The sequence below is a fragment of the Adiantum capillus-veneris genome, chromosome 2 (genome assembly GCF_014529385.1).
Source record: "Adiantum capillus-veneris isolate H3 chromosome 2, ASM1452938v2, whole genome shotgun sequence".
Taxonomy (NCBI): domain Eukaryota; kingdom Viridiplantae; phylum Streptophyta; class Polypodiopsida; order Polypodiales; family Pteridaceae; genus Adiantum; species Adiantum capillus-veneris.
This window is the reverse complement of record NC_140932.1, coordinates 19,300,019-19,372,107: the sequence shown is the minus strand read 5'-3', so window position 1 is coordinate 19,372,107 and position 72,089 is coordinate 19,300,019.

Below are 72,089 nucleotides of genomic sequence, written 5' to 3'. Positions count from 1 at the left end.
GTACCTTGCACATACCTAAGTGTGCGTCGTACTCCATCCAAATGTGGCTTCCTCGGAAGCTGCATGAACTGACTCTCCAAGCCTACTGTGTAGCTCAAGTCTGGCCTCGTGATAGTCAAGTAGATTAGACTACCCACAATCTTCCTGTACATGTTGACATCCTCAACAACATCACCCTTCTCCGCAGTCAGCTTTGCATTCACATCCAAGGGAATAGAAATTGGCTTACAATCAGCCATACCATACTTTGACAACATGTCCAAAGCATACTGTCTCTGTGATAGCCATACACCCTCTGGAGTCCTGATCACTTCAATGCCAAGAAAGTAGCGCAACTCGCCTAAATCTTTCATTTCAAACTCCTGTTTGAGAAGACCCTTCACATGGTCAATCTCCATAGCATTGTCACCCACAATAATAAGGTCATCTACATATATGGTAATGACCACAATCCCCACATCACTCTCACGTACATAGAGTGAATGATCAGCATGAGCTCTCCTAAAACCAATACTGACAAGATACTTGGCAATCCTGTCATACCATGCTCTAGAGCCCTGCTTCAAACCATACAAAGCTTTGAGAAGTCTGTATACATAATCTGGGTAACCTGGATCGACATAACCAGGTGGCTGATCCATATACACTTCCTCTTGCAACTCACCATTCAAGAAGGCATTCTTTACATCCATTTGATGCATAATCCATCCTCTAGATGCAGCCACAGCTATGACAGCTCTCACAGTCGTCATCTTTGCCACTGGAGCAAAGGTCTCCTCATAGTCTATGCCATACGTTTGTGCATAACCCTTTGCGACCAGCCTTGCCTTGTGACGCTCAATGTTACCATCAGCCTTATGCTTGGTTTTATACACCCATTTACAGCCAATAGCTTTCTTGCCACTTGGCAATGGCACCAACTCCCATGTGTCATTTGCTTCCAATGCAGCCATCTCTTCATTCATTGCATCATCCCAATGCACATTTCCAACTGCATCCTCAAAACATGTGGGCTCCACATCCTGTATCACCTTAGCCATGTAGGCTTGGTGATGCGCTAGATACCCATCATAAGTCAATTTCTGAACTGGATTTCTGACTCTATTAGATCTGCGCGGTCCTGGGTCACTCCTTTGCCCTCTAGCATCTTCTTGTACTTTCCTTACACCAGGTGTCCTGATAGCCGGAATTCCAAATTCCTCATCAAGACTTTGTTCAGAACCATCTGAATCCATGTCTACATGTGAAAAACCTGATGATGCATCAACCATAAAGGGAGGTTCATCAACCTTTTCCTTTCCTTTTCGTGATACATTCCTTGTACCTGTTGGTGGAGTAACCTGCGTACGTAGTCTACCATTCCATGGTTTCTCAACAGAGCCACGATAAGAGGACTCTTGTGGTCCACTCAAAACCTGTGACTGTGGCCTCATATTTTGTACAACCACATCATCCTTTACATCAGCCCCAATAGTGACATGTGCATTACTGTACCAGCTGCTCATCTCATCAAAGACTACATCTCTGCTCACTCGTAATTCTCGTGTAGTAGGATTGTAGCACCTGTACCCCTTTTGTTCAAGGGAATATCCCACAAGAATACATTTCTCTGCTTTAGGATCCAATTTCCTACGCAACTCGTCTGGTACATGCACGTAAGTTATGCAGCCAAACACTTTCAAGTGTGCCAAATCAGGCTTTGTAGCTGTAAACTTTTCCTCAGGTGTTACATCATGCACCGCAGCTGTAGGTGTCCTGTTCATAATGTACACAGCTGTATTTATGGCTTCAGCCCAGAAATGATGAGGCATGTTCTTCTCATTCATCAATGCACGTGCAACCTCTGCAATGTGCCTGTTTTTCCTTTCTGCGACCCCATTCTGTTGTGGAGTATATCTGCATGTAAACTGCCTGCGTATACCATGCATTCGCAGAAAATCTGAAAAATCATTGGAGAAGTACTCTCCCCCTCCATCTGACCTCAATGTCTTGATTTGCATATCTGTCTCCTTCTCAATCATGACTTTGAAGTCTTGAAAGTGACCAAACACTTCACTTTTGTTACGCATGAAGTAGACCCATACTTTCCTTGTATGGTCATCAATGAAAGAGACATAATACCTGCAACCATGTATACTTGCAGTATCGGTTGGACCCCAAACATCTGTGTGCACCACCTCAAGTGGCTTTTTACATACATTGCGCTCATGTGGAAATGAGCCCTTTGACTGTTTTCCAAACTGGCATGCTGCACACACTTTATGCATACCATCCACCTTGAATTTGGGCAACCCTTTTACAATCTGTTTTGATTGCATGCTGCGCAATCTCTGCTCATTGACATGGCCAATGCGTTTGTGCCAAATGTCAACATCAGCCACAACACCTGTGCCCTGTGCAAATAATGCAGCTTTTACCTCAGGCATGTTTACATTCAGCGTAAACATTCTGCCCACACATTTTCCCTCTGTGATCAGCTTACAGCCATTCTGGAAATCTTCTACATAACAGCCATTTGGATTGAAGCGAACCTGCAAACCCTGCTCAACCATTTGTCCAACAGAAACAAGATTCTTTGTAATGTTTGGGACATGAAGTACATCTGCTAAGTACTTTGATTTCCCACTCTTCGTATTTAGAGGTATGTCCCCTACATGAGCAATGGGGTGAGCTGTGTCATCTCCTGTCTGCACATAGCCTGACACATCTGGTTTGCGCATATCTCTAAACCACTCTCCACGAGACGTCATGTGATTAGAGGCACCCGAATCCACATACCAAACATCATCTTGGGTGGAATTCTCTGCAGTCATTGTATTCATTACATGCTGCATAACAAACATGCGCTCGTTTTTGCTGTCATCTGCATCTTTGCTAGTAGATGCATAGTTGCCCTATTCTCTCTTTCTACTTGCTTTTCCCTTTGGACAGTCACGTGACATGTGACCTCTTTCACCACAAGTCCAACATTCTCTACTATCTGGAGTATGTTGCTGCCTGCTTGATCCTGCACCACGACCTCTTTGACTCCCCCTGCCTTGAGACTGGTTTCCCCTGCCACCTGTATTGTTTTGATGTGATTGCCATTCCAGAAATTGGCCCCTGCAACCCCTTGGGCCTCGACCACGACCTCTACCTCTACCTCTGTTGGAGTTAGAATAGAAGGCCTGTTCAGAATTATTTCTGCCATGAGAAGAAGATGTGTCAAGGTTCTTCTCCTCAAGAATAAGCATAGAAATCAAATCTTGGAACACGGGGATGTCGTCTCTTGTATTCATGGAAGACCTGAAATGTACATACTCATCTCCTAGACCATCCAAGCATGCACGGACAATGTCATCATCTTCCACTGAGACTTTAATAGATCCAAGAGCCTCAATGATACTCTTGATCTTCAAGGCATAATCATTGATTGAGAGGTTGTTCCTCTTAACCTGATTTAGCTCCGACTTTAGTTGAAGCTTCCTGGCCTTGGTGTTCACCTCGAACACTCTGCCTAAGTTTCTCCATGCAATGGCGGGGGTTTCAGCATCCTGTAGATAGCCCATCATGCCATCTGTGATGCTCATAGAAAGCCAATACATCACTTTGCTCTGGCCTTGTTGCCAGTCCCTCAAAGCTTTCCTTTGTTCTGCTGTAGCATTTGCCTCGGGAATCTCAGGTTCCTTTTCATTGTCTCCTTCTACATAGTCCCAATAACCTTTTCCTTTTAGGAAATTTGTTATTCTGAACTTCCATGCAGGGTAGTTATTTTTCTCAAGCTTCTCAGTAACAATCTGACTGAAACCGTCAGACATCTTGAAGCAGTAAGACAAAATAGCTGCAATCTGCAAAAACCTGCAAATCTGCTGCACCTGCTATCGTGGTACCTGTAACGCTTTCTACACTCAACGAGTGTCCACAATCAAGCGTACATACAACCACTGTACTTGTACAGTAAATCTCTGTATACTGCACTTTGGAGACCTGTTCAGAAACTTGTGCGAAAAACCCCTAAAATTTTTTTCGCCGCGCGAGGCGCCTTCAGCATCTGGTCGTGGATTGCGAACGAAGGGATTGTGATGCTCTTGCTCTCTTAGCCTCTCTTGCCTGCACCAAGCTTTGATACCATGTAAAGAATGAGGATGCAAGAGAGCTACACAAGACAAGCACAAAGCACACAGAGATGGAAAGCTTCTTCTTCTTCTTCACAGAAAAGAGAGTACAAAATGACTAAGTGCTAAAGCTGAAAAGTAGCACATATGTACATGCGGTCACTAAGTGTGAACTCGCTAGAAGCGTACTAGGCTGGCACTATAAGTGTAGTCCAGCTGTAGAATCACTGGCAGAGATCCTCCGTGTGGGTCACCTAACGCGCCAGTGAGTAAATGCCGTAAGCGGCCAAGACCCGTAGTGGATGCCAACTCAAGGTGTAGAGCTCGACATCTCAACACTTGGCAACCCATACAATTTGTATAGATTGTCCACAAATAATCGTGCTAGTTCCGGTGTCTTAACCGTTGATTTGGTCGGAATAAACTTACAGAGTTTAGTCAACCTGTCTACGACCACCCATACTGAGTCATGACCTCGTATAGTGGTTGGTAAACCTACTATGAAATCCATGGGGATACTTTCCCATTTTCCATTGGGAATTTCCAAAGGATGTAAGAGTCCTCCTGCTTTCAGGCGCTCTGCTTTGTTAACTTGACATTTTTGGCAATGCAAGACATAAGCTTGAACAAAACCACGGAGACTTGGCCAGTAAAACTATCGTCGTACTAGTGAGTAAGTTTTCCTAATCCCCGGGTGCCCTGCACTTGGACTATCATGACATTCAAAAAGAATTTGGCGCCGAATGTCTGTGTCCGTCGGTACACAAACTCTCCCCTTGTGGAGTAGTCACCCATTGTCGATGGTAAAATGCTTCCATCGTTGTAGTTCATCACTTGATATTTAGAACTAGGTGTGGAGGTTAACTGTGCACTACGAGTGAGAAGGATCCCTCTTTTGAACATGGCTCCACACTTTGGAATATGTTTCATCTTGCTCATATTTGCCCTTGAGAGAATCTAAAAATTCACTACGAAATTCCGTGAACAATAGCGAATTAATCTCTGGCATTCGACTGAGAGCATCTGCCACTATATTGTATCGGCCTTTGCGATACCTTAACTTGGCGTCATATTCCTGAAGGATCTCGGCCCACGTGGCTTTTCAACCCTTTAAATCTGTTTGTTGTGTAAACCATTTGATGCTTTCATGGTCAAACACAATCTCGAACTGAGCACCATATAAATAGTGACGCCATGTCTTTAAGGCAGACACTATTGCATAGAGTTCACGTTCGTAAGCAGAATAATTATGTTGAGCTGCATCCAGCTTCTTACTTTCAAATGCAATTGGCCGTCCGTATTGTAACAGGACTGCTCCAATAGCACGGTCACTGGCATCCGTTTCCAAAACGAATGGTTTTAAAGGATCGACAGTAGCTAGTATTGGAGCTGTAGCTAATGCATCCTTGAGTGTTTCAAAACTCTGTTGTTGAGTGGCACCCCACTGAAAAGACCTTTCTTTGCCTTTTAGTTGGTCCGTCATAGGTACAGCAAGGTGAGCATAGTTTTTAACAAACCTTCGGTAAAAACCTGCAAGCCTAAAAAAATGTGTAACTCTTCCAGATTTTTAGGAGGTGGCCATTTTCGAATGGTATCCACTTTGGATTGATCCATGTACAGGCCATTTGCTGAAACAACATGCCCTAAATAGTGAATTTCTTCCTTGAGAAAATCACATTTAGATTGCTTGGCATATAACTTGTGTGTACGTAACAACTCAAACACTTGTCTAAGATGTTGTAAGTGCTCTTCTTTAGAAGCACTATAAACTAGTATGTCATCGAGGAACACAATGACAAATTTTCCCAGATATGGTTTCAAGACACTATCCATAAGTGTCATGAAAGTTGCGAGCGCATTGGTTAACCCAAAGAGCATCACCAAAAACTCATAATGTTCAAACCGTGTTCGGAATGCAGTCTTAGGGATATCAGCAAGCCGAATACGGACTTGGTGATATCCTGACCTCAAATCAATTTTTGAAAAAAATCGTTTATGCGTTAACTTGTCAAATAACTCATCGACCCTTGGCAATGGGTATTTGTTCTTAATTGTCACCGCATTTAAACCTCGGTAGTCTATGCACATGCGCATACTGACGTCTTTTTTCTTCACCAAGAGAATGGGAGAGCCCATGGTGAAGAACTTGGTTGAATAAACCCTCTGCTGAGGTAGTCAGCAAGCTGACGTTCCACCTCAGCAGCCTCAGAATGACTCATTCTGTAAGGCGGTTTACTCACTGGCTTACTGCCTGCAACCACGTCTATGCCATGTTGCACAGAACGTGTCGACGGTAGCCCTGGTGGTAAATCGTTAGGAAAAAAATCTTGAAATTCCTTTAACAACTTTTGTAACTGATTAGTAACTTTTGCTTGTGTAGAATTAGAAATTGGTGGAATAGAGGAGAGAGAAGCATGCGGCGTTTAGGAAGGTTCAACAGACTCAATATTGGAAAGAAAATGAGACAGTGAGTAACACAAGAAAACTTGATCTATTTCATTATCAGAAACGAGCTGCATCAGCTCAGCAGTACAAATCAGTGGTGATGATGGTATATCCTTTTCTCCTAACTCTTTCTTGGCCTTATCAAAATCCTCAAGAGAGAGGACCCCTGGACCCCTGGACCCCTTGGGTTTTTTAGATGCTTCAGAATTAGCAACTATAAATTTTCTTTTATTGTGCCCATACTGAGTGCGTGTATTATTATGTGTACTAGCAGGCACGTGATTGTGATGTGTTTTCTTGTCATCCAGGTCATCATGAATATGTGCTTTCACTATGGCTTCCTCAAGTGTTTTAGGGTCCTGGGTCTTGACATACTTCTTAAGTTCGGGAGTCAGACCTCGTATGAACCCTCGTACTTGCTGAAAGGTATCCAATACTTCCAAATTGAGGATAACGTCCCGATAGTGAGAGATATATTCAAGGAGTGATGGATATTGGCGCATGGAACATGTGTCCCAATCGGTCCAATTCCGATCTGCCTCATTGGTAGGCAAAAACTCCTTGCTGAACATTGTTTCGAAGGCTGCCCAACTCTGTGGTATGATGTTCTTCTCCTTGAGAGACATCCACCATTTGTAGGCCTTACTTCCAGAGTTAAGCTTGTTTGCAGAGCTCTTATTGCATCCGGCGTGCGCCGTAAGGCGTGAATTCCATCCCATTTACTGAGAAAGATGGTCACTGCATCCTTATTGCGTTCCCGGTCTTCGCCTTTGAAAATTGGTGGTTTGAAATTTTTCAATAAATCATCTACCTCTTTGGCAGTGAGAGTATGCAGTGTTTCATTAATTGGGCCTTGCCCTTGTGTTCCAACGTGCTCATGCATGTGAGTGTCAGCCGCGGACCCTTGGTCTGCTATTGCAGCAATTGTATGACTAAATTAGAAAGTTTAGTAACATTATCATTTAAAGCCTTAAAATTTTCGTCCATGACTATCATGCGTGTCTGAAGAGCACGAAATTCTTGAATATCGAGCAATTCATAAGTATCTTCTCCTGCCGTAGCGTCGCGGGTACTCTCCTTGAGAGTATCCGGCGGCGAGCCATCATTGGCAGAGTCGGGAATACTGTGCTCAAAATCGAATGTCATGTTGATATCTGAATCCATGGCTACACAGTGCAGTGTCAGAAGTACTCAGAAAAAAAATACCTGATCTCAGTCGCCTTGGCAAAGTATAGCTACTCCGTGTCGTAGTCGATTTCACCCAAGAGCAGCGGAAAAATATTGAGCAAATCGACAATCGATGATTCACTCGAAGGTACGGAGAAAATTTGAGCAGCCAATAATCGGGTTTGCGTTGTATGCAATACACCAATTAATCTTTGAAACGTGTCGACGAAATTTGCAGCCAACAAGAAGCGTGAATAGACGAATCACTGTAGAGTTATTTCTGATAGGACTTGCATCATATGCAAGAAGGCAAAATGGAAAGAATTTCAACCAATTGATGGCTTGTCGAGACGTCCAAAAGTTGTGTGCAGCAAATTCGGACTGCTAAGGATGTCGCAATCAATCAACAATATTATGTTGATGATGGCCACCGAATCGGAGAAGAAAACCGTGACCAATAGAAGGCTTGCCGAGCAAGGTCATCCTGGCTTTTCTGTGGGAAGGGCCTCTATGATGGCCGAGACCAAATCGAATGGCCAAAAGGCCTTCAAAGGCCTTTTTTATAGTTTGAAATGCTCACTATTTTGAGCGCAGGCAGCGAAGCCGATTGACGACGAAGGTGAAGATGCACAGTGTGCCTTGCACAGGCCGGTTACGGCCGAGAAGAGATGGTGCAACTCCCTGTAGCCTGAGGGCAACCCATTCAAGCCCAGCACCCCTCGGTTTCATGCACCGTAGGCTCTCGTCCAAAAACAAAAAAACTTCCCGTTTTGGCAATTGGCCCGGCTATTTTTGGTAAAGTTTCTAAAAAGCAGTGGTTCTCACAGAAAGAGGGCTATTTTTAGGGGCCAAAGATGACCACGCCTAGAGAGAGAGTGGAGGAGAGTCCCTGGCTCTTATACCAGTGTAATGAACTAGGCCACTAGGCTCCTGGTGATCCTCCTCCCAACCTCCCTTTATAGGGTAGGCTCCTAGCCCCTTGCCCTAGATGGATCCCCTGTCCACATTGCCTAGCCCGGCCCGTGGCCGTAGTCCTTGCCTAGCCTAGTCCTTAGGGTACAGGACTCGTGTCCTGACACGCAGACTTTGATTTCAAGAATCTAGCTTAAGTCTCACTTTTGTGATCCAAATCTCATCAAAATTGATTTGTGTGGGCTACTTGGTATGCTTGACCTTGTGGTATACTCAAATGTGCAAGATTGTCAATTTTTGAAGCAAATGTAAATAATCGCGATTATTTACTCCAGCTAAATTTTTGCAAGTTTTTGTCCCAATCTTGACACAAATCTGTTAAGGAACTCAACCTAAGGTCTCTAGCCAAGTTTCATCAAGTTTGGACAATTTTTGATCAAATGGTCATCAGTTTTCTGTCCGCAGACCCGCAGACTGACTTTGCAAATTTAGTCACAGTTTTCAATCCAATTATCCAAATCTTACCGCATTTTGTTTGTGAGCTTATTACAACATGGTAAAACTAGTGGTATGCTGACTTGGTCAAAAAAGTTGAAAAATGGGACAGATGTAAATAATCGTGATTATTTACAACTAATAAATTTTTTCATCTTTTTGATCAAGTGATCATGTACACATGTTTATCACATCAATATAAGCTTATGAATCAAATTTCATCAAGTTTGGACAAATTGTTTCCCAGCTTACACTCAATACTCAGAAAGTCAGTACAAACTTTAGTTTTTATCCAGTTTTTTGCCAGTTTGGTGATCCAAATCTTTTGTGCCTTACAAAAGCCATTTGTACATATGCAATGAGTCAATAGTATGAACCTTGTTCAAATCTGAGCTGAAAGTTAATAACCATGACTATTCAAAACTGACACTTTTTTGAACTTTTTCACTGGATAGTCTTTTCATGATCTATTTTGAGTCTATGAATCAAGTCAAAACTTAATTTGGCCTAAAGTATCAAGAAAAAGTAAATAACCTGAGCTTTGGCCAACTCTTAAACATTTTACCTCAAAGTATCTTTGAGCTTACCCACTAGTTCATACAACTTTTAGGCTTACTCTCCAGCTGGATTAAGTTATGATGAGATTAGGCCCCTAGTCGGCGATGCCAAAAGCTACGAATTACTGTGAACTGCGTACGTCAATGTGTAGAGCTCTTACCTGCGGTTGCAATGCAACAAACGCGACTGCAATGTGACAACCGGGGAGGGAGTAGAAAGCACGAGAAGGAGAGGAGTGAGCACTGTTAGCTCACGCTGTGTATTTCATTATCCAAAACTTGATTAAAACTTTACAAAGTTGGCTTTTATACTTTAGACAAGGTCTAAAATGTGTAATGTCCGGCGCCCAAGACCTTTGAGGCTCCACACTTATTGTATCTGCAACCCAAGTACACTAAGTGACCTATGCTCTACATCTTGGAACTCTTATTAAGCCCGTAACATGTTAAAATATTACAATGGCTTGAAATAAATCGAGAATTTACAATACGTGACCATTTTGGAAAAATGTGTGATAAATGTGTAACTCCAATCTTTACTGCTTCTTCACTTTGATCTTCGATGTGCATCCGTACGTCTTTGGTCTTTAGCAGCTTTTGCTAACTGATGTTGACTCAGTTAACACTAAGTACCATGTTTATGTTGCTACAATCAATTAAGTTCACCCGCTATGCTCACAAAGTAACCTCACAAAAGTGATTCATCTAATTTCCTAATTCCGCTACTCTCAAAATTCATAGGCCATTTCCATTACATGGCACACTTGTTTCGCCTAGAAAATTCAATGTGGGCGATCTCAGCTAAAAATAACAAGTTTCATGCGCGTGCGTAAAAGATGTATCTAGTGCTTGCCAAGTGAAATATGAGGGCTCGATGAGATTTAAGCCTAACATGATTTTTCCATAGTTTTAAGGATTTTGCCCAGCTCGTTTGGACTTTTTATGGGAAAAAGGGCATTTTTGAGCTTAATTTGACCAAAGATGGTCATAAAATGGTAAAAAATGATCCAAAATGATTTTTTTTTAAAAGGGCTCAAAACGCCACATCACTCAAGGTGCCATGACTATGAGAGTTGAGGGAGAGTTTTAAAAGAGCAAGATTAGCACTTGAAGCCTCTCTATGAAGGGATACATAGCCTGCTTCTATGGTGTACTAGGGCAATCCCACAATGTTTCCACTGCATGTTTGAGGCTATGAGGCCACCAGTTAGGGTGTCCCCTCTTCAAATAATCACTTGCGCTTGTCTAATGAAGTTTTAAAGCTTCCATGAAATGTCTATGCCGAAGAATTTAAGCGTTAATTTAGGGTTTTTATCAGGGCAAAAGAGCATTGCATCAGTGCAAATGAGAGCGAGGCTACACCAAATCTTCACACACACAAGAGTTTTGAGTTGTTCTTTGTTCTTTTTCAAAGTGAAGCTTTCATGGATGGAGTTTTGGTCCTTTTGAGTGTGTCTTTAGCTTCAAATCTTCTATGATTTGCTTAATTTTGTTGCAAATCCTCATAGTCAGAGGTCCGACGCTTTCCTAGCTGCACTACGCACTTCTCGATAACGGTCAGTTTCAAAGAGATTATTCAAGATATCAAGGAAGTAATCATCTCTATTGGAAAACACAAGAACTCTAAAGAGTGAAATCAAGTAATCAAAGCGGGTATCAACTAGTCAACAATATGTAACTACTTAAGAATCTCCGGCCTGTAAGGGCCTGTGTAGCTTTGAAACATATGTTCTGGCCCCTCAAGCCACAGAACTTGCTTGAGGATAATTATACATTTCTTTATGGGTTAATACATGCGAAAAGAATAAGAAGATAACTTTGCCTATTTTTGGCAAAGTTATCTAGAGCTTTGGATTCATTTTCTACAAGACAAGGTGCAGAAAGTTCACTACGGCCTACATAAGGCTATTGAGAGGAATTTAATAAGAGGTGTTTTAATGAAAGAGAAAACCAAAACGTTGTTAAGTATGGATCCTGATTTACCCTTGTAATTTTCTGTGGTAAAAGCGCACATCTGTAAGGCCCCCATTATGAGGAGAAGCCATCCTGCATGAAGGAAAATCACTCACCGGAAACCATAATTTTAACATTCAAAAATCAGGGGCAACTTTAGGGGCCTCGGGGACGGAAGCCCATGATACTTTTTTTTCCCTCGCCAGAATATTCCTTTTCGCCGAAATATTATGACCGGACGGCGGCCAGAAAGTGGTCAGAAAAAAACCGTCGATTGGCCGGTGGCCAATAGTCAATGGCCGGTGGCCGGTGGCCGATGGTCGAAAGTCAATGGCCGGTGGCCGAATTCAAAAGCGGACTTGTCTTCTCAAGGGCCGCCACACATGGGCGGATTGGAGGGTCCAATTTGGACTTATTCACACAAGGGCGGCTACACATGGCTGCCTCTCATAAGAGAGGGCAGCCCTTTTGGCCTATAAAAGAAGGCCATTTCTACACACATTTCATAGTGTGTGAAGTTGATGCAACAAGGTGAGTGTAAGGTGGTGAGAGTGAAGCAAGGCGGGAGCTCCATTAAGGGTATAATCCCTTTGTAAACTACTTCTTGTTTTGAAGTACTAAAGCCATTAAGTGGCTGCTTTCCCGTGGACGTAGCCCACATTGGGTGAACCACGTATATCATGTGTACTCTCTCTCTCTCTCTCTCTCTACTTTATAATCTTGTGTATGTAAATTTGTCTCTCTCCATTAAGTAATCTACTCAATTATCTATTTAGCTACCTCTTTTTTCCTAACAACTGGTATCAGAGCCAGGTTTTCTCATAGCTAAATTATCTCAAGGAAAGGATTCCTTGAATTGAGTGGGAGTTATGGCGGAGGAAAGGAAGCTCAAGATTGTGAAGTTCAACGGCAAAAACTACCAACATTGGAAGATGCAGATTGAAGACTATCTCTACCAGAAGGACCTCTATTTGCCACTAGGCGGTCTTGCGAAGAAGCTCGCAACAATGGTAGATGAAGCATGGATTGTCCTTGATCGAAAGGCACCGGAACAATCCGATTAAGCTTGGTGTCAACGGTGGCCTTCAATGTTTCGGAGATGAAGACCACGGAGGACTTGATAAGGTCACTTGACGACTTCTACGAGAAACCATCGGCATCCAATAAGGTATTTCTTATGAAGCGCTTGTTCAATCTAAAGATGGCAGAGAATGGTTCAATTGCAGAACACCTAAATGACTTTAGCACAAACGTAAGTCAGCTTCGATCGGTGAAAATCAATTTCGATGACGAAGTGCGAGCTCTCCTTATACTACCATCTCTACCGGATAGTTGGGACAGCCTTGTGATGGCTGTAAGTAATTCTATTTCTAGCACAAATACTCTTAAGTTTGATGATTTTGTGGGTGTTCTCCTAAGCGAAGAAATACGAAGGAGAAGCATAGGAGAATCATCAAGTGATGCACTGTCAGTGGAATCAAGAGGAAGGCCTAAGGAGAGGTTCAAAAACCAAAAGGGTCGTGATCGCTCAAGGCGGAGCAAGTCACACACAAAGTCAGTTCTTGAATGTTGGAACTGCGGCAAGAAGGGCCACGTCAAGAAGGATTGTTGGTCCAAGAAGAAGGAGACAGAGTCTCAAGACAACAAGCCAACATCAGAGGCCAATGTGGCAGGTAAAGTAGAGCAAGATGCTCTAATGCTCTCATTAGACAATGTGTCTAATTCCTGGATAGTAGATTCCGGGGCTTCATTCCATGCGACACCACACAAGCAACATTTCCAAGACTACACCAAAGGTAATTTTGGGTATGTATACTTGGGAGATGATGAAGCTTGTGAGATTGTCGGCAAAGGTACAGTTTCTGTCAAAACTGCTAACGGAAATGAATGGAAGCTTAAAGATGTTAGGCATGTTCCTTCTCTTCACAAAAATTTGATCTCTACAGGACAATTGGACGATGAAGGTCACAACATTGCATTCGGAAACAAACGGTGGAAGATCTCAAAGGGATCTTTGGTGGTTGCCAAGGGAGAAAAAGTCGGTACACTTTACTTGTGTACTGTTAGCATGCAACCTTCAGCTTGTGCAGCAACTATAGAAGTTGACAGTGCGGTGTGGCACTACCGACTTGGGCATATGAGTGCCAAAGGAATTCAAATCCTTCAAACAAAGAAGCTTCTACCAGGTTTGAAAAAAGTGGACTTAGAGTTCTGTGAAGATTGTGTTTATGGTAAACAAAAGAGGGTAAAATTTCAAAAATCAGAAAATGAAAGAAAAAATTAAAAACTTGAGTTGGTTCATTCTGATGTTTGGGGTCCTGCAAGTACACCATCACTTGGTGGCTCATTGTACTATGTAACATTCATAGACGATGCGACTAGAAAAACATGGGTTTATGTCATGAAGAATAAATCCGATGTATTTTCCATATTTCAAAGGTGGAAAGCCTTTGTGGAGAATGAAACAGGTACCAAGGTTAAATGCCTCAAATCCGACAATGGAGGTGAATATTGCAGCCAAGCTTTTGAAAGCTTTTGTGCTAGCAATGGCATTCGGAGGCAAAGGACAACCCCAAGGACACCTCAGCAAAATGGTATTTCGGAAAGGATGAATCATGGAGAGAGCACGAAGCATGCGGCTACATGCAGGCCTACCGCTTGAGCTTTGGGCAGAAGCTGTAAGTACATCTGTGTACTTAATCAATCGGTCACCCTCAACGGCATTGGATGGGGGAGTTCCAGAAGAGGCATGGATAGGTAAACCGGTGAATTATGCATTTCTCAAAGTGTTTGGGTGTGAGGCTTTCATGCACATAGATAGAAGCCTAAGATCAAAGCTAGATGCAAAGTGTTTGGGTGAATTATGCATTTCTCAAAGTGTTTGGGTGTGAAGCTTTCATGCACATAGATAGAAGCCTAAGATCAAAGCTAGATGCAAAGTCTAAAAAGTGTTTCTTCATTGGCTATGGAGAAAGTGACTTTGGGTATCGCCTATGGAATCCTGAAGATAGTAAAATCTTAAGGAGTAGGGATGTAATTTTTAATGAACAAAATATGTAAAAAGATTACTTGGAAAGAAATCAAACAAAAGAAACAGGTTATGAGTACATGGAGCTTAAGGACGGGGAAGACTCAAGGATTGCAAACGGTGACAATGTGCAACAACGTCAACCAAATGAGGAGCCTCAACCTATTCCCCCAAGATCTACAAGAGCAAGTAGACCTCCAGAAAGGTTTGTTTCTTCTTTCAACCATCTCTTGATCTCAGATTTTGGAGAGCCGGAATCATACGAAGAAGCTATGCAACATGAATCCAAAGAAGAATGGACGAAGAGCATGCAAGTGGAGATGGACTCACTACATCACAACCAAACATGGGAATTGGTTGAGTTGCCTAAAGGTAAGCGGGCACTTCAAAACAAATGGGTGTACAAGGTGAAGGAAGAAGAAGGTGGGAAGAAAAGGTACAAGTCTAGGCTTGCGGTAAAAGGTTTTTCTCAAAAGAAAGGTATTGACTTCAATGAAATATTTTCTCCTGTTGTAAAAATGAACTCAATTAGGCTTGTCTTAAGCCTTGTGGCTGCTCATGATCTAAATCTCGAGCAAATGGATGTAAATACGGCATTCCCTCACGCTGACTTAGAGGAGGAAATCTACATGCTTCAACCAAAGGGGTATGAAGTAAAAGGTAAGGAGAAAATGGTTTGCAGATTAAAGAAGAGTTTGTATGGTTTAAAGCAAGCATCAAGACAATGGTACTTGAAGTTTGATCAATGGATGTTGGTTCATGGATTCACAAGATGCAACTCGAATCACTGCATCTACATGAAGAATTTGGGAGATGGGAAATTTATGATCCTAATGTTGTATCTTGATGACATGTTGATTGCAAGTGCTAACATGCAGGACATCAAAGACCTAAAAGAGGAACTGTCTAAATCTTTTTCAATGAAAGATTTAGGTGCTGCAAAGAGGATACTTGGTATGAAAATATCAAGGGACAGGATGAAGAAGACAATAAAGCTATCTCAAGAAGATTACATCAAGAAGGTACTAGAAAGGTTTTCAATGCAAAATGAAAAACCAGTTTCTACACCTTTGGCTGGTCACTTTAAACTAACAAAGGATATGTGTCCAAAGACACAAGAGGAGATAGCCTATATGTCTAATGTAGCGGTAGGTTCTCTAATGTATGCTATGGTCTGGACAAGGCCAGACATTGCACATGCAGTGGGAGTTGTGAGTAGGTTCATGGACAACCCAGGTAAAGAGCATTGGCAAGCTGTGAAGTGGATACTTAGGTATCTAAAAAGGACAATAACAAATGCTTTGTATTTTGGAGGAACTGATATTTTTCTAGAAGGGTATGCTGATGCAGATATGGGAGGTGACAAAGATACTCGAAGGAGCACTACTGGCTATGTGTTCACGGTTGGAGGCACAGTAGTAAGCTGGGCTTCAAAGCTGCAGAAAGTGGTTTCACTTTCTACCACAGAAGCAGAGTATGTAGCAATGACGGAGGCAAGCAAAGAAATTATGTGGCTTCATAGATTCTTAGAAGAGCTTGGATTCAAACAAGACAATTGTGTCTTGTATAGTGATAGCCAAAGCGCTATCCATCTTGCGAAGAACTCAGCCTTTCATTCAAGGAAAAAGCACATTGAGGTGAGATATCACTTCATACGCACTCTTTTGGAAGAGGGACAACTAAAGCTAGGAAAGGTGCATACAAGTGAAAATCCTGCAGACATGTTTACAAAGGTGGTCAACAAGGAGAAGTTGAGCTTTTGCTCATCTTCAATTGGCATTCAAGGATAAGAAGCCAGAATGGAAAGCAGTCATCACAGGTTTCGTTTGGAGATCAGTCTCCAAGTGGGAGATTGTTAAGTAAGGAGCCTGATTTACCCTTGTAATTTTCTGTGGTAAAAGCGCACATTTGCAAGGCCCCCATTATGAGGAGAAGCCATCGTGCATGAAGAAAAATCACTAACCGGAAACCAAAATTCTCACATTAAAAAATCAGGGGCAACTTTAGGGGCCTCGGGGGCGAAAGCCTCCGAGATTTTTTTTTTCCCTTGCCGAAATATTATGGCCGGACGGCTGCCGGAAAGTGGTCGGAAAAAAGCCGTCGGTTGGCCGATGGCCGATAGTCAATGGCCGGTGGCCGGTGGTCGGAAGTCAATGGCCGGTGGCCGAATTCGAAAGCGGACTTGTCTTCTCAAGGGCGACCACACATGGGCGGATTGGAGGGTCCGATTTGGACTTATTCACACAAAGGCGGGTACACATGACTGCCTCTCATAAGAGAGGGCAGCCCTTTTGGCCTATAAAAGAAGGCCATTTCTACACACATTTCATAGTGTGTGAAGTTGATGCAACAAGATGAGTGTGAAGTGGTGAGAGTGAAGCAAGACGGGAGCTCCATTAAGGATATAATCCTTTTGTAAACTGCTTCTTGTTTTGAAGTACTAAAGCCATTGAGTGGCTGCTTTCCCGTGGACGTAACCCACATTGGGTGAACCACGTATATCATGTGTACTCTCTCTCTCTCTCTCTCTCTCTACTCTATAATCTCGTGTATGTAAATCTGTCTCTCTCCATTTAGTAATCTACTCAATTATCTATTTAGCTACGTCTTATTTCCTAACAAACGTGATATTAATATTCAAAAACAGGTGTGATCATAATAAAACATTGTACATTTTGAAAACAATTGTAACAATGAACTATTTAGATTACAATATTTTCCAAAAGCATAAAATAATGATTTAAAAAAGCATTTGGAAGCATTGTAACAAATTGAGAAAAAACAAACAAAAGACGATGAGAAAGATTGTGTGTGACCTGATGCCCTTCTTTACAGATAGAGGTACACAAATGCCAGCAACGTGTCAAAAGGGCTTGCAAAAAATAATAAAAAGGAAAGTATGTTTCCATGTGGCACTAATCAAGCAAGCTTTATCCAATGGTCCACAACTACATCCAAAATGCAACCCTTTACTAAAGCCTTATACAATCCAAAAAAAAAAGGCAAAAGCAACAACGCTCAACTTTTATAGTCTCTTTCACCTTTTCTAGTCACAATAGACAAAATATGACCTCAAAACATCTATCTTTTGGCCAACGTGTGAATGCTCTCTAAGCATGCTACTTGGTGGAAAGTTCAACTCTCACATTTTGTATGTGATATTGGTTTTCCAAGGATGTGAGGTGGCTAATAAAGCGTATTGGTCTCTATCCACATGTTAACATTAGATAGGTCTCTTGTGGGTCTTTAACATTAGATAGTTTCTATCGTACCAAAGTCTACAATTTTAAAAAACTTTCAACCATCCAATGCCAAGACTCAATGGTCTCTTTGACAACCACAACTCAAGGCAATGCCTGCCCTTGACTTCTCTCATCCAACCTAGACCTTGACCCCATCCTAGGTAGATTCTCCCACTTGGCTTGCATCGAATCCTTTGAAAGTGTACCAAGTTCTAGTGTTCGGGAAAAATAAATTTCACAAACATTCCAAATTCCCTTTAGGGTAGATTGAAAGAGGATATTGTTGCAAAATAACTGGAATTTTTTGCAATTTAACTCTATTTCCTTAAAATTTTCAAGCGGATTTTTTCCTTCTCCCCCTCCCTTCAACCGGCTGATTTGGCTTTTCAACCGGCTCAAGGCTAAGCTGAGGCACACTTTTCCCGAACATTGGTACTACCAACTCATGAATAATTTTTTTCAAGAATTAGAAGTTTCAAAAATTATGAACAATGAGAATCCTCAGCATTCGTGGGCGTCCAATCTAGGGCTAGGTTCGTACCAACGTCTCTCATTTTTCCTTGAGGCAGATACACACATCCTTTTCTCAACTCATATTCCAAATTTGCCTTGACCCAAGTCGACCTAAAATATGTTACAAAATGAAGGACTTACGTATGGCACTATTTGATTGGATGGTGATGTACCACAAGCAAAATCTTCATACTTGGACGGTGGGAGGCTTGGGAAAGCCAATAGTTCTAAAAGAGACCAATCACCAAGAAATTGAGAATGTGACTTTCTTTGTGGCCTCTAAAGGCATTGGTACCCAAAGCGCCAAGGTCATTCAAATTTGTTTGTACTACAAGTGTCCCTGCTAAGCTTAAAAGTCTTGTTAATGAATAGAAAGAGATCCTAACCTTTTAAATGCTGACCTCCAAAAGTCCAAAGGTGCATTCTTTTTTTGGCATGCTTGACAAAGGGTTTTAGAGAACAAATGAATAAACAATATATAGGAGTTTGATCCCATGATATGAGATATTGATAAAGGATCTTTTCATTTAAAGATTTCCAAAAAATTATTTCATTAAATTGTTTTATTATATTTTTTATGCTCATAAAATCTACTTTTTAATTAAAAAACATTATTTTTTTTTTCCAAGAAACTTATTGAAAAGACAGACAAAAAGTTATAGAGTATCTTTCTTTGTCAAGCTCACAATAGTGAGTAGATGTATTGTATTAAACATCACAAAATGTACAGTAGCCTCAAGCTCAAGCTCATATCAAGCTCATATAATAACATGGACATGTTGCAATTACATTACAAATGGAGGGTAATCCAACCATCACTTTGACTTTGACTCAATATTTGATGGGCCTAGTGAGTAGAGGTTGAGTAGGAATATTTTTCAATGTCTATTGGCAGCTAAATAGTTGCTTTCTTACCTTGTGGGGACAAATCCCAAGAATTTTTTGGTAATGCTCACCAACTACATGTTTGTTGAATTGATACCCTCTATTATGCTGCTTATGTTAGTGAGAGACTCACTTGATACAAGCAGTCCTTTCCACATCAAGAGTAATTTTTTTTCACCTTTCTACCTTGTGTAGTGATCCTTCTACTCTTCTTGTATTTTCTAAATACAGACCATCAAAAATTGAACTTGACCTACAAGCCTTAATGAACCCTTTGTCCAATAGAGACCAAGTTCTTTGTAATATTGGGCACATTGAGTACATCAATGAATACTTCTATTTTCTATCTATCAAAGATAACAACACATTCCTTGTATGTGCAATATAGGAGGCATTGTGCCATCCTTTATATCAACATGACAAGAACTATCCAAAGTTCCATGTTCCAGAACCACTCAACATGGCCGGTCATGTGACTCAATGCGCCTGAAACCACATACAATAAATTATCACCAAATTTTGCTACATTTGTAGACATAGTAGTTGACATATGTTTCCATGCCTCCTTGGGAGAATTGGCTTCCTAGATATGCCCAATCATGGTATTATCCTCATTGACAAACAACCAATACATGATCTTTCGTGACCCCTCCTTCCAATCATGGTATTCTCCACAATGACAAACAACAAATACATGATCTTCTATGGCTCCTGGTTCTAATATTTGAAGGCTTTCTGTGAGGTCCCCTCCCCGTCTCATCTTGATGGAACTGGAGGACACCTGACGGTCGCTAGATCCTATGCGAAAACAAACAAAAAATTGGTTAAAAAGAAAACCGTGGATGGTCTCTCATCGCTTAGTGAGTTGAGTCCAAGCCACCAGTGAAAGGAGTCTAGCTCCACCCCACAGGGGAAGCGTAATTACGTATCATCGGACCTATTCTCACCTTCCAAGAGGAGAAGTAACCTCGGTGCCCTTTTTCTCGTAGCTTTCAGAGGCACGTACACCTAGTTCCTTCCGCTCTAGCGTAATGAGATATCTAATTCCGTCTCTATTGCACAGGGCAGAGAGTTCCCGACTGATCGGGCCACCCATCTCATAGGCTTTGGCATCCTGAGCCAAGCCCCCACTTTCCACCCGCACTCACACAGAGTCTTTGTGTCGCCTAATTACTAACACATTGTTGTTCAACACTTAAGGTTCCTTTTTATGGTTTCCATCACAAGTTCGTTAAGACAACCCTTCAAACATTGTCAAATCGGCACCAAAACATATCTTTCTTAGGAAAAAGTACTCAACAAACAATACTTCATTAAAAATTCCAATGTCCTGAAGTCGTGAGGACCTCCACGAGTATTAACTCCACCCATTGTCAACTGGCCACCCATACAACCAGTCCATGATACACCCAATTCATGGAGTAGCTCTCCGGGTAAAAATCATGTATCCACCACATCAAAAGCAAGTCATGGACATATCCACCACATAGAAATCAAGTCGTGGATTTAACTCTTGCGATAACTTCGCGAGCTACCGCCATGTGATCCGTAGGGAGTTCAAACTAAGTCGACATCAAAATAATGACTGAAACTTGTTTGAGATAGTTTTTCCAAACAACCATTCTTTCCTACCTCAAAACAATCTTTACATAAGCATTCCTTTCCTATTTACTTCAAACTTAAATTTAAATAAAACCTTTAAAATACTAATGCCATCGTCTCAGTTGGATTTCCAACATATTTCGGGGAGTTTAAACATTCCTAAAGATATCGTAATGCAATGCTTATGTAAAATACAAAATAAAATCCATCCTACCTCATGATTTTTATCTTCGATGCCTCATGAGATGGTCGAATTTTCCTCTCTCATTGGTGCTTTACCGTTGTTTGCAATTTTGCTAGTTTCTGCCTTGTGGTCGTTAGCACCACCAAAAAGTGTCCTTTTAGGGGCCATATCTAACTACCTTAGGTTAGAAAAACTCCAAAGAAAGAAGGGCTAAAAAATGGTATCAAGTAACCATATCAACAATGATTAGGCATCTATAAGGATTAGGAAAAAGAGTACCTAATCTTACTCATAACAATACTCTACATCTAGGAGAGTATAATGAAATGCTTTTAAGCCATAGCTTTCCTCAAGTAGAAGTTGATTTAAGTTATGGCTAATCACACATAAACTTGTGTAAAGCAATATTGACAAGGGGGAAACTAGCTAAGAATAGTCGACATGTTGTTATGCACAAGTGATTTAGAGTAAAAGAATTCTTTCCCTAATTAGGTATCTAATGCTACACAGAAAGGAGGGTAATTCTTCACTAATTAGTCACTTGACCATGAATGAAGAAAACAAGCTTACCACAAACACACATGCATAATCTTTACCATAATATTACCATAACTACATCCACCATATGAAATATAGGAATCACATCCATCCATCACGTTTGACTCATCAATACTATGCACAATGTATGCCCATAACCATGCATAGACTTGGGTAAAAGAGAGGATCAAAATCTACTTTAACATGCATAAATATGTGCCATTAGATTAGTGCAAATAGAACTCGAATCATACATAATATTTAATGCACAAGGGAACATAATCATGCAGAAATTTAATGCACAAAGAGAAATTGATTTCACCCTTTAATCATGTATTAACTAGAGCATAAGAGGGAAGATTAATTCCTTATTAATCATGTACTAAAATCACATAAGTGGGTAGGAAGCAATTAAACATTAATTATGCATAATTAAGAGAATTAGATCTCCTTGAGAGATTAGGGTAGCTTTAGTGCTCCTTAATCCGACAAGGAAGGGAATAATCAATAGGTAGGAGTTTATTGATAATCACGTGCATTAATAGACACTAGGGAGTAGAAATTATGTTGTAACCAGCTAGAAGAAATAATAGAATAGGGTAGGCTCAACATAGGTCCTCCAGAGAGAAGAGACTATGGAGAAATTAGAGTTACATAGCTTGAATTAATCACCTTGATTAAGCCTCCTTGTATGTGCTAATTGATGTAGGTAAGCTCCTCCAATGGAAGCTCCGGCAATAGCACTTTCTTGTAATACTTGGGGATTGTGTGTGCCTAGAGAGGGGTGAGCTACACCTATATAGGCATCCCCCTCAAGGAGGGTCGATTTCTGTTGCTATAAATGGATTTAGAAGGTTTACACACACACACACCTCCAAGTGCCATGCCAAGTGTGGTATTCCCTAGTAAGATGTCCTCACTTGCCCATTCCACTTTCCTATGCTCCTTCTCTCTCTCTCTCTCTCTCTCTCTCTCTCTCTCTCTCTCTCACGCACACACACACACACACACACACACACACACACACACACACACACACACACACACACACACAAATTGATTCCTACAAGAGGTAGCGCTAGCTTCTTGCTATAATCAGGGGTGGTGGTGTCCTAGACCCATGCTCCATTGCCCACACCTCATTCTTTGGCCCATGTTCTACCCTATCTAGGCCATGCGTAGTTCCCATGCTGTTACACTTTCCATGCTTAACCTAACACTTGTCACAAGACTAGCTATACACATGACCCATGGCCATACATAATGGGACACATGCCCATGCATACCCATGACCATGCATGCACATCCATGCCCATGCATACCCATACATGCACATGCACATCCATGCCATATACATACCTTAGGAATTTACTAACCTTAAGCTAACTAAAACTAACCCAAATTCAATTCTAAAACTTGCTAACTCGAGACAGACCTGCAGGTAACAGATACGACTACCTGCCATAAATAGTAGTCTCCGGAGTCCGGACCCTATTTTTAAGGGAACCTGGGTCGGTGCACAACTTGACGAGCCGGTCGACCCTAGACCATACCGGAGGTCAAAAAAAATCTATTTTTGGAATTTTTTCACAAAAATTAAATTTGACCAGAATTAAAAGTTCGACAAGGATCACAACACAAAAATGACATCTGATCAGAAACCTGCTAAAAATAGCATCTTTTGCCAAATTGATATTTAGGCTTAAAATTTTACATAGGTAACTCTTTTGTAGGGCAGGTAGAGACCGTACATTCTACCCAACGTGAAAGAATTGAGATGCCCTCATCTCAAGGGTAAGTCTGGGTAATCCCTCTGAAGCGTTAGTTGATCTTCCCATGTTGCGTCTTCTTCTGGAAAATCCTTCCACTTGACTAGATGTTCGATGATGATTCCTTAGTTTTCTTTCCCGCGTTTCAAGGATGTAATCGGGTTGAAGCTCGAGAATGCCTTGAGTAGGAATAACAACTTGTTCTGCATCTACAAGATGATCGGGATTGGGAATATAGGGTTTAAGCAAGATCACGTGAAAAATGGCATAAAATTTAAGGTTTGAGGGTAATTGAAACTTGTAAGCTTGGTCACTTACAACCTTTTCAATCTCGTAAGGTCCACAGTATCTTGGACTAAGCTTCTTGAATTTTCCCAAGGATAGATAACTCCTCTTGGGTTTGAACCTGAGAAATAATTTATCCCCTAACTTAAAAGTTCTTTTAGATCTTTTCTTGTCTATATAATTCTTCTGTCTGTCCTAAGTTTCTTGAATATCCTTGTGAATTGCTCTTGCCTGCACTTCCATGTCTTCTAACATTTGCTTTGAGGCCTACACTTTAATAGTTGGATCAGAAAAGTTTAGTGGAGCTATACAGTGTTGTCCATAGAGTGCCTTGAATGGTGACATTCCTATGCTTCTATGATTGAAATAATTATAAAGCATATTCTACTAAATGAAGATATTGAATCCATTTCCTTGGCTCTTATGAATAGTAAGCTCTAAGAATATCTTCGATTACTTGGTTTACCCTTTCAGTCTGGCCGTCGGTGAGGATGATATGTTTTACTGAAGCATAGCTGAGTTTCAATTGCTTGAAAAAGAGAAGTCCAAAACTTCGAAGTAAACTTCATATCTCTATCACTGACGATTCTTTTTGGTAACCCGTGAAGTCTAAATATTTCCTTGATGAAAACCGTACTGATGTTAGAAGCACTGTAGGTTGTCTTGACAGGTATCAAGTGAGCCACCGTAGTGAGCATATCAACAACCACCAATACATAATTGTAGCCTCTAACAGAAGGTAATCCGGTGACAAAATCCATACTGATACACTCCCATTTCATTTGAGGTATATCAAGAGGTTTGAGTTGCCCAGGAAGCTTGATTTGTTTGGCTTTAATTCGCTAACAAGATAAACATTGTTTTACGTAACAAAGAACATCACCTTTCATTGCTGGCCAAAAATAACTTCTTCTTATTGTGTTCAAGGTCTTTGCATACCCTGGATGTCCAGAAGTCGGGCTATTATGAGCCTCAAATAAAATTGCTTTCTTTAGTGCTGGATCCTTACGTAAATAAAGTCTTTGACCAAGATAAAGAAATTCCCCTTGAAGAGAATAGTCTTTAGCTGGTCTAGAAGTTACTTTAGATCCTTATCTTTGTTGAACCAGTGCTAATAGTCCCTAATACTCTGGATCCTTTGAAGAAGCTTCTCTAATCCTTTCCAAAATAGGATTATTGGGTATAGAGATAGCATTTAGGAAAGACTTATTGAGTCCATCTGCAACTACATTGTCCTTCCTAGGTCGGTACTTGATATCAAAATCGTACTCTTGAAGAAGTTCAATCCACCTCCTCTGTCTCATGTTGAGTTTGGGTTGCATAAAGATCCACTTTAAGCTCTTGTGATCGGTAATAACTAGCTGAAATTTGTGGCTCAAAAGATAATGTCTCCATAGCTTCAATGCATGGGTGAAAACGAGAAGTTCTAGATCGTGAGTCAGATAGTTCTTCTCATGATCTCTGAGCTTGCGAGAGGTAAAAGCTACAGGTCTCCCTTCTTGAGTAAGAACTCCTCCTCAGGCAGGACTGCTGGCGTCGGTCATAACTTCAAAATCCTTACTGAAATCTGGAAGCTTTAAAATAGGAGAAGAAATTAAATATCTCTTTAACTTTGCAAAACTAGCTTCGTGCTATGCTTTCCAATCGATTTGCATTCCTTTCTTCAGAAGTCCCATCAAAGGTGCTGCAATAAGAGCATAATCTTTGACAAAAATCCTGTACCACCTTGTAATTCCAAGAAATCCTCTGACTTCACTGACAAAAGAAGTTTGAAGCCAATCCACTATATCCTTGATCTTCTCGGGATCAAATTAAATTCCATCGGCAAATATAATGAAACCTAAATAACTAACTTGGGGAGTATAAAAAGTACACTTGCTATTCTTAGCATAAAACTAATGCAGATGTAGAATTTCCAACACTTTTCGAACATGTTCTTCATGCTCTGCTTCTTCTTTAGAGTAAACCAAAATATCATCAAAAAAGACTAGGACAAAATCATCCAAGTAAGGTCTAAAGATATCCTACATTAGTCGAGTGAAGCTTGTAGGTGCATTAGTAAGACCAAAGGACATAACTGTGAATTCACAATGCCCATACCTAGTATTAAAAGTTGTCTTCGGTATGTCTGATTTTTTTATTTTGATCCGATAATGTCTTGACCGCCGAAGATCAATCTTTGAAAAGATCTTGGATCCGTGGAGTCTATCCAACAATTCAATTCTCAGAATTGGATACTTGTTCTTGACAGTCACTTGGTTAAGTACACAATAATCTATGCATAGCCGCAAGGATCCATGCTTCTTCTTTTAAAAAAGAACTGGTGCACCCCAAGGACAAGTACTAGGTCTAATGAGCCCTTGCTCAATCAGTTGCGTGAGCTGTTCTTTAAGTTCTATAGCTTCTGGTAAAGACATCTTGTACGGTCTCTTAGAAACAGGTTCACACCCTGGTATAGTTTCTATCTCATGGTCTACTTCATGATACGGTGGCAGATTGGTCAAGTCTTCTGGGAAAACATCGGCATATTCTCTCAAGCACTCTGTGTAAAAGTTTGAATCCAATTGTTTCACCTTGTTAAGCTTCACAGCATAAATTTGTAGTCCCTTTAGAAGTCTACTAGCTTTAACTAACTGAGCCTTGGGTATCCCAATTTTCCCTTGAACTAGAACTTCATTCCCAAGGTTATCTATGAATGTAAAGTTTCCCTGAGCACAATGAATATGGGCTTGCTTCTTTTTCAACCAGACCATTCCTAAAATTTTGTCATAAATTCCTAGAGGTAAAGAATGAACTGTGCAGAAGTAGCATAACCCCCTAATTCAAAATCTATCAAGCCTACGAAATGTTCAGATAACACTTCCTTCCCCTTAGCTAGTTCTACTACTAGTCTATTTGCAGGATACTGGCTTAGCTTTAACTTTCTCATGCATCTAGGAGATAAAAGTGAATGCGTAATCCATAGTCTATCAGGAATTCAACTTTATCACCTTGGCGCATCCCAGGAGCTTGAATTACGGTGAACTACTGGTGAGCACCAGGATTATCTATGGCAGCATGCAACACTACCCTTTCATCTGCTTCATCTCCTACAGTCGGTTGTCCAATTGCAGCATTTTCCCTAGCAATTGTACCACGTCTCGTCCTCTGCCTCCACTACCGCGTCCTCCACGATTGTTTGGTTGACCTCTACCGTTGGCATTAAGAGGTACTCCATTTGCATTGGGGATGCACGAGTCTTCTTGGGACATTTGTTTCTGTAATGGCCGTATTCTTGGCATTCATAGCAGCACACATTGGGAAATTTGGTAGCAATTGAAGTAGCTACCACAGGACAATTCTAATAAGCAAGGTTTGCCGGTCTATTATCCCAATTATTCGGTCTAGCCCTCTTTGCCAAGTAATTTCTTCTGCTTTGAGCAGCTTTCATGATCTCCACAGCTAACGGCTTGGCTCTTAATAAAGCATCTTGCAATGTTGTTGGTCTAAGAGATTCCAATCTACTGTTTAATGGTTCTATGAGGCCTTGGCAGAACCTGGCCACTTCTTGTTCCAATGTCACCTTTGGCGCATATCTCTTCAGAGTCACGAACTTGGAGTAATACTCCTCTATGGTCAAGGATAGCTGCTTGAGTGAGAAAAAAAACTCGTTCATTTTGATGGACCTATGAGTTGGCGGCGGTAAGTAGCGTTCGGTCACTGCAGTCTTAATTTCTTTCCATGACTGAGAAGATCCAACAATGTCAGAGTCCCAACAATTTTTTTTCCACCATATCCTAGCGTCCCCGATAAGGCGGAACATGGCAAGCATCGTCTGATTCTGCGGATGAGTTTCCGTAGCTTCAAAATAATCCTCCATGGCTTCGATCCACACTTCTACATCTCCTTCCACGTTAACCCCTTCACCTTTGAAGTTGGGGGGTTGTGCTTACTTGAGAAGAAGTGTTTCCTCCTGAACCACAGTATAAAGAGCAGAAGGAGGTACCTACATGATTTCATAATATCGGTAGACTAATAAATTCAAAGACTTATCACTACTAAGATTTAACTTCAGAATAGACACTGTTAAATATGGAGCTTGCTTTACCCTTGTAATTTTCTGTGGTAAAAGTGCACATTTGTAAGGCCCCCATTATGAAGCCATCGTGCGTGAAGGAAAATCACTCGCCGGAAACCAAATTTTCATGGCCAAAAATCAGGGGCAACTTTAGGGGCCTCGCCGGCGGAAGCCCCTGAGACTTTTTTTTTCCCTCTCCGGAATATTCCTTTTCGCCGGAATATTATGGCCGGACGGCGGCCGGAAAGTGGTCGGAAAACAACCGTCGGCGGTTGGCCGGTGGCCGGTGGCCGATGCCCGGTGGTCGGAAGTCAATGGCCGGTGGCCGGTGGCCGAATTCAAAAGCGGACTTGTCTTCTCAAGGGCGGCCACACATGGGCGGATTGGAGGGTCCCATTTGGACTTGTCTACACAAGGGCGGCTACACATGGCTGCCTCTCATGAGAGAGGGCAGCCCTTTTGGCCTATAAAAGGAGGCCATTTCTACACACATTTCATAGTGTGTGAAGTTGATGACACAAGGTGAGTGTGAGGCGGTGAGAGTGAAGCAAGGCGGGAGAACCATTAAGGGTATAATCCCTTTGTAAACTACTTCTTGTTTTGAAGTACTAAAGCCATTGAGTGGCTGCTTTCCCGTGGATGTAGCCCACATTGGGTGAACCACGTATATTGTGTGTACTCTCTCTCTCTCTCTCTCTCTCTCTCTACTCTATAATCTCGTGTATGTAAATCTGTCTCTCTCCATTAAGTAATCTACTCAATTATCTATTTAGCTACGTCTTATTTCCTAACAAATGGTATCAGAGCAAGGTTTGCTCGTAGCTAAATTATCTCAAGGAAAGGATTCCTTGAATTGAGTGGGAGTTATGGCGGAGGAAGGGAAGCTCAAGATTGAGAAGTTTGTAAAGAATGAGGATGCAAGAGAGCTACACAAGACAAGCACAAAGCACACAGAGATGGAAAGCTTCTTCTTCTTCTTACAGAAAAGAGAATACAAAATGACTAAGTGCTAAAACTGAAAAGTAGCACATATGTACATGCGATCACTAAGTGTGAACTCGCTAGAAGCGTACTAGGCTGGCACTATAAGTGTAGTCCAGCTGTAGAATCACTGGTAGAGATCCTCCGTGTCGGTCACCTAACGCGCCAGTGAGTAAATGTCGTAAGCGGCCAAGACCCGTAGTGGATGCCAGCTCATGATGTAGAGCTTGACATCTCAACACTCCCCCTCGAGCTTTGCATGTCGCAGAGTCCAAGCATAGTCCAGAAACGTCGAAGCTTCTCAGCTCCGAGGGCCTTGGTAAAGATATCCGCTATCTGCTCCTCTGTGCTGACGTAGACCAAGTCGATGTCGCCCACCAACACTCGCTCTCGAACGTAGTGGTAATGGACCTCTATGTGTTTGGTCCTGGCATGGAACACTGGGTTCCTAGCCAACTGCATGCTGCTGAGGTTGTCACAATGGATGACAATCTGCTGGTCTACCTGCACTCCCAAGTCCTCAAGTAATGTGCGTAGCCAAGCTACCTCGCACGCCGCAACTGCTGCACCTCTGTACTCGGCCTCTGTGCTCGATAAAGCAACCGTAGGCTGCTTTTTGCTGCTCCAAGTAACAACACCACTCCCAAAAGAGAACATGAAGCCACTCGTAGATCTCCTATCAACAATGCTACCTGCCCAATATGCATCTGTATACCCATACAATGCTAATGGCACATCTTCTGCATAGAACAATGCGTAGTCAAGAGTCCCTTGCACATAGTCAAGTAGATTAGACTACCCACAATCTTCCTGTACATCTTGACATCCTCAACAACATCACCCTTCTATGCACTCAGCTTTGCATTCACATCCAAGGGAATAGAAATTGGCCTCGTGATAGTCAAGTAGATTAGCCTACCCACAATCTTCCTGTACATCTTGACATCCTCAACAACATCACCCTTCTCTGCACTCAGCTTTGCATTCACATCCAAGGGAATAGAAATTGGCTTACAATCAGCCATACCATACTTTGACAACATGTCCAAAGCATATTGTCTCTGTGACAGCCATACACCCTCTGGAGTCCTGATCACCTCAATGCCATGAAAGTAGCGCAACTCGCCCAAATCTTTCATTTCAAACTCCTGTTTGAGAAGACCCTTCACATGGTCAATCTCCATAGCATTGTCACCCACAATAATAAGGTCATCTACATATATGGTAATGACCACAATCCCCACATCACTCTCACGTACATAGAGTGAATGATCTACATGAGCTCTCCTAAACCCAATACTGACAAGATACTTGGCAATCCTGTCATACCATGCTCTAGAGCCCTGCTTCAAACCATACAAAGCTTTGAGAAGCCTGCATACATAATCTGGGTAACCTGGATCGACATAACCAGGTGGCTGATCCATATATGCTTCCTCTTGCAACTCACCATTCAAGAAGGCATTCTTTACATCCATTTGATGCATAATCCATCCTCTAGATGCAGCCACTGCTATGATAGCTCTCACAGTCGTCATCTTTGCCACTGGAGAAAAGGTCTCCTCATAGTCTATGCCATACGTCTGTGCATAACCCTTTGCGACCAGCCTTGCCTTGTGACGCTCAATGATACCATCAGCCTTATGCTTGGTTTTATACACCCATTTACAGCCAATAGCTTTCTTGCCACTTGGCAATGGCACCAACTCCCATGTGTCATTTGCTTCCAATGCAGCCATCTCTTCATTCATTGCATCATCCCAATGCACATTTCCAACTGCATCCTCAAAACAAGTGGGCTCCACATCCTGTATCACCTTAGCCATGTAGGCTTGGTGATGCGCTAGATACCCATCATAAGTCAATTTCTGAACTGGATTTCTGACTCTGTTAGATCTGCGTGGTCCTGGGTCACTCCTTTGCCCTTTAGCATCTTCTTGTACTTTCCTTACACCAGGTGTCCTGACAACCGGAATTTCAAATTCCTCATCAAGACTTTGTTCAGAACCATTTGAATCCATGTCTACATGTGAAAAACCTGATGATGCATCAGCCATAAGGGGAGGTTCATCAACCTTTTCCTTTCCTTTTCGTGATACATTCCCTGTACCTGGTGGTGGAGTAACCTGCGTACGTAGTCTACCATTCCATGGCTTCTCAACAGAGCCACGAGAAGAGGACTCTTGTGGTCCACTCAAAACCTGTGACTATGGCCTCACATTTTGTACAACCACATCATCTTTTACATCAGCCCCAATAGTGCCATGTGCATTACTGTACCAGCTGCTCATCTCATCAAAGACTACATCTCTGCTCACTCGTAATTCTCATGTAGTAGGATTGTAGCACCTGTACCCCTTTTGTTCAAGGGAATATCCCACAAGAATACATTTCTCTGCTTTAGGATCCAATTTCCTACGCAACTCATCTGGTACATGCACGTAAGCTATGCAGCCAAACACTTTCAAGTGTGCCAAATCAGGCTTTGTACCTGTAAACTTTTCCTCAAGCGTTACATCATGCACCGCAGCTGTAGGTGTCCTGTTCATAATGTACTTAGCTGTACTTACAGCTTCAGCCCAGAAATGATGAGGCATGTTCTTCTCATTCATCAATGCACGTGCAACCTCTGCAATGTGCCTGTTTTTCCTTTCTGCGACCCCATTCTGCTGTGGAGTATATCTGCATGTAAACTGTCTGCGTATACCATGCATTCGTAGAAAATCTGAAAAATCATTGGAGAAGTACTCTCCCCCTCCATCTGACCTCAATGTCTTGATTTGCATATCTGTCTCCTTCTCAATCATGACTTTGAAGTCTTGAAAGTGACCAAACACTTCACTTTTGTTACGCATGAAGTAGACCCATACTTTCCTTGTATGGTCATCAATGAAAGAGACATAGTACCTGCAACCATGTATAGTTGCAGTGTCGGTTGGACCCCAAACATCTGTGTGCACCACCTCAAGTGGATTTTTACATACATTGCGCTCATGTGGAAATGAGCCCTTTGACTGTTTTCCAAACTGGCATGCTGCACACACTTTGATTTGCCACTCTTCGTATTTAGAGGTATGTCTCCTACATGAGCAATGGGGTGAGCTGTGTCATCTCCTGTCTGCACATAGCCTGACACATCTGGTTTGCGCATATCTCTAAACCACTCTCCACGAGACGTCATGGGATTAGAGGCACCTGAATCCACATACCAAACATCATCTTGGGTGGAATTCTCTGCAGTCATTGTATTCATTACATGCTGCATAACAAACATGCGCTCGTTTTTGCTGTCATCTGCATCTCTGCTATTAGATGCATAGTTGCCATGTTCTCTCTTTCCACTTGCTTTTCCCTTTGGACAGTCACGTGACATGTGACCTCTTTCACCACAAGTCCAACATTCTCTGCTATCTCAAGTATGTTGCTGCCTTGATCCTGCACCACGACCTCTTTGACTCCCCCTACCTTGAGACTGGTTTTCCTTGCCACCTGTATTGTTTTGATTTGATTGAACTTCTTGAAATTGGCCCCTGCAACCTCTTGGGCCTCGACCACGACCTCTACCTCTAGCTTTGTTGGAGTTAGAATAGAAGGCCTGTTCAGAATTATTTCTGCCATGAGAAGAAGATGTGTCAAGGTTCTTCTCCTCAAGAATAAGCATAGAAATCAAATCTTGGAACACGGGGATGTCGTCTCTTGTATTCATGGAAGACCTGAAATGTACATAGTCATCTCCTAGACCATCCAAGCATGCACGGACAATGTCATCGTCTTCCACTAAGACTTTAATAGATCCAAGAGCCTCAATGATACTCTTGATCTTCAAGGCATAATCATTGATTGAGAGGTTGTTCCTCTTAACCTGATTTAGCTCCGACTTTAGTTGAAGCTTCCTGGCCTTGGTGTTCACCTCAAACACTCTGCCTAAGTTTTTCCATGCAATGGCGGGGGTTTCAGTATTCTGTAGATAGCCCATCATGCCATTTGTGATGCTCATAGAAATCCAATACATCACTTTGCTCTGGCCTTGTTGCCAGTCCCTCAAAGCTTTCCTTTGTTCTGTTGTAGCATTTGCCTCGAGAATCTCTGGTTCCTTTTCATTGTCTCCTTAGACATAGTCCCAATAACCTTTTCCTTTTAGGAAATTTGTTATTCTGAACTTCCATGCAGGGTAGTTATTTTTCTCAAGCTTCTCAGTGACAATCTGACTGAAACCGTCAGATATCTTGAAGCACTAAGACAAAATAGCTGCAATCTGCAAAAACCTGCAAATCTGTTGAACCTGCTATCGTGGTACCTGTAACGCTTCCTACACTGAACAAGTGTCCACAATCAAGCGTACATACAACCACTGTACTTGTACAGTAAATCTCTGTGTACTGCACTTTGGAGACCTGTTCAGAAACTTGGTCGTGGATTGCGAACGAAGGGATTGTGATGCTCTTACTCTCTTAGTCTCTCTTGCCTGCACCAGGCTCTGATAAAATGGTCATTTAATGTGGGAGATGGAAATGATGGGAGCTTTATGTTCAAGAAACACGGTCACGACATCCGTGAAGCTATCCCCTTAACCCCCCCTCGGAATTGCAAAACAAACTTGAAAGTAGGCAAACTTAAAATAAACAATGCATATGATTTCTATAATGAGTTTTTCTTTCGTATGATCTATGCGTGGTAAACAAAAAACTTTGGGATGCACCAACTTGCAATCTTGAGATAATAATAAAAAAACTTCCTTTGAGTGCTTATGCAAGAGTGAAACCCTTCCATGCATGGTAGTGTAAGAGTGAAAATGCGACATTCCTAGGAGTGGACAAGCTAGTGTATGAATGATTAACAATTTCTTCTTTAAGAAGGGATTTAAACATACCTTTGCTACTGTGGAGAGAATAAATTATGTAGCTAGAAGAAGCTTATGGTTTTGGGACTTTCCAATTGACAAGAGGGGGAGGGATAACCTTAATTGGAAGGAAATTTCCACTTCCAAGGAGAAACTCCTTTGATTAATATGAGAGAATTAGTATTAAATTTATTGGTATCACTAAACAAATCTTACACAAATGATCTTTTTCTCTTTGAAAGAAGATAAATCCTCTTTTTTAAATTTAAATAAAAACTTGTGAACCTTTCATAAGAGAATTCTTTTTTTTATAGAGTAAACTATAATGTCACTTTGAATAGAATGGTTAATTCCAAAAATTTCTAACACTTAATTGCCCGTGATTATGTGGCAATTATCTCATGCATCTTAAAAATAGAAAAAGATATTTCTGGCGGGGCTAAAGGATATGCATAGATATTAATCATCATCCTTCATGCATGCTATATAAGTATGATCTCCAATCACCCATGGTTAAAGAGAGTGCTTTCTACTCTCTCTATGCCATATTAGTCTGGTAATCTAGAGAACAAAACTTGAAATATAAGTACGATATCCAGTCACCTATGGTTAAAGAGAGTGATAATATAAGTATGATCTCCAGTCGCCTATGGTTAAAGAGAGTGATTTCTACTCTCTCTATGCCATATTAGTATGGATTTCTAGAGAACTTGAAACAAAGGAACTTGAAATAACATCGGGGCTAGTTGTTAGCAACATGGTCAGTTATGATTAGTAATGAACCATAATTAGAGGGAAACAACAAATTCAAGTAGTTATTTCTTCTTCCCAAGCAAAAGGCTTGCTTATGGAAAAATAAGAGCTTAAGCATAAATTTATGTAAGCATGAAAGTAGATCACTTTCAAGCAAATGCAATAGCATAAATAAAACAAGAAAACATTACCATAGTGTGTGTATGGTCTAGTCTTCTCCTTGCTTTGGATGTAGTCGGCTCTTCACTTCGCTTGAAGACCACCAATTTGGCTACTTGGAATGAGAGAATGGTAAGAGGCAAAAGAATTCAAGCTATGGAAAGCTTTAGAATTAAGAGACAAGAGAGGGAGAGTGCAGTGTGAAGAAGCAATTTAAGTTTTGACAAACTTGATTAGGGTTTTGGCCATGGCTTCTCTTGGAGAGATGCGTGTGTATGTCTGTGTTTGTTTGTTTGTGTGTGTGTGTGTGTGTGTGTGTGTGTGTGTGTGTGTGTGTGTGTGTGTGTAGTATGTGTGTGTGTGAAAAGAGGTTTGGCTATGGCTTTCTCAAGCTTACTCTCAAGTTTGCACCTTGAGAAAATGAAGGAGAGGAAGTGAAAAATGAGAAGAGAACCCTTCTTTTTATGCACATTTTTTATAAGTGCTTTCACTTATCTTGATAGCTTATCTTCTTTATCTTAATAACTTATCTTACTTATCAGAACTATCTCAACAAGTTATTTACTCACCTTATCCTTATCTTCTCCTTTATCTTTTTCTTTTTACTTTCCCTTATCGTATCTTTTTCATTTATGCTAATTTTTCTCAAAATGAAAAGCTAATCTCCTATGCATTGGTTATGTCCATGTTCCCATGGCATAAGCCGGAAGTGTCTCATGAGTATACTTTGGTGCTTAAATTGAGCCCGAATTTTTTCGAACATTTTTTTTCTTTTTCATTCTTTTAAGTCGGTGGTTTAGAAGTGTTGGCCTTGTGTAAGGGCTAGGAGAAGGCCCTTATATCAAAATTTCAACAGCATAACGATGTGAAAATGCAAATATAAAAAAAAACCCCGTTCTCCTTACTTGCTTCCATATAGCAGCGCAATGCTCAAGGTAATAAAAAAATATATATGCAAGAAAAAGATGTCATGTTATATCACTACAATGACAAGCTATCAAAATTTTGGCTCCATAATGGTGTGAAAATTCAAACAAAAAGAAATCCCCATTCCATACTTGCTTCCGTGCAGCAACCCAATGTTCACAAGAAAAAGAAAATACATACACAAAAAAATATGTGTTGGTATATCATTATGCACACCAATCCAAAGCTGGGCTAGCTTTTGTCTAACATTGTATACTTGAAACCATGATTAAGTTTCCAAACATGATTAAGACCAAAAAGCATGATTATATTGACAAGCTATCAAAATTTTAGTAGAGTTTCAATGCAAAAATGTAAACAAAAAAATCCCCCATTCCATACTTGCTTCTGTGTAGCAACCCAATGCTCACAAGAAGAAGAAAATACATACGCAAAAAAATATGTGTTGGTATATCACTTTGGTAAATCCAAATCTCTTAGCATAATAAACATGAAATTATGATTGCATGGATAAAGACGGTGTCGAGAAATTTGCGGTCTTGCCAGGAAAGCACCGGGCTTATGGCTGTGAGAGTTTGTGAGAGAACTCCAAAAAACTATATCAAGGGGTTAACCCATAGATGCCATGAAGACTAGGGTTTGGAAAGAAGTGCAATCAAAGAAGGCCCACTCTTTCTCTCTTGCACTCACACACACAAAGAAAGATTCACACAAAAGAGAGTGTCAAAACAACACAAAAATGAAAACATCAAGGCTATGGTCATATCGTATCATGGGTAATATGAAAGGGTTAATAGATGAGTTAATGGCATTCAATCTTGGCTGACCAAATAGGCTACGAATTGTTCTTTGGAATTGTAGTTTTGTGCTTACCATAATATATATATTTTGTCTAGTGATTGGGATTAATTGTGTGTACAAATCCTCTTGGTTCATAGCAAGATAACTACGCTTACGTCAAAAGAAAGTTTATAGTCTATGAGAGGTAGTATAATGGGATCCGGTGATAGGAGTATTTCATTGAACCTTTCTGGGCCAAAGAGAAACATTATACGTTGTTGAAAGTGTATTTTATGGCTAATCCATACGTTAATTCTAATAGATCGTACAGAGTGAAAGCGATAGAAATTATCATCATGTCGATTATTCATCTAGGATAACTCTTGTATGTGTAAAATGTAGATATGAGAGAAGAGAAGGGAAGACAAGAGAACAGAGTTTCCCTCCCAAGCCCTATTCTTGCCCGTAGGCAATAAGGATACTGCGGGGAGAGATGTACCTGTAGCAAGGAGAACCTAAAATTTATAGAGAGGATGAATTACTAAGAGTGAGAGAGATAGGTTTGGTTAAGGAGATGAGATTAGATATATATATATGTTGGATTAGAGATGAAAAATAAAACAACAAGAAATCAAGAAAACATCAATGTAGAACACATCTTAATTCACAAACCCTTCGGCACCATTATTGATGGAGAGAGAAGAAGAGGGGAGAACTCCACTTTGATTGATACGCCAAGTCCAAGATCTTATTTGATTAGAGTTGATCTTCCATGCATAGCATGCAACAATGGCTAGTCTTCCTCTAGGAGAAAGTGTAGGCTTAGGCTTATGTTAATGGCTAAGTAAAATTTGGCATTACTACTCATTCCGTCATGAATTCCTCTCATCAATGGCTTCGATGCTTGAGTTTTTTTCAAGGAAGAAGAGGTCCCCTTTTATAGGTGAAGGGAACTGACAAGGGTTTACACAAGAAGAGAAGAGCCAGTGTGAACAGAAACTGAAAAAGTTGGAAATGAGCTGTCCCTACATGATGTGGGCAGACTCGGGTCCAGTATTTTGATCATATCTCCTTAACCGTGGCTCCAAATAAAAAAGAAAAAATATAGGCAGAAAGTTCAGATCATTAGCTACGATTTTTATTTTAAAATCATTTTCCAATTAGGATTGGAACCTTGTGTAAAAAATTCATCAAAATAGGGTCCATTTCTGGCAGCAAAAGTCTTCCTGTGGTTCCCTTAGCCTAGACTTTCATTTAATTCCAAAGGACACCTCATGCCATATGAAAGCATGACATTGCTCCTTGACAAAGCTTTGTAATCATGCTTGTAATAATTCATTAAAATAAGTGTATCTTTGAAATCATACCACCTAGTGTCCCACTAGGATTTGATTCCCTCCTAGTAGCTATTTAGAAAGAAATATAAGAAAAATATGAAAAATACATAGAATATATATATATTGAAGTTTACCCTAGATATAGGATCTAGCTAGGGTGTGAGATGATAATGAGATAGTAGAAATAAAGAATCAATTCTTTTTGCCCCATGTTAAAGAGGCGGAGCTATTGATGCTTTTCCCATAGTATTTTCTGATGGTAAAGTAAGAATAGGTTACCCTTGAGAAAAATAATAGGATGAGATAGAAGGCTTATTATTATACTTAAATATGCATATTTATATTATAGGAAATATAATTATGTTTTTAGAAAATTACAAGATAGATATTGTAGCATGCATTCCCACTATGTACGTGTCACAGTACGACATCCACCCCCTCTAAACCTGCACATCCTCCGGCATGTACCAGCCTCATGGTAACTTGTGAAAGCAATTGTATCCCCTGTTATCCCATGACCTCCTCCAAGATCATATGGGTAACTCAAAAACTTGTATTGTACTAAGCATTGAGATTCTCCGCATCTTTTAATTCCTCTCGGATCAGAAGGAATTGTTATATATATCTGTCTCCAAAACATTTGTAACAAATGTCCATTATGCGCAAAATCTTCATGACGAATAAACATAAGTTCCTCATCCTTCTCTTCAAAAAACACTTCCAGGCTTCTTGTAATATACTCGAAAGATTTTTGAAACTGCACTTCAACCTTCTCACCAACCTCTAAATCCATATGTACCTCTTTCGCATAGAAGTCTGAATCTGCATCTTCATTCTCAAAAGAATCCTCTATATAGCCTTTCTCAACATCGAGAGAAACCTCAAAAATATGCATGGTAAACCTCTCATCAATTCTCTCACCTTTTACCAAATACCTCTCCAACTTTACATCATAAAACTTCGCATACCTCTCAAATATGGTGTCTAATTCCCTTTCCAAATCATCCTGGTAGGTATGCTCCCGATCACTTGTAACCGACTGCTCAAAAACCTCCTTGGAGTTAGTCTCTGACACAATATCTTCACCGCTTCTTCCTTTTTGACCCATCCCTAAATTATCCTCAACTGAATCATGTCTCCACTCATCTAGGGAGAACCCTTCTTCATTACATGACTCTGGTGTCAGCATAGAGCTAGCATCCTCTTCTTATTTCAAGGCACCACCATGTATATCCTTCCTATCCATAGCAGATAGATGCTCACAAACTTGCTTGCAATTTTTACCCTGTGATACAAGACCTAAATCCCTTTTATGCCTCAGATATTGTTTACATACCTGTAGGCAACCAAAATTCTTAGAACCTTGTATAGTAGGCACTTTATGGAAAGCATCTTTATTTGCATCTTCACATACATTAGAAATTTCACCCCAATCACAAATCATATCTGAAGAGGTTTCTTACTTTTCTACTCTATCCTCTGATGTCACTTCAACCTGTATAGCATTCCCAAACACTTCTCTATCTTTGATTTGTGAATCTTGAAGATTCATAGCTTCATCCACCGCAGAACCCCAATCCTCATATAGAGAATCTGCATCTGTCATTCCTGCAAAACACGACTTCAAAAACGTCATCATCACAAATAGACAATCCAAAATTAGCTGGCTATTGAAGACTCCAAACTTTGCATAACACCTTCCTCTACCATGGAATTGTGAAAGCTTGTTGCATCTAGCTCTAAATAAGGCACAATTTCATGAGTCATCTGCATCACATCTGCTACCCCATATATACAAGACATACATATTACTCTGTCAATGCACTCCTCTTCTTCCACCTCGTCTAGCTGAGGTACTTCACAATCCGCAATGCTACCATCAGAGCTATACTCACAAAGGAAGAGATTTTCAGTCACCCCCTCTAAATTAGCACTTACGCAGCTAGGCATATCCATTTGGGTAGTACCACATGCATCAAAATCGCATAGGAAAGCATTGATAATGACTTCTTCATCCTGGTATATGCCTTCAGCATAGGCATCCGGCTCTTCTAAACTTGGTAAAAGTTCTTGGATCTGCTCAAAAGTAGATTGTAGCACATCACTAATATAGCCGTCTTCCACCTATTTTCCCTTCACATCCTCTGTCAAAACGATAGCATCCTCATCCTTGTATATACACTCATGTGCATCTTCAAATGAATCAAAAGGAGCGTCCAAATCATCTATCATAGCCGAAGAGTTTGCATCATCCTCTAAGTCGCTTTGAGTCGTTTCAGGCGCTTGGATAGCATCATGAGAGTCATTATCTTGAGATACGAAGGTTACAAGACCCAAACGTGCATAAATAGCTTCCACTATGTCTGCTTCATCTGCATACAATAAATTTACATCTTGCAAAAGATATGCATCTATTACTGCTTCTAAATTAGCCTGTATGGATGTGTTGACACTTGCACGGCTTACAGGAGACACCAACTCTAGCTGGTCACATCCACTTCCACTCTGCTCCATCTCTTGGTCTTGATGTTCCAAGCATACCTGTGTTATAGCTGTAGAAAACTCACCCCAGTTGCTTGCATATACACTTGCATAGTCTTGAACTTGGTGCTTGAAATCATCACTCACAAGTTCAACAAATGCTGCAATCATCCGAGCTTCTGGAATTGCTTGAAGCCTTATCTCTGTCACATAGCACTCAAGATATACTTATGGATCATAGCCTTTGAATATGTTAATCTCATTATATATGGATTGCCTAGCGCTTTCAATCTCTTTTTGAATCCGGTCTTCTTCTTGAAGCCATTTGCATCTGTCTGCAAGCTCTTTCATTTCAGCATATAGCTGCTCCACTTTGCTAGCCATCTTTACGTACTCTCACCTCCGCTTGTTCACGTCGGGTTCACCAAAAATATGTCGAGAAATTTGCGGTCTTGCCAGGAAATCACCGGGCTTATGGATGTGAGAGTTTGTGAGAGAACTCCAAAAAACTATATCAAGGGGTTAACCCATAGATGCCATGAAGACTAGGGTTTGGAAAGAAGTGCAATCAAAGAAGCCCCACTCTTTCTCTCTTGCACTCACACACACAAAGAAAGAACACAAAAGAGAGTGCCAAAACAACACAAAGATGAAAACATCAAGGCTATGGTCATATCATATCATGGGTAATATGAAAGGGTTAATAGATGAGTTAATGGCATTCAATCTTGGCTGACCAAATAGGCTACGAATTGTTCTTTGGAATTGTAGTTTTGTGCTTACCATAATATATATATTTTGTCTAGTGATTGGGATTAATTGTGTGTACAAATCCTCTTGGTTCATAGCAAGATAACTATGCTTACGTCAAAAGAAAAGTTATAGTCTATGAGAGGTAGTATAATGGGATCCGGTGATAGAAGTATTTCATTGAGCCTTTCTGGGACAAAGAGAAATACTATACATTGTTGAAAGTGTATTTTATGGCTAATCCATACGTTAATTCTAATAGATCGTACAGAGTGAAAGTGATAAAAATTATCATCATGTGGATTATTCATCTAGGATAACTCTAGTATGTGTAAAATGTAGATATGAGAGAAGATAAGGGAAGAGAAGAGAAGAGAGTTTCCCTCCCAAGCCCTATTCTTGCCCGTAGGCAATAAGGATACTGCGGGGAGAGATGTACCTGTAGCAAGGATAACCTAAAATTTGTAGAGAGGATGAATTACTAAGAGTGAGAGAGATAGGTTTGGTCAAGGAGATGAGATTAGATATATATATATGTTGGATTAGAGATGAAAAAGAAAACAACAAGAAATCAAGAAAACATCAATGGAGAACACATCTTACTTCACAAACCCTTCGGCACCATTATTGATGGAGAGAGAAGAAGAGGGGAGAACTCCACTTTGATTGATACGCCAAGTCCAAGATCTTATTTGATTAGAGTTGATCTTCCATGGATAGCATGCAAGAATGTCTAGTCTTCCTCTAGGAAAAAGTGTAGGCTTAGGCTTATGTTAATGGCTAAGTACAATTTGGCATTACTACTCACTCCCTCATGAATTCCTCTCATCAATGGCTTGAATGCTTGAGTTTTTTTCAAGGAAGAAGAGGTCCCCTTTTATAGGTGAAGGGAACCCACAAGGGTTTACACAAGAAGAGAAGAGCCAGTGTGAATAGAAACTGGAAAAGTTGGAAATGAGCTGTCCCTACATGATGTGGGCAGCAGATTGGGACTGCTAGATGTCTTTACAAGAAATTTTACTTGTGGAACCTTGAGCACCTATTTTTTAATTTTTGGGGGAATTCTTGGGCTTCTTGGATTGAACAAATTCCAATCGTTTCTTTATAGAGGAGATTTTGCTAGTGTCTACTCTTTTTGAAAAGGTGGCTTTCTTGGAAGCCGAGCCAATCTCCTCAATAACCTCTTCATTTCTTTCAAGAACGTGCTCTAAAGAAAACAAGAATATGTTTCTCTCACAACCTTAGTTTAAGTAATATGAGCACTTTAACAATTTTGTACTTTTTATAAACCAAAAAAATGACCTTTATAAAAGTTCCCTTCATCGTGTAGGTAGGTGCTGTGAGCGTAATCTAGCCACCAAGGGCAATACTCAATTTCCCAAGAAAGCAAACCATGATCTCTCATCCATAGCGGATACATACACTCCTTAGAACAGAGGTCCCTCCAAATTTCAACAACAAATGGAAGCTTCTCCAACAAAGTTTGATCGTAAAGCTGAATTAGCCATTTACATAAAATACATTTAACTTTCTTTGAGCTCCTTTACCTAGTGACTTATTTATTATACAAACTCTAAGTGCAAAACAAAATATCAACCAAAAAGATATCAATTGCATTACCTGAATAAAACTCTCCTCAAAGATTCCATGAGCTCTGGGATTTTTTCATCCGATTCTTTTGTGTTGAGCTTACCCCAAAGCTCCATAAAAGCTTTATTAATGTGATCTCTCAGTCGATGAGGAAACCATGCTTCAAAACCCTCTGGCAGCTCATCAATCATTTTCCCTTTGATCCTTAAGCATTGCTTCAAGATACTTCCCCAATATCATTCTTTACACAAATACATTCTAAATTTCATGGCACTAATATAACGCTCAAAAGTAACATCATCTACATGAAAATTTATCAAAGAGTGCAATATTTTATTTTTCCTATAAAGAAGACAATAAAAATCCCATAAATGCATTTATTCATTTGATGATTTCATGTGCATTTTTGGGCGAAAGATTATTAACCTTTCTGGTGATATTTTAGAGGTTGCCAAAGAGTGGACCTTGTCTCTTGTAAGGCCAAGGATTATTACCTCTCTGGTGATATTTTAAAATTTGCCAAAGAGTGGACCTTGTCTCTTAGAAGTTGCCAAAGAGTGGACCTTGTAAGGCCAACTTGGTCCTTTTCTCTTACACAATTGTAGTTAAATAACAAAGAGAAGAACCCTTGGCCATTGGCCCTACCTTTGTTTACAATAAAACCCTCTACAATATCCTCCAATATGCGACCATGAACATCCTTTACAAACACTGTAGGATGATTGATAGGTTTAGCAACAATTGTCATTGCTTCAAACACGCTTTGGGACACCTCTCCACCTTGTGTAGCATGAACCTCTTCTTCATGCACATCACCCAATATATCCTCCTTCAACGGACATTGTAAGAAGCAATGGAAGATTGTGCATTGGCCCTATGTCCTGTAGTGCTAGACCTTAATGTGTATCCTACTCCTAAAAGAAAAAAAAAATAAGACCACAACTAGCTTAGTCTATTGAGTGACAAATAAAAACAAGACCACAAATAGCTTAGTATAGTTGAACTTACTTTGAGAGATACTTGCCTTAGATGGTGTACGAACCATAATCTATATCAACTATAATCAATAAACAACAAAAGTATTCTTAGCAACAACAATTCAAATAGAAATGCCAAAATTTTGATAGCATAACGGCATAAAATGCAAATTTAAAAAAAATCCCATCCCGTACTTGCTTCCATGCAACACCACAATGCTCATGGGAAGGAAAAAATACAAGACCACTTCAACATATGTATATTTGTGTATATATCTTCACTTCTATGTGTTTGTGTAGGTCAATGTGTGTGTGTACTACAACAAGTGTATTTGTGTTTGTGTATGCAAATGCATGATTGTAAGTGTGTTTGTGTGTGAGTATGCAAGTGTATTTGTGTTTGTGTGTGTATATGCAAATGCATGATTGTAAGTGTGTTTCCGTGTGAGTATGCATGATTGTATTTGGGTCATGTGTTACTATGTGGCTATGTGTGTGTATGCAAGTGTGTATATGCATGTATGTGTGTGCATTGTTGAAAGGTTGACCTTTCAACAATGTTGGACGGGTACGTCGCGACGGACGTCAGCATAGCGAGAACTCACCTAACATATAATGTCAACTTAGGATGAAGCTCGACCCGCAGGTGCGTGGAAGCAAGCAAAGGGTGTCAACCTCTACTCGACCGACTAATGACTACTTCCTACAGAGATATCAACTCTACATGCCATCGGTTCTGTGAATGTGAAAGTCTCCTATGATGCTACCGCAAGCCAAAAGCCCATTAGACGTTCTCGAAACGTTATGAAACTTGAGGGATATCCTATCAACACCAATAGGCCACTCTCCCTAAGGTCCGTGACCAAAAAAACCTACTCAATACCCTCCGTGCAGAAAACGCGTAGGATGTCTGGTCGGTTTTTGCAGGTCGACGTTTCCGAAAACTAAAGTGCCTAATGTGTAGCTCTACTCGCTCTGATCGCGTGGATATGCTGAAATGCAAAAACGGACAACAGTTACTCACCAAAACTCCAAAAGTAGCTCGCGGGTGAATCTGCCAAAACACAAACGAACGCGCGTGATGTAAGCATCAACGCGTAGCTCTCCTCGTGGGCAACACACTGTTGCTCTCCGTTTGCGATTCCGACCATCGTAGCTCCTGTAGCACACACACACACTCTCTCACTCTCTCGCAGTCTCCCAACGACATAGAAGATCATATTTATTAGAAGTCCCTTTACAAAGCTTTAGGTTTTGGCTTATATACTAAGCCTTAGAAAACCTAATGTCCGACCAAAATGAGCTTATTTGTCCCTAGGCTTCTATAGAGCTTAATTACAACACTGTGAGCTGGCTTTGCTCATCCAACAAGCATCTATGGCCTCAATACAATTGCTGACTTAAAATATGAAGTTCCCGTAAACATTACAAAAGTGGCCGTAATGGCTCAAAATGATAATAACGGGATATTTGATGATGTCCATGAGCTTGTATCTTCACATTACAGCATCCATCTTCATCTTCATCACTTCATCAGCATCTTTATTTGGAATCTTTAGAGAATCTTTGAGGGATCTTTATGAAATCTTTGTGGAAGCGTTGTTGAAAGGTTGACCTTTCAACATGCATGATTGTATGTGTGTCATTTGTTGTTGTGTGTTTGTGTGTGTGTGCATGAAAGTGTGTGTATGCATGTGTATGTATGCAAGCTTCAAATGGAGCCCCAATGGAGCTCCGGAGCTCCTCCATGACTTGAAAGGCATCGGGAGAAGGCAGCGTGCGCGTTGCTTTCTCACCATGACTTTCAAAGCATGGGGGAGCTCAAAAGGAGCCCAATGGAGCTCCAAATGGAGATCCTCCATGCCATGGGGGAGCTCCAATGGAGCTCCTCCATTGGGGCTCCATTGGAGATCACCCATGGGATGAAGGAGCTCCATTTAGAGCTCTATTGGAATCCATACTTTGTAGTTGACGTATTCTTAAACAATATGCTACGTTGTATATGTAACTTAAACATATACACTTGTGTTCACACACACACACACACACACACACACACACACACACACACACACACACACACACACACACACACTCATATGTACATATATATATATACACACACACACACACACACACATATATATATTATAATTTATATATATATATATAGATATATATAAATTATAATTTACCAGTTTGAATACACATACATTCACAATCGTCATGTATTAATGGATGCACTAGACACTTTGAATGCACAACTTCTTCAATTATGATTTTCATTATGTTTTGAGCCGTCTGAGTTAATGCACAATATCTTATGAAAATATCTTATACACAAAGGTCTTTTCGTTTAGGCTACCAATCTGTCTAAGCAATGATTAAAAGTAAGCTCCATCTTTCACCACCTTCACCACCATGGCCACCTTCATTAACCTTCACCACCTTGACGTAACCTTTTGCCTTAAGTTGATCTTATATTCACAAACCTTGTCTTGAAGCCCCCGACTTCAACAACCCACCACAGCTTTCTCACATCTCCACCATTGTATCCTGCAATCTTATGTTTAAGATGACAGTCCAACATAAAAGCGACAATAACTTGGAAGGTTGGTGATCATATAATCAACCACGATAATAATGTGTTTAAGATAATATGTCCAACATGAAAGAGACAATAACTTGGAAGGTTGGTGATCAGATAGTCAACCACAATATTCAATTGAGGGGAAACTCTTTGATGCTTAGTGCTTACTATTTGCAGAGCTTGCTGCCTCCATCTTACCATTTTCAATCACTATCTTCTCTTATTGAAAGTGATTGTGTCCTAACAAAAGTCTTATTGCAACTACAGTGGGATGTTGAAGGTCATCAACATTTCTTAATAGATGGGTCTTTGTCGAGCTTGTTTGAGTTTCTTTATTCATACACATTTATATAGGTATCTGACAGTGAGGAAGCAAACGATAAATAAATATCTGAAGAGGTTTTAATTGTTGTGCATCTTGAAAGTAGTGGTGACAAAATAAGACAACTCAAAACTCAGTCAATCATCACTTGGATTCAGCAAAATCCAGGGGCAAAAAAGTTGAAGGATGCATTAGCATTATGTGGGCTCCTTTAGTGAACTTCCACAACATTATGATGGAAATTTGTGCTTTGAGTTACCTGCAACTCAAGATAAAACAAAACAAATGTCAAGGATGGAACAACGCTTTGATGGTCACTTGTGGACTCGGCCATCTATTACAACCATAGTGGTAGCATGCACAATTCATCTAAGCCATTGTTTGGGGTGCATTGTCCTATTATATCAATAAACAAAAATTTAATGGTAGAGACTTTCATGGATATCTGGAGAGACAGGTCAAGAAGGACTACCTTGCCATGGAAAAGAAGACAACAATAACTTGTCATCATTGTCAAAAGGTTGTTACTTGTGTTGCTGCTTGTCCCTACAAAATCTATTATGTTTTTCCTTGAGACAGTACAATGTCTTGACTCATGTTGATAGACATGGGCATAATGTTGAGCCATCTTGAGACTAAAAACTGAAAAGGGTGGTCCAATAAAAATTCAAATGTTGGTGGCGCAATAACTTGTGCTTAATGTTACCATATTCATGTGGTAGTGATGTGTGTGAACACACTAGGACCGTCGGGGCATTTTTTCCCTCTTCAGGAGGATTTCCCCCCCGTGCATTGTATACACGGCCATCACTCTCGGACTCTCTATCTTTCCATTGCACACTAAGTAACACACTCTCTATTGTGTGCCTTGAGATTCCTTTGTCTTCTCCAAGCTGTGTGTGTTTCTTTGCAACCCTAATTCCAACAATTGGTATCAGAGCAGGTTGCGTCCTCCTGGGCGAGAGAGAGAGAGAGAGAGAGAGAGAGAGAGAGAGAGAGAGAGAGAGGAAGTTAGAGAAGAGAGAGAGGGTGGGAGAATGTTAGAGAGAGGAAGCTAGTGAGTGAGTGAGAGAGTGAGAAGGGGAGGAGAGAGAGAGAGAGAGTGAGTGTGGGGTGGATCCCGGGGTAGTCACTTATCAAAAGACCCCTATATCACGTGCGTTCAAGAGGTAATTAATAATACCCCAATATACATACTATACTTACACTGTGAGCCTATTTAAAAAACCCCCACCCCCCTCTGTATGTATACATTTTTATACGTTTTGGTCTTTTAAAAATCCTCTCCGGTTAACTCACGTGATATCATACCCATTCTAAAAAGTGATCGCCCCGGGGGGTGGATTCACCCGGAGCGGGAAAAATAATGTCTTATCCCAGTAAACCGTAAAGGTCTAGTGGATGAAGATTTTCTCATGCGCCGCAAGGCACGGCGTCGAGCTTGAACCAAGTTTTCATTAATTTTTTTATTTTCAAACGTCCACAAATGCCAAAATTAGACCGGAAATTAGCCGAAACTTCAAAAAATCACCAAAAACTCCCAAAAATTATAAGAAAAGTCCAAAAAATTCTAGGAAACTTAGAAAATCATTGTCATTTACAACCAAACATTTTCGACACGCAAAAGCACACCAAAAACAATAGATTTCACCAAAAATGGAATTTGCAACACAATTGTCAACCTGGCCCCCGAAAATAGCAAAACGCTCAAAACTCGACTACGGAGGACACAAATGCAAACAAAATGATGCCAGAAATACGTACACACAAGATAGCTTGTTAAGATTGCAAAATATCAAATTTTTATGGAATTAACAAAAAATTAATGAAAAAATGGTAAAAATTATTCAAAAAATACCCAAATTTTTTCAAAAAATTCTTCACACATAGGGAAATAGTGTAGCCAAATAAAATCACAAAGATTTCATCAATTTAATTGCCAAACAATTTCATCAATAAAATCAAGACTAGGCAATTAAATCGCCAAAGTTACCTACAAAATTAGGTCAATATTTGACGTAATTGAAGTGTGTAAATCCCTGTTTTGAGCACAAAAATGTAGCAATTAACCGTTACACACATCAATTATGAAATTAAAACATCGAATTAATCATGCAAATTAAACACTTTTTAAACACACACACTAATAAAATTGGCAATTTTTACCAATCTTTAGGTGCGCACACAAAAGGGTTAAACTTGTCGAATTTGCAATGTGATTTCACAAATCATTAGTTGTGCATGTGCACAAAACAAATCAATAATCAGAATTGAAAAATCATTAAGCACACATTGATTTTAGGTGCACAAATATGGGCAAAATAGTGCACACACACCTAAAATTAGGCATACACCTAAAATTAGGCAAAACAGTGCACACACACCTAAAATTAGGCATACACACATTCAATTAAAATGCACACACACTTGATTTTAGTGCACACACACTTGCAATTGACTATCCAAGCATGCAATTAACTCAATTAGGCACCCAATTTGCTAGCAACACACATTCACCAATTAGCAAGTGAAACTTGTCAGATTCATACGCCACCAAATCTTAAAAATTTTGGCATTACGACGGCATAAAAATGAACAATCAAAATATTTTCAATCCAACATAGCATCGACATTGCATTGCATCAACATTACATTGCATCATGGTGTGATCTCTACACAATTCTACACATCCTTAGATTCTAGGGAGGTTGAGAATCCCACCTTGATTACCTTTCCTTGAAGATCGATTGAATGGTCGAATGCTCCAATCCTTCATAGCAAATTAGTAAGTTAGCAAAAAATAGTCAAATTAGCAAGGGGTTAGTGTGAAATTAGAGTGTGTAAACACACAATTGGCAAGATACAGTGACACATTAGGGAATTATGAGCACATTGCTTCATGCACACACATTCAAAATCCACAAAAACATAAACACACAAGTGAAATTAGTGAGGGAACGCATTCAATTATGCCACAATTGTACTAGCGTATGCCAGTGTCCCCGGCAATGGTGCCAAATGTTGGGGTTTCCATCGTTGCATAGCTCCAATCACCAACAAAATTATCAATCCGGAGGGATGAGCTACCCGGCTAGGGCATGGACACACTCACACGATTAGTGAGCTAATCATGGCAACACGAATGGTTAACTCTACAAGGTGAGCTTCTCGGCCTATGAAGGAGCTAAGCCACAATGAAGGGCAATATCCACATCCGCTTCCCTTCACCTCTAATCAACTCAATCACACACACTAACGATTGCAAAACTCACACAACACTAATCTTATCATGCAACACAGTAATCGCAAGCACACACACATAGATCTATTGAGCACCACACTCCAATCAAACCTACATGCACACACAAGTGAAAGAGGGCAATCACACAAGATTAGAGAGAGATAAACCACTAATTAGTTAAGATCTAGCTATTTAAGCATCATAGGCAATCATAAGAAGCATGAGAGAGGCATAGTGAAAGAGAATGAATCATTGATTAGTGTTGATCAGGTCTCATGAGCAAGGAGAAGCTCAAGGACTCCTAGCCACACACCACAAGAGCTCTCACCAAAGAGTGCTCTCAAGAAATGGGCTTGAGAACCCTAATTTATTTTACACACTGCCTTATATACCTAGGGTAAGAATATGCAATGTCTAGGCGCCCAAGGCCTTAGGGCTTCGCTAGTAACTAAATTTGCTACCTAAGCACACTAATTGAACTTTTCTTTACAGCTTGGAACTCTCGTTGAGCCCGTAACACATTAAAATATTACAATTGCTTGAAATAAATCGGGAATTTACAATACGTGACCATTTTGGGAAAATGTGGAAAATGTGTAACTCCAATCTTTACTGCTTCTTCACTTTGATCTTCAATGTGCATTCATATGTCTTCGGTCTTTAGCAGCTTCTATTAACTGACGTTGACTCAGTTAATAAAATCCATTCACAAATATGTAGACAAGTTTTGGGATTTACATCTCAAAGCCATTGTCTTAAAAAAGATGGATTTTGGAGAGAAAAAACAACAATTTTGTGCGGGCTTAACTGAAGAAATGGTGGAGTATGTAAACTCCCAAAGGCCATGCACCATATCCGCGGTTATACACCATAATATGGTGGCTTCTCAAATCAATTTCCAAACAGGGGCTAAGAGAAATTCGAAGCCCACGGAAAACAAGGGTTCCAATGAGCCTAAGGGAAAGGACAATGTCCAAAAGTCTCCTAAGGTCAATTCCAATAACAACAAAACTAAAGAGAAGGGACTCTACAAAGGCAAAAACAAAATCTCTCTTGAAGAGCTTGAGCATTCTCGCAAGGATAACCACTGTTTCAAGTGTGGCGAGCAAGGGCATGCATACCACGCTTGTCCCCAAAAGAACAACCGTCATGAACCTCTTAGAGCTACCTTGGTCAAAATCCAAGAAGAGGAAGCTCACCACAAAGGATCTCCTCTATGACATGCTTGGGGAAAGGTAAGAGAACATGATGCTTTTATTCTCTTTGACCCTGGTTCTACTCACAATTTCATATCCATAGAGTTGGCCACCAAGCTAGGCATCCAAGCCTATGAGATGGGAGATGTCCTACACGCAGATGGTGTTTTCAAGGGGCAAGAAGCTTCAGTCACTCCCTTGATTTGGAAATTGAGGCTCCATGTCCAACGCTATGTGGACAAAGGGGACTTATTTATCTCTCCTCTCAAGCAGGAGGATGTAATCCTAGGTGCACCATTGTTTGATCACATGGCAACCAATGTTAAATTCCCTGAAAGGAGAATCTACTTCAGGTTCAGGGAAAAAGATATGTACATAGATGCTAAGGAAATGGGTAACACCATACCCATTGTACATACGCAAGCTTTCAGTAAGTCAATAAAGAGCTCTATTTTTGTGTACATGATTTTTGTTAAAGATTCTCAAAATGAACCTAATGCTTTAGCAAAATGTTAACCCTCACGCACATTCCTATCACCTAAGACGGATGCCGTATTATTTATTTGGTAGAGTCAGGTACCGGGCTTGTTGGTCAAATAGAAAAAGGGCAAGAGTGATCGCCGATGAGAGGTGCACTCTAACTGGAACATTCAAGGGATTAGTTGGCTAAGCATGGGCGCCCAAGTGTAAATGGATTGACCTCATATAAAAGTCAACTAAACCTAAAATTCACTCATCCTCTCATTTGTGCAATTGAAGAGTGCTCTTGCTCCATCTCCATCTTCTTCTTCTTCTTCTCCTTGTGAGTGTGTGTATGCGAGAGAGAGAGAGAGAGAGAGAGAGAGAGAGAGAGAGAGAGAGAGAGAGAGAGAGAGAGAGAGAGAGAGAGAGAGAAATCGAGCATTGTGGCGGCACGATGGCGGCGAGACGGTTGAGCGCGGCATAGTGGCATCTCCCTCTTCTTCGCGGCGAGGAATCCTCCACGACAGCAAGCGTAGAGAGGTGAGTGACACACCATCGCCATCTTTGAGGTTACTAGTTTAGGCTTGTTGTGTGCTAGGAGCCATTTGTGGCTTGCACACAGTGTATCGGCAAGTTCCTTGCATTGACACATGCGACATACGTGCACATTTTTGGAGCCGTTCCCAGGGAATGTCATACACTAAGCTTGAATGGCACTCTGTGCTTCTTTTGTGTGGTGCAATTTCAATTGTAGGAAAGGTAGGGAAGGAAGCTGTGTGTGTTGAGAAGAAGGATTTTGTGTTGCTACTGTGCATTTCTTTGTTAATGAAGTTTTGAAAGGTTACTGTGTTTTCTATGTGATAAGGTCTTAGTATTAAGGTTGTTAGTTCTGTGTAATACAAAGTATAGTAAGTAGGAAAAAGTAGATCTGTGAGATCTAATGAAGTGTGTTAGTGTGTAATAGTAGGTGTATTAGTTGTAAGTAGGTAGGTAGAGTGCGTGTGTGCTCCCGCACAGGCCGCGGCGACCTTATCCCAAAAAATAAAAATAAAAATAAAAAATTTAAAGGTAGGACCGGGATCGGGAATATCTCCCAGACCCAAGCCCAAGCTCACGCTCAGGCTCAGGCCTCAGTCGCCCTGTAAAATTACGTATTTTAGCTTCACATGTAGCTAAAAATCGACTTTTTTGAGGACCAACGGAGCTTTAGGTGATCGAACGTTGTGTTGTAAAGCACACCGCGACCGTCTGAGTGATACACTTGTTTTGAGCTATCACACACTTTAATAAAAACATGATCATTAAAAAACATAAAAAAACAAGTGAAAACGAACGCCTAAAAAAGTAAGCGGTTAACCTTCGAGGTTATTCGTCGCCGACGCTTGTAGGGTGTCAAAGGCACATGCATCTGCACACTCTGGTTGTGTGCTAGAGACGGAGCAACTAGAGAGAATTTCGACTTATGCCAATTCTCATTATCCACCTACCTTAGGTTTCGGACCCTCGGCGGGGACCCGAGGTAGTACAAACCAAGACCCGAACATAGCGGCTAGTGACTCTTCCTCTGACTACGACATCATGGAGGGTTTCCCAATTCCTAATCCCGATCACTCAAGCCAAGACATGCATGCCATGGACCCATGGTCCAGGCCGAGTGTGCTTAGCCGCTTGAAGGAAACCTTTAGTAGAGGCACTCGCTCGGAACCTTTGAAGGAAACCTTTAGTAGAGGCAGTCGCTCCGAACATGGAGTTAATGATGTAAATGAGGGGGGTGGGTAAGTAAATTGTCAATTCATGACCAATGTAGATCCTATGCCCTTAGAGAATGTGCACGTGAATACTCCATTCACTGCACCCCCTGACTCTTCAAAACTATTCCCCTCTGAGGTTATATTACCTGATGTTAGAAGCCTTGCCTAAGTGCAAGAGGTTGAGCGGTATATCCTTGCATCAAGGGAAAAGGAAATCAAGAGCTTACGCAAGGCGGAGCAATGAAGAGAGTTAAAATCAAAAGCTTCTATGTCAATATCCTTGCTAGGAGAGCAATCGAGTGCTCTTGAATTAGCGACCACTAAGGATCAACCCATAGAGAGCAACATAGCATCTAGCTCAAAGGACACCCCTAGTACCTCAATCCTAGATGGAGCGTTCTTAAATGAGAACTGGGAGTACGAACTACAAACGAAAACTCTAACCAACCTATACATAGGTCACACCTATCATGTGGGTTGGTTAGATGTACTACAATCCACAATGGGTGCTACTAGTGGTAGGATCAACAAAAAAGAGTTTGTGAGGTCATCCATAGGGTCATTGAGTTAGAGAGACAGAACAAGGGGATCAACATGCCTTTAACGGGTCTCATGAGATTATTGGATACAGGAAAGGCTAAACAACTGACCTTATTGCAAATAGAGACTTCCTCGGTAAGTCCGATGGTCCCCCCCCCATATGTTGTTTCGCCAGGGGTCTCAATGCAATCTGAGACCACAAGTGATAGCTTTACCTTTCCAAGTCTAGCTCATATTTCCCTTGATGACACCATGACTACCATGCCTACCCCAATGATGGGCATGCCAAGAAACACGCCATGGACCTCATTTGTTAGTAAAGCACTGCTACATGGTAGCTCTATGCCTACAACAGTACCTATAAGTGTGTACCAATCGTATACACCCATGGGTCCTCGTACTCATGTAGTCTCTACCCCTCCCATTGTTTCAACTACCTATGCTCCACAACCACAACACCCAAGCTCTTATTTCCATGGGACTATACCAGCTAGCATTAGCATGTCACATCCGACGTCTGCTATGCCTAGGGCCACACATATGAACTTTGGGCCGCCACATGGCACAACACGTACCAAACGTGGAACCCAAGTGCTTCCTATGCGCCAAGCCCAATGCCAATACCTACTCCACATGTAGTCTCTGGAGCAGCTCCACCCACAGTTCCTGTTCACTTAGGTGACGTTGACCCTGCACCAGATCATTACTTGTACTTATGTTTGATCAATCAACGCTTAGTCAGATGTAGTCTCTGGAGCACCTCCACCCACAGTTCCTATTCACTTAGGTGATGTTGACCCTGCACCAGATCATTACTTGTACTTATGTTTGATCAATCAGTGCTTAGTCAGTCGGATCTTAGTAAGTCGGAGCTTTGATAAGCCGGATTTTGGTCAATTGGATGTAATTGTTATAACTGCCAGAAGTTCCTATTTAAAGGTCATGCTGGTTCACGCGAGTATGTAATTTTGGTTGAAATGGAAGTTATCTTTGGAACAAGATGAATCAAAGTGTGTAGTCTCTTGCTCTATGATTCATGTTTGTTCTTCAGTCTGATGTGTTGGATTTTGGTGAATAGTAAAATGCTGATGAGTTGAATATGTGTGGCTTTGTCTAACTCTGTCTTTAGTGTGTGTGACATGTTGTCAACACCTAAGTTCTGTGTGTGTTGAAGAACCCCAACACTTTGGCGATCCTGTTGTTGTGAATCTATGGAGAATCATGTATGTCATAACAAGAGAGGAGAGTAGGCAGAGTTTATTATACGAGGGCACGGGCGCGATAGGAAACCCTGATATTGATCCTTTTCATTATGATGTTGCCTCTGATGGAGAGGAGGAGTTCGATGACAGTGAACATGAGTTATTGAACCATGGGGCTGAGGGTTCTGTGAGAGCATATGGGAGGCATGTGAGGCAATTTGTTGGAGCACTTGCCTTGACAGGAAGACTTGCAGGGACAAGAAGAAGGCTTCAGTTTGACCCACTACAGGGGGCTACCAGGCAAAGACCTAGGAGACCATCCAAAAATCCTCCCATGGCCCATCCAAACCCTACGGTGAAAGCAACCAAATTTAGAGGAAAGTTGAAAGAAGATGCAGACTGTCATGCTGCCCAGTTTGAAACAAAGTGGCAGGCTAGTGGTTATCAGGCCTTGCATAATGACCAAACAAAGATGGAGCAATTTGCAGCTACATTAGAAGGCAAAGTCATGAGTTGGTTTAGCCAGTATGGTATAGCCCATTTTGCTACCTATAATGCTTTGAAATCAGCCTTTTTACATAGATTCAGAAAGGAGAAGACTCCTACAGACATTTTAAAGAAACTAAGGGTGATCAGAAAAAAGGATATGGTGGTTGAAGATTTTACTCAAAAGTTCAGAGTTTTGGTTGAGAGACTTCAGGGCAATGAGAGGCCCACTGATGAGATGTTGGTAGGATATTTTTTGACAGGTTTGAGGAAAGATTTAAAGAATGCTATGGAAAGTGTAGATATAGGTCTAGGTTTTGCTGCACTGGTTGATGCAGCAGTTAGAGTGGAAAAAAGACTTGGCAAGCCCAAAATGAAGAGCAGGTCCAAATAAGATGATGATTCTGATGATCAGTCAGACTCCAATGATGCTCATGAAACTGATGAATATGTTGATTCAGATGATGATACTGAGTCAAGTGATGTTGAAGAAAATTCAAAGAAGAAGAAGAAAAGCACAAAGAAGAAGTCCAAAAAGGATAAAGCAACTCAGGAAGGGGAATTGGTGAGTAAATTAAAGAGCATTGGTTATTCAGTGTTGGCACCTAAATCTAAGTTGTATTGTGAAATATGTGACAAAGAAGGACATAGCACCTCTAGGTGTTGGTTTAACCCCAGGAATAGGGAGCAGCCAAATGCAGGAAGAGGTAGAGGTGAAGCTGCAGCAAATCAGGTAGCTCCATTTAGAGAAAGACAACCATTTAATCGACCACCAAGACCTCCTTGGAGAGAGAAAAACAACAATCAGAGAAGAGGAGACAAAGTGATTCCTTGTGTCTATTGTGGATCACCAGACCATTGGGTTGGTTTCAATTGTGAATTATGGGTTAGACAAAGGGGAGAAAGAGGGATGCCCATTGTGAGGCCTGGTCACGCACACCAACAGGGAGTGCAGTAGAAACCACAACATAATCAACAAGCTCAGGCTAATGTTATTTTGGTGGAAATTTAGGAGCAGCAAGAACTAGAGCCAGTCATAGTACATCAGATTGAGTAGAAGGAACATGAAGAAGGATGGTATTGTGATTGTTACCAATGTGGTTAGGTGGAAGAAGCTAAAGCATTGGCAGTTACAAGAGCAAAAGCTAAGGGACCAATTAATTGGAGAGAGCAGAAAGATGTGAGGGATAAGGTTCATGAAAAAGTGCAGAAGGAGCAGGTTCAATATGCAGAGGAGAAGAATGAAGAGTTGGAGGTATCCAAGAGGCAGCATAAGCTGGACAGGCCAGGTTTAATGCCAAAAAAAGAAGACAAAGATTGGTTTGAGGCACTTGTGAACTCTCCCTTGCAATTGTCATTGGATCAATTATTATGTATAGTTCCAGCCTTTAAGGAGAAATTGTTGAAGAAGCTTCAGGGTCAGCAAGACCAAGTGTTGGCAAACCAGTATCCTGAAGTAATGCTATAGCAGATTGATCCAGCATATGTGGATTTTGTAGTACCTATTGTGGCAGTAATGTTTCAAGGCATGCTATTTGAAGAGGTGCTGTTGGATATAGGATCAAGGGTGAATATACTTCCTGAGGAGGTTTATAGAAGACTAAAGTTAGGAGGAACATTAGCTCCAGCACCATTTCAAGTGAAGATGGCATACTAGAGGAGAGTCTAGCCTTTAGGCATTCTCAAGCAGCAAGCAATTGAAATTGCAAGTATAGTTTTATTTGTGAACTTTGTGGTACTTAGAATGAAGGATTCAGATTCTTCCTACAAGATGTTGTTGGGAAGACCCTGGTTTAGACAAGCTAGAGTTAAGCAAGATTGGGGAGAAAATGTTGTCATGATGAGAAAGGGGAAGCAGTCAGTAACCATATCAATGTAGGGAAGAAAACAAATCCCTCCAAAGACTAAACCATTATGTGCTCAGACCATAAACTTGGCAGATGCAGTGGAATATGATGAAGAGGATAAATTTTTGAGAGCTAATCCCACTATTGTGACTGTCTTTGAGGTTGATGTAGAAGGGATAATTCAGAAGGATGAAAATTAGGGTGAAGATGAAGTAGAAATAGTTCCAAGCCAGGAGATTGCTGGATCTGAAGTGTTGCAGATGATGGATCGGAATTTAGAGGTGCCTCAAAAAGCGCAGATTGATAAAGAGGAGAAGGAAGCAAGAGTAATGGCAGAAAAGATCTATGATAAAAGGTTTGGTACCTCCACCAGGGTAAAAGAGGATGAAGTCAAAGAGTTTAATTTGGGAACTGAAGAAATTCCAGGATGGTCAGAATCAGCATCCATGCTGAAGGTTAATTTTTGAAAGGTTTGATTCAGCTATTGCAGGAGTATAAAGATGTATTTGCTTGGGATTATTCATAGGTAAAGGGAATTGATCCTTAATTACATTAACATCACATTAATCTCATAGAGGATGCTACACCAATCATAGAATAGAGATACAGAATGAACCCCAATTTTGCAAAGCAGGTAAAGCAGGAAATAGATAAGTTATTGGCAGTAGGATTCATCAAGCCAGTTAATGAAGTCATGGTTGTCACCAATTATTGTTGTGCCAAAGAAGAATGGGAATTTGAGGGTGTGTGTGGATTACAGGAAGTTAAATGCTGCAACTATTACTGATCCATTCCCTATGCCATTTTGTGATGCTGTGTTGGATGCAGTAGCTGGACATGAGATGTATAGCTTTCTTGATGGTTTTTCAGGTTACAATCCGATCAAGGTAGCTCTAGAAGACCAACAAGAGACAGCCTTCATCAATCATTGAGTGGGGAACATTTGTGTATACAGTGATGAGTTTTGGTTTGAAGAATGGTTCACCTTCCTTCAACTTTGTGGCTCATAAGACATTTGAACCTTATCTTCAGGATTTTATGAGGGTTTTGTAGATGAGTTTTCAGTATTTGGAAAGAAGGATCAGCATTTGGTTCACTTGAAGTTATGTTTGGAAAGATGAAGACTATTTCACATGGCCTTGAATCCATATAAAAGTGTGCTTGCAGTCAGGAGTGGTATTTTATTGGGACATGTAGTATCTGCTGATGGGATAGCCATTGATGCCAAAAAGATTGAAGCAATTCAGGCAGCTAAATCACCTCAGAATGTGAAGGAGCTTAGCAGGTTTGTGGGTCAGGTGAAGTGGCACTCAAGGTATATTAGATATTTGGCTAATATATATGCACCTTTGACTCATCTGACAAAGAAAGATGTTGCCTTTAAATGGGATGAACCATAGGAGACAGCCTTTCAAATGTTAAAGAAAATGCTATCAGTATCACCAATATTGCAGCCTTCTGATTGGACATTGCCTTTTCATGTTCTTGTTGATGCATTGGATATTGCAATTGCAGCTTTGTTGATGCAGGAAAAGGTTAGAGGATGGTATAGACCATTGTATTATGCAAGTAGGATGTTGACCCCAGTAGAAAATAATTATACCGTGACAGAGAGAGAGGCTTTGGGCATGGTATATTCATTGAATAAGTTTAGGCATTACTTACTCAGTAACAGGGTTATGTTTCATGTTGATCACCAAGCTTTGTTGTACTTGGTTAAGAAGCCCATGCTTACAGGGAGATTAGCAAGGTGGATGTTGCTTTTGCAGGAATTTGAGTTTGTGATTATTCATACTCCTGGGAAAGAGCATGATGTGGAAGATTATTTGAGCAGACTAGAAACAGGGGAATCTCCAACAGGTGTGGATGATCAGTTACCTGATGCAGATTTATTTTCAGTTCAGCAGGATGTTCCAGATTCTTGGTATGATCAGATGTTGGTATACCTAACTGATGGGGTTATGCCAGGAGGGTTTTCACCTGATCAAAGGAAGAAATTTTCATTGAAAAGCATACCATTTCTGGTGATTGCAAGAGCATTATACAAGAAGGGTATTGATCAAGTGATAAGAAGGTGTGTTCCAAAATTTGAACAGTCAGCAGTTCTACGGGAAGGTCATTATGGACAAGCTGGTGGAAATTTTTCAGGAGAAATTACAGGTAAGAAAATTTTGCAGGCCGGTTTGTGGTGGCCTACTTTGTTAAAAGATGCACATGAATATGCCAAAAGATGTGTGGTGTGTCAGAAGCTTGGTCAGCCAGACAATAAGGACAGGATGTCAGATCATCCTATTCTACCCCTGGAACCTTTTCAAAAATGGGGTATGGACTTTGTAGGACCAGTGAAGCCCACTTGCTTTAGGGGGAATAGGTACATTTTGGTTGCTACAGATTATTGTACTAAGTGGGTGGAAGCTGTGGCACTAAAGGATAACAAAGCAACAAAGCAGCCAGTGTTTCAAAGGTTTTGTATCATAACATTATGACAAGATTTGGGTGTCCAGTTGAGTTGGTGAGTGATAGGGGGACACATTTTTTGAATGAGGTCATACAGGAGCTGACTAAAACTCATATGATATTACACAAGAAGTCTACCCCATATCATCCCCAGGCCAATGGGACAGGTAGAAAGTAACAACAAAATTCTGATTAAAATTTTGAAAAAGATTGTGCAGGATGATCATAAGGATTGGAACCTGAAGTTGGATTCAGCTCTGTGGTCATTCAGGACTGCTTTCAAAGTCACCACCACAGGTATGACACCTTTCAAGTTGGTCTATGGGTTGGAGGCTGTGGTCATTCAGGACTTCTTTCAAAGTCACCACCACAGGTATGACACCTTTCAAGTTGGTCTATGGGTTGGAGGTTGTAGTACCTATGGAATTTGTGGTACCCAGCTTGAGAGTATCTGCTCAGAAAATGTCTCCTGCATTGTCAATGAAGCACATATATAAGTATTTGATGCAGCTAGAAGAGGATAGGCTGGTGAGTTCTTACATAACTGAGATCATCCAAAGAAGAAGACAAGACTAGGTAGCTATGAATGTCAAGTTCAAACTGGGAGATTGGGTGATGTTGTATAATTCTAGGTTTGGTCCATTCCCAGGGAAATTGACTTTGAGGTACAAGGGTCCTTACCAGATTGTTGAAGATTTAGGCCAAGGCACATTTATAGTTGCTGATGTATTTGGACCACAGTGGACAAACCAGTTAATGGATTCAGGCTGAAGAAATTTCAAGGTAAACCACCTCACCTTGACCGGTTGACACCAGAAGTGGTAGGTGCTTCTTTGTGCGAGGCAGTTGAATTACCAGGTTTTCAGAGTCAGCAAGCAGTGCTATCAAGTGAGCATGGTATTAGAAGCAATGTTGATAAGGGTTTCAGCAGAGAACAGGTGATGAAGGAAGGCAAGAGGAGTGCTTCGCAAGGTTCTGATGGGTGGAAATTCACTTCAGATAAACATGATCCAGTATGCAGTCTTCTAGTTTGGTGTATTGGATGTTGGTTGATCGGACTTTGGTGCATCGGAATTAAATAGATCGGAATTTTTAAACCTGAAAGTAAATGGTTTAACATTCAACAATATTTGGGTTTGTGAGAAGATTATTCGCCACCACTAGCTGTAATCATTGGGACGCGGGAGCTGTCAAGGAGGTCACTCAATAGATCCATGCAGCGTGATTCTTATGAAATTGTTGTCTCTTTGCCGTGCAAGTACCTCTCTGCTGATTACTTCTTGTAGTGGCCTTCTTCATCTACTCCTTCATCAAGCACTATGGCCCCTAGAGCAAAGCCTGCAGTAGCCATGAGACCGGAGGCTGAAACTGAGTCGGCAGAGCCAGTCGCAACCAAGATGAGGAGAAAGGGACTCAACCTGCGGGTAGATGTAAGCGATGAGGAAGAAGAGGAGTTCTCAGAGGAGGAACCGCCACCTTTGTCGGTGAACAAGATGCTTCAGAGTCTGATGGACCCGTACACAGATCTCAAGATTGAGTTGGAAGCTATGACTTTGCAGGTGAGTCAGATTCAAGAAGTACATCAGAAAGAGCTGGAGGATATGATGAAAAAGCATCATGCAGAAGTTTCAAGAATAAAAATGTCTTTGGGACTGTTAAAAGATTGGACAATGAAGCTAGATGCCAGATTGAATGAGAAAATGGAGCATTTGTCAAAGACTAATGCTGATTTGCAGGTTCAGGTTCAAATGCTACATCAGAGGTTGATTCCTTTGAAAGAGTTGGAGAAGCAATTAAAAGGCGAGGATGTGGATGCCAATGCAGTGCTTATGTTAGAGGGAGAAATTTCTATCTTGAAAGATCAGCTGTTGCAAGCAGTTCAGGAAGTTTGGAAGTCTATGAAGAACCGACTTGCTGTAGCAATAAAGCATCCATATGAGATGATGAAGCAGGGATTTGTCAGTGAGCATGAGGGTGAATTACTGCAGGAGTTAGAGGATGTGAAAAAGGACAGAGACATGTGGTTCAAAATAGCTCAGGATTTAAAGTTAAAATAATTGCTGGAGGATATGGCTGATGTTCAGTTGGAGGAACCTATTGAGGAAGGTCAAGATTTGAAGGATGATGCACAGATGAATCAACAGGTTGATCTCAGCAGGTTGAAGCGCTTGAAGCAGTGGAAACTGTACCTGTTGGGATAGTGGCCCCTGAGTCAGTAGTTGAAGAGCAGGGTATTGCTGAGTTGGATGGTGACTTTATTAGTCGCTTGAAGCATTTGAATTCTCGTTGTAATCCAAATGAGTGCTTCAATAATAATCAATTTTGATTGATTCATTAGGGAATTACGACATGAGGATATCTACAATGGCCTAGTCATAAGAGGTATCACCACTTGGGAAGCAGTCACCACCAATGCGATCCAATTGGAAGATAATCTAATGATTCAAGGAGAAAGAGTGTCTGTTGAGCCTAAATCTATTAGCTCACAAGCATCAGGGCATCAGCCAATGACCCTAAAGCCTATTTCTAAGGAGCCAAAGATATCTGAGATTACTTTAGCAGATCTCACCAAGGCTGTTCAAGAGAGTCTTAGAGACAATCGTGCTCCGCAAAATAATCATATGTATCCAAGAAGGGAGCAACAATGGTGCTCAATATGCTATGGACTGCATAGTACCATTGAATGCCCTACTTTTAGAGTAAAATTCAATGGGAATTGCAATGCCTGTGGAAGGTATGGTCATCAAGCCAAGGATTGTATAGTATTTAAGCGCGCAATGGACAATAGACCAACCTTAGCATGGACAGACACACCTCGAGTGCCTCCATTGATGCCGGCCCCACCTCTTGAACAAACAGCACAACACATGGTACCTAGGGCCCAAAATGTTGTTCAAACAACACCCTTACCACCTCTAGTGCTAGGATCACAACCACCACATCCGAGAATCACTTCTGTGAATCAAGTGGGTTGTGAGTCATCTATTGCTTGTTTGGAAGGCTGTGAGGAAGATATAGATCCTAATATTGCCTATGGGATGGATTGGATTGAAGAAAGTCCACAATACTACATGGAGGACTATTGGGGACAAGTCAAACCTGTATATCAAGTAGATGCTCTTGTGGAAAGAGGCCAAAATATCAATTACCCCTCTAAGAGACCACCTCTTCAATGCTATGAATGTGGAGGTCCACATCGTGTAGCCGAGTGTCCTATTAGGCTACAAAAGAACGCCACACTAATGCAAACCAATCAAGTGAGCATGTCTACAATGCCGATACTCATGTGTAATCAATGTGGCATAGATCATTTGATTGCCCAATGTCCAAATAATCCAAATGCACCGAAGATCACGCCATTAAACTTGATTGAAGTTACCAAAGAGCCATCACAAAGTACACCTGTGGTACTAGTAAACGTACTCACACGATCGATGCTCCAAAAACAAAATTATATTATTGAGGAAAGAGACACGGCATCAATTGCCCAATCTCAAAAAAAGAAGAAAACACGAAGGAAGAGATCGCAAGCAGCAAAGTCAGACCCCAGTTCAAAGACCAACATAGGGACTGGTGACGACCCCGTATATATGAACGATGCTGAAGAGGAATCGGATTCAGGTGAAACCATGGAGACCAAAATGACCACTAAGATAGAAACCAACAAGGAATATCTTCACGAGCCACAATGGCCAGGATACAAGAAGAAGATAGGAACTTATCCAAATCCTACAGAGGAGATCGAGCGAGTCAAGCAATAAAGGATTTTGGTAGAAGATACCCAAAGGGATCTAGAACCAGCACCTAGGCAAATCCAGATTACAGACACCGTGTTCTCTACGCAACAACAACCTCACCAAGTCAATAGACCCTTAGCCATAACCTGTGTCTTCAGAAGTTAGAACCACCATTATGTCCAAACTATATAAAGACCTTGAGCTAGTCTCAAATCTTCGAGCCTTCCTCAATGGAGAACTAAAGTTTGGGCTACCACAAATTTGCACAGATGGATGGAGCTGGGGAGATGCCAATAGAGGAGGAACACCTAGATCCACAACCCAACCTAGGTGAGAACCTTGTTATAGAAATACCTGTTAACAAGTTGGGACAATACTTTGAGGGTATAAATCCAATGCGACCATACCAATCACTACTAAGGGATTAACTGAAGGGAATCCTTGATAGTGGTGTTGGGGTTAGCATTGTGACTAAAAATTGATGGGAAACTATGGGAAGACCTCACCTTGCGACCACAACCATAGTAGTGAAGATGGCCAATGGGTCTATTGTTAAACCTATTGGGATGCTAGAAGATCTCAAGATCAAGGTCTTTGGACATAAAATAAGAATTACCTTCATTGTTATGGATTTCTCCAAACACACTATGGCATCAGAGATGATCTTAGGACGTCCTTTCATGAGGGAAGCAAAAATGGTGCATGACTGGTCTAAAAACCATGTCTATCTGTAGTTCCAAGATTCTGTCATTGAAGTGGATCTTGTAACTAGTCGAGCACATCCTCTAGGAAACAGGTTTATAATTGATCATAGATCTGACACCACAGTTCACTCGGCCCCATGCAGTATTGTTACACTATAAAGCGAACACTGATGTTGGGGAAGATTCTCCTTATATGGATATACTACCTGGGATGACTGAGTCCGAAAATGTGGATTGGGTCCACCTAGAAGCAACCATAAATACTTGGGTAAATAGGGGGACGACCTGGGTAACACCTGAGGGGGATGAAATGCCCCTAATCTTAAATATTCTACAAGCAATGCATATAGCTTCTGACACGACTCATCCTAATGTAACAAAGAAAACATACAAGTGGGTCCCTAAAGCTTCTTTAGCGACCATAGCTAGTGCTAAAAAACAAAAGCCTTGTAAAAAATGTACCACTCGCTCCAAGAAAAGTAAGAAAATGTTGCAATGGATTCCTAAACGACTATTCGAATCCCAAGGCTACTATCAAGGAAATGATCAAATCTGGGTGCCAAAACGTAGATTGTGTTCTTACTTGTCACCTGACCCATGTGAGCCCAATTCCGTAGCTCCAAAATGAATCAAGGATCGCGGAAAGAAAAAAATCACAGAATGCTACACACCCCCTCCAGAGCTAGTTTGGGTACCGAAGAAAGAACAATTTGTTCCACCTAGCTCAGGAAGGGGGGAATTCCATGAGGCTTCTAGCTCCTCATGTGATGCATCCATAGAGGTAAAAGCTTCTCCATAGCCTCCACCTACAATAGTGGACCTTCATAAAGTTACAAAGGAATCCACACCTCCTAGTGTTCAAGAATCACCTGATGAACCACCTCAAGTTTGATCCTGGGAGAGTACCTTACCACCCTTGCAGCTCGACGAGGCACCTAAGGTTATAGAAAACTACTGGAAGAAATCCTTACCTATTACCAACTGGAACAATTGGTTTCAAAGGGTGACAAGAACATTCCAAAAGGTATGATCTACCCAAGGAAGGGGGGAGTGTTTGCTGACATCCATCATTCACTTGCTTCCCTTTCAACCTTCCTCCCTGACCTCTTAATCTCCAATCTTAGGGAATGTATATATAAAGCCTTATACTCACAAAAAACAAAAATAATAAAGAGCAAGAGCAATTAACAAGTGAGTATGCACAATAAAAGTCAAAACATTGACGAGACCTACACATTCACATCCGGTACACTGAAACAGAAACCTGTGTCATAAAACACCTTTGATCCTCATCACTCGAGTGATGGAGGGTAGGTAGGATTAGTACGATAGGAGTGTTTCTGTTTTAGAGTTTAGTGATAGCAAAGTTCTTTCTTCCCATTGATGTGCCTCCTAGAGGTATTCTTTGTGTTTCCTAGTGTGTACAGGAACGTGTTGCTGTGGTTAGGATTTGGACCTTCATGGAATCTTTCTCTCGTTCACACTTCAAATCAAGCGCGACCATCAACACAAACAGGTGTTTCTTGTCCATTAGCATTGCCCCTTATCTTTTTGCATCCATGTTTGTCTGCTTTAATTGTGATTGATAGCATAATATCCAGCACATTTTCTTAGTATCAAACATTTAATTCAATGTAATTTTTTGTCATAATCACTTGTCTAGGTTTAAAAATCAAGCAGTCCAACTAAGCTAGTTTGACCAATCTAGGTGTTAGAGATCTTCTCTTAATACCATGGGGAATGCCTTCCTAATAATCAATGGTTACTTAGGTTCTTAATCCAATTTAGGGAGCATTGTGAGAAATGTACTAGGGATCTCTAGTGGGCTTAGTCCCTATTGACCTTTAGCTTCAATTTTATAAAGGGAGTTTACTAGTGTGACGAGCCTGGGGAGGGTAACAGTGTTATATGACCCCCCAAAGTTACAAAATTAAAATGCTGAAAAAGAACAAACAAAAAATCAAAGTGCCACAATGAAAAATCTTAAGCTGGAAGAGAAACCTTAGCTTGATTTGGTACTCCACTCACATGTATCGCCTATGGTACTAGAGCCCTAGAGGTTCCCAGTGTGGGCGCTTTTCCTTGAAAAGAAAAAAACCCAAGGCATACAAAATAAGCACACACATCAAAATTGAATCATTGTGAAAAGACTTTGTGGGGTCAAAGAAAAGGTAATCAGTCAGGCGATGATTTCATGAGAAAGTCCTTTTATCGTAGCTTAACTACAAGGTATTATAGGTATAGCCTCTAGTCAGTCCTCGAACATGAAATACTTGGCTCTCGCAATTAAACAACTTAATTGACCAGAGAAAATTAAAAAGCTTAACCATGGTATTAATTGTCGATCTTTAGTGCCTTTCGATCTTTGAATTACCGACCCACAAACTTGTTTAGTTTTTAACCTTCCAAACTGTTTGTGCGTTTGATTATATTGCAATTTAATGGTTATTGCTGACAAATGGTTTAGAATTCTGCTACCAATCAAATTGTTTGCCTACAACTGCATATGCTTCTTAATTGTATATGAGAATGCAATTACTATGCCAATGTTTTTTGATTTTGCAATGATGACTGAAGAAGCCTAAGGACTTTCATCTCAAATGCTCTTTCACCTTGATGAACGAGCTTCAACTCAATAGATTCTGATGACGGAACCTACATCAGGAAGGGGGGCATGCTAACCCTCATGCACATTCCTATCACCTAATACGGATGTCGTATTATTTATTTGGTAGAGTCAGGTATTGGGCTTGTCGGTCCAATAGGAAAAGGGTAAGAGTGATCGCTGATGAGAGGCGCACTCTAGCTGGAACATTCAAGGGATTAGTTGGCTAAGCATGGGCGACCAAGTGTGAATGGGGTGAGCTCATATAAAATTCAACTAAACCTAAAATTCACTCATTCTCTCGTTTGTGCAATTGAAGAGTGCTCTTGCTCCATCTTCATCTCCTTGTGGTATGCGTGAGAGAGAGTTAGGGAGAGAGTGTGTGCGATCGAGCATTGCGACGGCACGATGACAGCGAGGCGGTTGAGCACGGCATAGCGGTGTCTCCCTCTTCTTTGCGGCGAGGAATCCTCCACGTCAACAAGCGTAGAGCAGTGAGTGACACACCATCGCCATCTTTGAGCTTACTAGTTTAGGGTTGTTGTGTGCTTGGAGCCATTTGTGGCTCACACATAGTCTATCGGCAAGTTCCTTGCATTGACATGTGCGACATACGCGCACACAAAAGAAAATGTAAACAATCACAAGGAATTAGAGTTATCCAATTTTCTCGAGGAGTTTCAAGACATCTTTATTGATGACATACCTTGTGAACTACCTCCTAAACAAGGGAATGATGACCATGCAATTGAAATCCTTCCAGGAAGTTCAACGCCTAATAAACCTCCTTATAGAGTTTCTCAAGCTCAACAAGAGGAGATTATGTGGCAAGTGTATGAGTTAGTTGAGAAGGGCATGGCTAGGCGTAGCTCATCTCCATTTTGCTCACCCGTGTTACTAGTGCAAAAGAAAGACGGCACATATCGTATGTGTGTCGACTATAGAGCACTAAATAGGATCACTATCAAAAATAGGTTACTCGTTCCACAGATAGAAGACCTATTTGATAAGCTACAAGGGTCCATTTACTTTAGTAGGATTCACCTAAAAAGTGGCTATCATCAAATAAGGATAGTTGATCAAGACATTGTAAAGACCGCATTTTGTACTATGTTTGGTCTTTACGAATACATTGTCATGCCTTTTGGCTTGACCAGTGCACCAGCCGCATTCAATCACTTGATAGAGAAGCTATTCACACCTCACCGAACCTTTACTGGAGTATTCTTTGATGATATTATCATCTACTCTAATTCATCAGACGAACACAAGCAACACATCCACGTAATATTTCAAGTATTAAGAGAGAATAAACTTTATGTTAATCAAAAGAAAAGTGAGTTTTTCTTACAAGAGATTCAGTATTTATGTCACATTATCTCTCAAGATGACATCCAACTGGATCCATCAAAGTTAGAGGTGATAAAAGGGTGGCCTAAACAAAGGAATCTTCATGAACTAAGAAGATTTATAGGTATGTGTGCATAGTATAGACGCTTCATAGAAAAGTTCTCACAAATTGTAGGACCATTACATGACCGAACAAAGAAAAACATTAGGTATACATGGTTTGCCAAGGAGAACAATACTTTTGAAAAGCTTAAAGAAAAGCTTATCTCTCAACCTGTGCTTACATTGTGGGATCTCTTAAAGCCATTTGAGGTCCAATGTGATGCTTGTGGTGATTGCCTTGGAGCTGTTTTGCTCCAAGAAGGGCACACCATAGCCTATGAAGGTCGAAGGAGCGACCCTGTTGAGCAAGCTCTAGGAATATATGAAAAGGAACTCCTTGTAGTTCTACATGCCTTAGACTCATGGGAGCACTATTTATTGGGGACTCCTCTCATTCTGCAGACGGATCACCAAAGTCTTAAGTACTCCATGACGCAAACCAATCTCTCTGACAAAAAAATGAGGTGAGCAAACTTTCTTTGGAAATTTAATTTTCATATTGCTCACATTGTTGGGGCAAGCATAATCAAGTAGCCGATGCACTCTGAAGATGACCGAAAGTGAATGCGGTTTCCATAGAAACTCACAATGATCTATCTTCTATGATAGATGAGTATGCTATTGATCCCAATTTTAGAGATGTGATTTCAGTCCTTGCATTAGGGAAGAAAGAGGAACCATTTACTTTACAAGATGGTTATCTTCTCTATGGCAATAGACTATGAGTTACTAACTCTGTACGTGAGAAAGTAATATATGAATCCCATGCTCCTCCTTATGCAGGGCATAGAGGGATTCAATCTACAATAAAAGGGATTAAAACATATTTCTATTGGCCTACCATGAAAGAAAACATACAAGAGTATGTTTCTAAATGTGTGGTATGCCAAAAGACGGAGTTTGATAGAGGGAAGCAACTTGGATTGCTTCAACCCTTGCCAATCCCTAATTCACCATGGGAGAGCATATCCGTGGATTTTATCTTTGGATTGCCTAAGTCTATCCATGGGAATACGGGAATATGGACGATAGTAGACAAGTTTAGTAAACAAGCTCATTTTATACTTGTCAAAAAGACTATCAAAGCCCATCAAATGGCAACCCTCTTCATTTCACAAATCTTCAAGTACCATGGCTTGCCAATATCCATAGTGTCAGATAGAGATCCTAGAATGACCAATAATTTTTGGAAGGGTCTCTATGAGAATTTACGGACAAGGCTAAACTTCTCTTTGGCTATCACCCACAAATAGATGGACAAAGTGAAATAGCTAACATAATAGTTCTTGATCTACTAAAAGCCTATGTAACGGAAGTAGATCAAAGATCCCAATGGGAGAAGTACTTTCCCTTAGTGGAGTATGCCTACAATAACACAGTACATACGTCCATGGGAAAATCACCTTTTGAGGTAATTGAGGGAAGATAAAAAAAGTCCCTTGCTACTTAAGGTACACGATCGGGGGGTTGACTATGTGTAAAACTACCATATCACGTGCGTTCAAGACATGTTTGTAAAACCCATTATCTGTGAATTTTGTTAAGAATATAATGTTCCCTTTTCTTTTAAAATCTGTAAAGTTTTTTCAAATTTGAAAAAATAATATCCTTCTGTATATATATTTTTGTAAGTTTCAAGAACTTTAAATACCCTTCTGTTGAACTCACGTGATAGGTTACATTTTTATAAGGTGACCTCCCCGGGGGTACACGAGAAGATCTTCGGTGCAGATGAGTATAGCCGAGACCTACAAGAATATTTCCAAAAGATTAAGGATGCTATCTCTATCTCACAGCAAAGGCAAAAGGCTTCTGCTGATAAGCATAGAAGAGCCCAAGCCTTTAAAGAAAATGATTGGGTCTTACTCAAATTTCCCAAGGCTTGATTAAGGCACACGACGGGCAAGAATCCTATGGGACACCAAAAGTACTATGCTAAGTTAGCAAAAAGGTACTATGGTCCCTTCCAAATTCTTAGGCCAATCAATGAGATGGCCTATCAACTCAAGTTGCCTAGCCATTGGCTCATACACAATGCTTTCCATGTGAGCCTACTAAAGCCTTACAAAGGAGAGCCACCTCAAGAACCAACTATTGAAGACCCTCCGGAGATCGAGGACCAAGAAGAGGTGTTGCAACCCGAGTATTCTCCGACATGAAGACAAGGTATTAAGAGGTGGTAAGACTAACCGCCGACGATATCTTCTTAAGTTTAAGAATTATCCTTTTGAAGATGCTAGATGGATGGAAGGCATACAATTAAAGGATAACCTAAACTTTGTCAATGCTTATAATGCTTCCCTAGAGTAAGCAAATGTACAAATGTTTAAAATGAACAAAGTTTTTGTCTTATAAGACTCTCTTTTTCTTTATTGTGCACAAATGTTAAGTAGTATGCATGCTTAGATTAAGTTTAGAGATGACGTCTCCCAAACACCAAGTAGAGCTTGTCACTCTACTATGGAAGATTGATAGGACTAATGTGTAGACATGCTTGCGGAAACTTAGGCTCTCAAGTGCCAAATGGACTAGTTATCCATTCTAGAACGATGTCGTAGGGTAAGATAGGGATCCTCTACCCGCTAGAAAAAGGACTAATGAATAGGCTTTATCTTCTCTACTCCATAGTCGAGGACAACTATGATTTCAACAGAGAGGTAATGTCATAATAACTAATTTCTAATTCGCCTAAATGATTTTCTCATGTCAAACTGATCATTTAATATGGGGAAGTGCCAAGGGAGAAAAATCTAGAATATTGGTTATGCTGGCAGACCGGCCACAGTAGAGATTCAAAGGAGGGAAAATAGGGATCCAAAGGGGGGGCCATCTGCAGAAGAGCCCTAAGGTTCAACTCATTAAGACTTCCAAAATGCTAAGGTTCCAAAATTCAAAGGTTGTGTCCAATGATCAAAGCTTAGTTAAATTGGATGCTTTGTGTGTGTACAAAAATTCATCAAAGGTTCCTACACATGAGGGGGCAAGCCCTGGAAGTAGGGGATGAGAGAGAAACACACACACACACCCACAAGCTTCCTTTACATGAAGGGAATGAGGGACACATGTCAGCTCCCTAGCCCAGATGCCCAGAAGGTGCACTCAAATCCTATTGGATGGCCATGGAGGTGGAGCAATGAGAATTAGGCTAGAATAAAGCTAGTTTAATTCATTTTAAAACACTTAGTAAAAGAACTAATAAGAATTAAGCTCTCTAGAAGACTATTGGACAGTCTCCCAAGGGGTCCAACAGCCCAATGGCTTGCCTAATTCCTATTGGCAAGGAGACAAAGGGGTCCAATGAGATTTTATTTGCATTAATTAATTACCTAAAGCTCTCCCAAAAGGAGAAAGGGGGACACATGTCAGATGGCTATCACTTATGCTGCTTAATTTTCATTGGCTAGAGGCTGGGAGAGGGCCAATGGGATGTCAACATGAGTAAAATGCAAGAGGGGTCAACAAGAGAGAGAGGGGGCCAAATTTGTAAAGTCATTATTCCACACACACTCACACAAGCTCATGTGTGAAGCAAGAAGACTCTCTCTCTCTCTCCTTCTCAAGATTTAATGGAAAGCTTATCACCTACTCCAAGGTTGTGAGAAGGGAGGCCTACACCAACAACTCTTGGCTTTGTGATGCAAATCCAACCAAGAGCCAAGCTTCAATGCATGCTCACCTCCTCTACCATGCTAATTACTAAGCTATGCTATGCTAATATGAGTGATTATGTCATTAGGAAGAGAACGGGGTCTAGGAGGGCCTCTCTATTTGCCAGTTTAAGGAAGTCAAATTTTTAGTATTAAGAAACTAATCAAAGGACATCTTTTGAATTCAAACAGGCAAAACGGCTACTTTATTTGAACTCAAAGTTTCCCCTCAAAATGGAATTTAAAATCTAGCAAGTAAAACCATATCATGTAGCATATCTATGCCAAAAGAGCTCGACGTGTAGATTGTAGATCTATGATCTCCGCTCAAATCAGAGATCATATGTAGGAGTTATGGAATGCCAAAAATCATAAAATTATCCACCTCCTTTTTGGGGGGAAAATTGCATCCTTTGACCACTCTTACACACGCACCATTCTTGCAAACATGGTGTACACCTATTCATCAAAATGTTAATCACCTCCATAAGCTCATGGAAAATAAAGAGGCCCTCCTACATCCCATTATCTTCCTAATGTGAGGAGATGT